This window comes from Gorilla gorilla, chromosome 6 (assembly GCF_029281585.2).
Source record: "Gorilla gorilla gorilla isolate KB3781 chromosome 6, NHGRI_mGorGor1-v2.1_pri, whole genome shotgun sequence".
Lineage (NCBI taxonomy): Eukaryota > Metazoa > Chordata > Mammalia > Primates > Hominidae > Gorilla > Gorilla gorilla.
The window spans coordinates 75,293,652-75,354,771 of NC_073230.2; the positions used below are offsets into that span (position 1 = coordinate 75,293,652).

The 61,120-nt window shown below is 46.7% G+C and overlaps 1 protein-coding gene across 4 annotated transcripts; it reads left to right on the top strand.

The window, feature by feature from the left end:
• Positions 1–8,415: 8,415 nt before the first annotated feature.
• Positions 8,416–48,801, top strand: CRCP (CGRP receptor component). 4 transcript variants are annotated; one of them, XM_019031417.4, is made up of 6 exons: positions 8,611–9,018; positions 21,745–21,781; positions 24,771–24,869; positions 28,354–28,448; positions 39,525–39,582; positions 46,432–48,801. In XM_019031417.4, the coding sequence occupies exons 1-6, from the start codon at positions 9,011–9,013 to the stop codon at positions 46,579–46,581; spliced, it is 447 nt and encodes a 148-aa protein (XP_018886962.1). In that variant the 5' UTR covers positions 8,611–9,010; the 3' UTR covers positions 46,582–48,801. The 4 variants fall into 4 exon arrangements, with proteins under 4 accessions (XP_018886963.1, XP_055202977.1, XP_055202976.1 ...); XM_019031418.4 differs by lacking the exon at positions 24,771–24,869 and having other exon boundaries at positions 8,416–8,962; XM_055347001.2 differs by lacking the exon at positions 24,771–24,869 and having other exon boundaries at positions 8,578–9,018.
• Positions 48,802–61,120: the final 12,319 nt, after the last annotated feature.

Here is a 61,120-nt window from a genome sequence, read left to right on the forward strand (position 1 = left end):
CATGGTGAAACCTCATCTCTACTAAAAATACAAAAATTAGCTGGGTGTGGTGGCACATGCCTGCAATCCTAGCTACTCGGGAGGCTGAGGTAGGAGAATCGCTTGAACCCGGGAGGCAGAGGCTGCAGTGAGCCAAGATCACGCCATTGCACTCCAGCCTGGAAAACAGAGGGAGGCTCTGTCTCAAAAAAAAAAAAAAAGAATTAGAAGAAGTAAGTTGGCCAGGCACAGTAACTCTCACATATAATCCCAGCAGTTTGGGAGCCTGAAATGGGAGAATCATTTGAGCCTAGGAGTTCGAAACCAGCCTGGGCAACGGTGGTGAAACTCCATCTTTACAAAAAAATACAAAAATCTACTGAGAGCAGTGACTCACACCTGTAATCCCAGCACTTTGGAAGGCCGAGGTGGGCGGGTCGCCTGAGGTCAGGAGTTTGAGACAAGCCTGGCCAACATGGTGAAACATCATCTCTACAAAAAAATACAAAAATTAGGTGGGCGTGGTGGCAGGCACCTGTAATTCCAGCTACTTGGGACCCTGAGACAGGAGAATTGCTTGAACCGGGGAGGCAGAGGTTGCAGGGAGTTCAGACCGTGCCATTGCCCTCCAGCCTGGGCAACAAGAGTGCTACTCCATCTCAAAAAAAAAAAAAAAAAAATCAGCTGGGTGTGGTGGTGAGCACCTATGGTCCCAGCTACTCAGGAGGCTAAGGTGGGAGGATCGCCAGAGCCCAGGAGGTCAAGGCTGCAGTGAGCCGTGATTGCGCCACTGCACTCCAGCCTGGGATACACAGTGAGATCCTGTCTCAAAAGAAAAGGAAGTAAGTCAGGAAGGCTAGACCATGTTCAAGGTGGGGAGGAGTTAGACTCCACTCCATGAGGGGTGTCAGAGAATTTGCAGACATGGGCTGGGCGTGGTGGCTCACGCCTGTAATCCCAGCACTTTGTGAGGCCAAGGCAGGCAGATCACAAGGTCAGGAGTTCGTGACCCGCCTGAACAACACAGTGAAACCCCCATCTCTATTAAAAATACAAAAATTAGCTGGGCAGGGTGGCAGGCACCTGAAATCCCAGATATTCAGGAGGCTGAGGCAGGACAATTGCTTGAAACCGGGAGGCGGAAGTTGTGATAAGCCAAGATCATGCCACTGCACTCTTGCACTCCAGCCTGGGTGACAGAGCGAGACTCCGTCTCAAAAATAAAATAAAGAAATAAAGTAATAATAATAAGTGTGTAGCTCCTCCCCTCGTCTCTTGGTCCTGCTCCCCTTCACCTTCGTCATGAGTAGAAGATCCCTGAGTCCTCCCCAGAAGAAGATGCTGCCTTTCTTCCTCTAGAGCCTGTGGAACTGTAAGCTGATTAAACCACCTTTTCTTTTTTTTTTTGAGACGGAGTCTTGCTCTGTCGCCCAGGGTGGAGTACAGTGGCAGAATCTCGGCTCACTGCAAGCTCCACCTCCTGGGTTCACACCTTTCTCCTGCCTCAGCCTCCCAAGTAGCTGGGACTACAGGCGCCCACCACCACGCCTGGCTAATTTTTTGTATTTTTTAGTAGAGACAGGTTTTCACTGACAGGATGGTCTTGATCTCCTGACCTCGTGATCCTCCCACCTCGGCCTCCAAAAGTGCTGGGATTATAGGTGTGAGCCACCACGCCCAGCCAAACCACCTTTCTTTATAAATTATCTAGTCTCAGGTATTTCTTTTTTCTTTTTTAGTCTCAGGTATTCCTTTTTTTTTTTTTTTTAAGACAGAGTCTTGCTGTGTTGCCCAGGCTGGAGTGCAGTGGTGCAATCTCAGCTCACTGCAAACTCTGCCTCCTGGGTGAAGAGATTCTCCTGCCTCAGCTTCCCCAGTAGCTGGGATTACAGGTGTGCACCACCACGCCCAGATAATTTTTTTTGTATTTTTTAGTAGAGACGGGGTTTCACCGTGTTGGCCAGGCTGGTCTTAAACGCCTGACCTCATGATCTGCCTGCCTCAGCCTCCCAAAGTGCTGGGATTACAGACGTGAGCCACCGTGCCCGGCCTTCAGGTATTTCTTTATAGAAGTGTGAGAATGGAGTAATACAGAAGTCCTACATCGGTCTCACTGGGTTAAAATCAAGGTGTTGGTAGGGCTGCAGTCCTTTTTTTTTTTTTTTTTTTTGAGTCAGAGTCTCGCTCTGTTGCCCAGCCTGGAGTGCACGATCTTGGCTCACTGCAACCTACCCCTCCCGGGTTCAAGCAATTCTCCTACCTCAGCCTCCCAAGTTGCTGGGATTACAGGCGCCTGCCACCACACCCAGCTAATTTTTTAAATTTTTAGTAGAGACAGTGTTTCACCATGTTGGCTAGGCTGGTGTCAAACTCCTGACCTCAAGTAATCCACCTGCCTTGGGCTCCCAAAGTGATGGGATTACCGGTGTGAGCCGTGGCACCCAGCCGGGCTGCAGTCCTTTCTGGAAGCTTCAGAGGAGAATCTGTTTTCTTGCCTTTTCCAGCGTCTACAGTTACCTACATTCCTTGGCTCATGGCCCCTTCCTCCATCTTCAAAGGCAGGAATATTGCATCTCTCAGATCATTCTTCCCTAGCCACACCTCCCTTGGGCTCTGACATCAGGTGAGAATGATTTTATGCTTTTAATGATCCACGTGATTATGTTGATACCACATAGAAAATCCAGGATAATCTTTTCTTCTTAAGGTCATACCCTTAATTGTCATGGTGATCAGCGACTATCCAGGACCAGAGGTGCAGACAGTAAAAAGAATGTTTACTCGGCTCACTGCAACCTCCACTTCCCGGGCTCAAGTGGTTCTCCTACCTCAGTCTCCTGAGTAGCTGGGATTACAGGCGCCTGCCACCATGCCCGGCTAATTTTTGTATTTTCAGTAGAGATGAGGTTTCACCATGTTGGCCAGGCTGGTCTTGAACTCTTGGACTCAAGTGATCCACCCGCCTTGGCCTCCCAAAATGATGGGATGACAGGCATGAGCCACCGCACCCGGCCTACCGGGTACCATTCGAACACCCAGCTAACTCCCTACTCTAAGTCACACCTGAGCCATTTTATCATGGGGGCTGTCAGAGGCACTGCTGTTTTTCACTGAAGCCCATACCCAATCCCTCGGCCTCGTGTGCTTTTCCCTCACCCACTTCAAAGGCCCGTGGCTTTGGGACGCCTCTCCACCTCATTAGTCATTCCCTCCCCTGCCCATCGCGTCGAAACACAATGCATTGTGGTTATTTATGTCCAGAGCTGGTTCCTCAACTACGCTGTCAGCTAGCCAGTGCAGAGGGTGTGTATTAGTCACATTTGTATCATCAGCCCCCGATGGGCCATGGCTACATACTTGTTGAGTGAATAACACAAGGGGCATCTTTAGCATTTCTTTGTGGGGCCCAATCTCCTCAGCGAAGGTACAGGGAATTCTCCACACTAACTAGGCCAGCTGGGTCTGGGTGGCATTTTATGACTTTTTTGTTGTTGTTATTTTGCGATGGAGTCTTGCTCTGTCACCCAGGCTGGAGTGCAGTGGCGTGATCTGCAACCTCCGCCTCCCAGATTCAGGCGATGCTCCTGCCTCAGCCTCCTGAGTAGCTACGATTACAGGCACGAGCCATCAAGCTGGTTAATTTCTATTTTTTTGGTAAAGATGAGGTTTCACCATGTTGCCCATGCTGGTCTCAAACTGGGCTCAAGCGATCCACCTGCCTTCATCTTCCAAAGTGCTGGGATTACAGGTGTGGACCACCACACTCAGCAGAGTAAAAAATGTTTAACAGCTTTATTAATATAGGATTAATATGCTGTACAATATGCCATTTAAAGTATACAACTCAGTGTCTTCAGTATATTCACAGGGTTGTGCAACCACCACCACCATCTATAATAATTTTAGACAATTTCTGTTTCCCAAAGAGAAACTCCCTACTTATTAGCAATCACTTCCCATCCTTGCCCCCAACCTAGCCTTCTGTCTGTATCCATAGATTGGCCTCTTCTTGGACATTCTATATAAAGTGAATCATACAATATGTATTCTTTTTTTTTTTTTTTTTCTAGAAGGAGTCTCATTCTGTCACCCAGGCTGGAGTGCAGTGGCGTGATCTCGGCTCACTGCAACCTCTGCCTCCTGGGTTCAAGCAATTTTCCTGCCTCAGCCTCCCGAGTAGCTGGGATTACAGGTGCCCGCCACCACACCCAGCTAATTTTTGTATTTTTAGTAGAGACGGGGTTTCACCATGTTGGCTAGGCTGGTCTCGAACTCCTGACCTCATGATCTGCCTGCCTCAGTCTCCTAAAGTGCTGGGATTACAGGCATGAGCCACCACGCCTGGCGATTTTTGTATTTTCGGTAGAGACAGGGTTTCCCCATGTTAGCCAGGCTGGTCTTGAACTCCTGATCTCAAATGATCCACCCACCTCAGCCTCCCAAAGTGCTGGGATTACAGGCGTGAGCCACCTGGCCAGGCAATATATATTATTTTGTGTCTGGCTTCTTTCACTTATTAATAGCATCATGTTTTGGGAGGTTATCCATCTTGCAGCATTTATCTATCAATCTGTCTATATATATTTTTTGCAACAAGGTTTCTCACTCTGTAGGCTGGAGTGCAGTGGTGTGATCATAGTTCCCTGCAGCCTCTACCTTCTGGCTCAAGCGATTCTCCTACCTCAGCCTCCCCAGTAGCTGGGACTACAGGTGCTCACCACCACACCTGGCTAACTTTTTGTAGTTAGGGGATCTGGCTATGTTGCCCAGGCTGCTCTGGAACTCCTTGTCTCAAGAAATCCTCCTGCCTCTGCTCCCCAAAGTGCTGAGATCAAGCCTGGCCTCCTTTTTATTTTTATTTTTTTGAGACAGAGTCTTGCCCTGTCTTCCAGGCTGGAGTGCAGTGGCACGATCTTGGCTGACTGCAAGCTCTGCCTTCTGGGTTCACGCCATTCTCCTGCCTCAGCCTCCCTAGTAGCTGGGACTACAGGCGCCCACCACCACGCGCAGCTAATTTTTTTTGTATTTTTAGTAGAGACGGGGTTTCACCCTGTTAGCCAGGATGGTCTCGATCTCCTGACATCGTGATCTGCCCGACTCGGCCTCCCAAAGTGCTGGGATTACAGGCGTGAGCCACCGCGCCCGGCCAGCCTCCTTTTTAAGTAGTTTTCCATTGCACAAATGTAGCACATCTTATTCATCCACTCATCAGTCTCTAGTTAATGCATCTGTTGTATTTGTTCAGATTGGCTGGGGTTCAATACCCACTGGACAACTTCCTAGATGAGTGACTTTTGGTAAATCATAATCTCTCCAAGTCTGCCTCAGTTTCTTCAATTATAAAATGTCAATAATAATGCAACGTACCTCATAGAGAGTCATGGTTGTATTGCCACAGTAATTAATAAAGTGCCAGGAACTTTATAAGGATTATTTAACACCCTTATTATTTACAAAGTAGGCAACAGAGGCTATTGCGGTGGTTCACACCTGTAATCCCAGCACTTTGGGAGGTGGAGGTGGGAGGATCACTTGAGGCGAGGAGTTCAAGACCAGCCTGGGCAACACAGTGAGACTCCCATCTCTACAAAAAAATTAAAAAATTTTGTAGCTGACTCTTTGGACAATAAAGAATTTTATTTTAGAAAATTAGCCAGGTGGCTGGGTGCGGTGGCTCACGCCTGTAATCCCAACACTTTGGGAGGCTGATGAGGGTGGATCACAAGGTCAGGAGTTCAAGACCAGCTTGGCCAAGATGGTGAAACCCCATCTCTACTAAAAAAAATACAAAAATTAGCTGGGCATTATGGCAGGCACCTATAATCCTAGCTACTGGGGAGGCTGAGGCAGGGAACTGCTTGAATCCAGGAGGCAGAGCTTGCAATGAGCCGAGATCGCGACACTGCACTCCAGCCTGGGCAACAGAGTGAGACTGATCTCAAAAAAAAAAATTAGCCAGGTGTAGCGGAGCGCACCTGTGGTCCCAGCTACTCTGGCAGGCTGGGATGGGAGGATTGCTTGAGCCCAGGAGTTCAAGGCTGCAGTGAGCTCTGATTGCACCACTGCATTCCAGCCTGGGCGACAGAGCAAGACCCTGTCTCTTAAAAAATAAATAAATAAACTGCAATGTTTCTGGCAGCCCAGATGCCACCAGCGTCACTACTCTCTGAGGGGTGGGATTTTATTTATTTATTTATTTGTTTGTTTGTTTGTTTTTTTATTTTTTATTTTTTATTGATCATTCTTGGGTGTTTCTTGCAGAGGGGGATTTGGCAGGGTCACAGGACAATAGTGGAGGGAAGGTCAGCAGATAAACAAGTGAACAAAGTTCTCTGGTTTTCCTAGGCAGAGGACCTTGCGGCCTTCCGCAGTGTTTGTGTCCCTGGGTACTTGAGATTAGGGAGTGGTGATGACTCTTAACGAGCATGCTGCCTTCAAGCATCTGGTTAACAAAGCACATCTTGCACCGCCCTTAATCCATTCAACCCTGAGTGGATACAGCACATGTTTCAGAGAGCACAGGGTTGGGGGTAAGGTCACAGATCAACAGGATCCCAAGGCAGAAGAATTTTTCTTAGTATAGAACAAAATGAAGTCTCCCATGTCTACCTCTTTCTACACAGACACGGCAACCATCCGATTTCCCAATCTTTTCCCCACCTTTCTCCCCTTTCTATTCCACAAAACCGCCATTGTCTTCATGGCCCGTTCTCAATGAGCTGTTGGGTACACCTCCCAGACGGGGTGGTGGCCGGGCAGAGGGGCTCCTCACTTCCCAGTAGGGGCGGCCGGGCAGAGGCGCCCCTCACCTCCCAGACAGGGGCGGCTGGCCAGGCGGGGGGGTAACCCCCCCACCTCCCTCCCAGACGGGGCGGCTGGCCGGGCGGGGGGCTGACCCCCCCACCTCCCTCCCGGACGGGGCGGCTGGCCGGGCAGGGGGCCGACCCCCCCACCTCCCTTCCGGACGGGGCGCCTGGCCGGGCGGGGGGCTGACCCCCCCCACCTCCCTCCCGGACGGAGCGGCTGGCCGGGCAGAGGGGCTCCTCACTTCCCAGTAGGGGCGGCCGGGCAGAGGCGCCCCTCACCTCCCGGACAGGGCGGCTGGCCAGGCGGGGGGCTGATCCCCCCACCTCCCTCCCGGACGGGGCGGCTGGCCGGGCGGGGGGCTGACCCCCCCACCTCCCTCCCGGAGGAGGTGGCTGCCGGGCGGAGACGCTCCTCACTTCCCAGGCGGGGTGGCTGCTGGGCGGAGGGGCTCCTCACCTCTCAGACGGGGCGGCTGCCGGGCGGAGGGGCTGCTCACTTCTCAGATGGGGCGGTTGCCAGGCAGAGGGTCTCCTCACTTCTCAGACAGGGCGGCCGGGCAGAGACGCTCCTCACATCCCGGACGGGGCGGCAGGGCAGAGGTGCTCCCTACATCTCAGACGATGGGCGGCCGGGCAGAGACGCTCCTCACTTCCCAGATGTGATGGCGGCCGGGAAGAGGCGCTCCTCACTTCCTAGATGGGATGGTGGCCGGGCAGAGACGCTCCTCACTTTCCAGACTGGGCAGCCAGGCAGAGGGGCTCCTCACATCCCAGACGATGGGCGGCCAGGCGGAGACGCTCCTCGCTTCCCAGACGGGGGGGGGGGGGGCGGCTGGGCAGAGGCTGCAATCTCGGCTCTTTGGGAGGCCAAGGCAGGCGGCTGGGAGGTGGTTGTAGCGAGCCGAGATCACGCCACTGCACTCCAGCCTGGGCGCCATTGAGCACTGAGTTAAAGAGACTCCGTCTACAATCCCGGCACCTCGGGAGGCCGAGGCTGGCAGATCACTCGCGGTTAGGAGCTGGAGACCAGCCCGGCCGACACAGCAAAACCCCGTCTCCACCAAAAAAATACGAAAACCAGTCAGGCGTGGCGGCGCGCGCCTGCAATCGCAGGCACTCGGCAGGAGAATCAGGCAGGGAGGTTGCAGTGAGCTGAGATGGCAGCAGTACCGTCCAGCTTCGGCTCGGCATCAGAGGGAGACCGTGGAAAGAGAGGGAGAGGGAGACCGTGGGGAGAGGGAGAGGGAGAGGGGGGGTGGGATTTTAACATGCAAAGGCCCACTAACCCGATCACGTCTCACAACTTCAGCTGATTAATACTTTGTTAAAACCTAGACCACGAAAACAGACGGAGCCCGGCGAGGTGGCTCGCGCCTGTAATCCCAACACTTTGGGAGGCCGAAGTGGGTGGATCACGAGGTCAGGAGTTCAAGACTAGCCTGGCCAAGATGATGAAACCCCGTCTCTACTAAAAAATACACAAATTAGCTAGGCGTTATGGCGGGCGCCTGTAATCCCAGCTACTCGGGAGGCTGAGGCAGGGAATTGCTTGAACCTGGGAGGCAGAGGTTGCAGTGAGCCGAGATCGTGCCACTGCACTCCAGCCTGGGTGACAGAGCGAGACTGTCTCAAAAAAGAAAAAAAGAGGCTGGGCACGGTGCCTCACGCCTGTAATCCCAGGACTTTGGGAGGCCGAGGCGGGCGGATCACGAGGTCAGGAGATTGAAACCATCCTGGCTAACACGGTGAAACCCCGTCTCTACTAAAAACACAAAAAATTAGCCGGGCTTGGTGGCAAGCGCCTGTAGTCCTAGCTACTTGGGAGGCTGAGGCAGAAGGAGAATCGCTTGAACCCAGGAGGCGGAGGTTGCAGTAAACCGAGATCCAGCCTGGGCGACAGAGCGAGACTCCGTCTCAAAAAAAAAAAAAAGGTTAAAGAAAAAAAGAAAAGAAAACACGAGATAATCCTGTCCGCAAACGCTTAGCAGTCTTAAATCGGCCTGGTGGAAGGGTGCAGGGACACTCCCCCACCCTGCCCCCCGAAAAAGGGGAACGCGCAGCGCGAGGTTCCGGGTCCGCCAAGCTCCCGGCATGCAGCGCGGCGATCCCGGCGAGCACCTTGGCGCGCGGAGCTGGCACCTTGGCGCTGTTGGTGGCGGCGGAGACAGCTGTGAAGTGTGAGGTTCTTTGTCTGCTGGCAGCTAGGGGCGACGAGGCGGGACGTCATGGAAGTGTAAGTCTTCTCGGGCGCGTCCCTTTTCGGCCGAGGAGCCCAACGGTTTGACCGCTGAGAGCTGAGAGCCGAGAGCCGTGGGGACTGGGCGACCCTCGTACGGGAGTGAGGGCAGTGGGCCGGCCCTGTCCGGGAGGGCCGCGGGGTGGTGACGGGGACGAACGGGACTCTCGCTTTGCCCTTCCGAACCTTCGCTTCCCCTCCACGCCGTGTCTGGGGTGCGGGGCCGAGCACTTCCGTGTCCGGCTGCCTTTCAATGTGCCCCCTCCTTCTCTCATTCGTTTACCAGCGTTTCTGGGTCACAGTGCGGGGGTGGAGCCCAGTCTGGTATCCGACCCCGGACTTAGAAGGCTATAAAGGCCTGAGTCTGTCCGCCCTGAAAGTAGGTGGAGGAGAGACGAATCAGGGCCGGGTAGAGCTCTGCTTGCAGCTGTAGGCCCCTGGAGAGCCCTCGGAAGAGCTGCCCTCAGAGTTTGATGGGAGCAGTAAACACTGTGAGGGAAGGGGCTGGTTTTTGGGTGGAGAAGGGAAGGATGTGAACCAGGACTGGGACCAGAGAAACAGCAGGGGGTGTGTGGGTGTGTGTGCAAGGCGAGGGTAAAAGGTTTTCTGACAGTTTAACTCCACGTGGTCTTTTCCATGCTTGCTCGTTGCGCCTGGTGCAAATGGAAGATTTTGCATCTACTCTGAATGTGGGCTTTATACGGTTGATATTAATTTGTAGGTATTACTGTCTTGTGTTTTCTTTGAACTGATTATTTGATACAGTTTCCTTTATGTTCTTTTGCCTCATGTTTAATGGTTATATGTACTATGGCATTTCACATTTTTACATTTTTAATTAATTGTTTTTTCTTAAGAAACAGGGTCTTGCTCTGTCCCCCAGGCGGGGTGTAATCATGGTTCACTGCAGCCTCACTTTCTGGACTCAAGCAATCCTGCTTCAGCCTCTTCAGTAGCTGGGACTACAGGCCCACGCCATCACTCACCGCTAATTTTTTTTTAAAAGTTTTGTAGATGCAGGGTCTCACTACAGCCCAGGCTGGTCTCCAGCTCCTGAGCTCAAGTGATCCTCCTGCTTTGTACTCCCAAAGTCCTGGGATTGCAGGCGTGAGCCACTTCACCTGGCCCCTTCCAATTTTTTTTTTTTTTAAACACAATATGTCTGTGTAACTGAAATGAAAGGCTCATGAAACAATAATGTGTGGAGTACACTCTCATATTGTCTATTTTTTATTAAGATGAATGGGGCCAACCGTGGTGGCTCACACCAGCAATCCCAGCACTTTGGGAAGCTTAGGCAGAAGGATCACTTGAACCTGGGAGGTGGAGACCAGCCTGGGCAACATAGGGAGACCCTGTCTCTGCAAAAAATTAAGAAGTTAGCTGGGTGTGGTGGTTCATGCCTGTAGTCTCAGCTACTTACGAGGCTGAGATGGGAGGATCACTTGATCCCAGGAGGCTGCAATGAGCTGAGATCGAGCCACTACACTCCTGCCAGAGTGACAGTGTAAGGCTCTGTCTTAAAAAAAAAACAAAACAAAACATTGAACCACTGAATTAATTTTGCAACCCACTAATGGGATTTCATCTGCAACCTAAAAAACTATTCATATAATTTACTCTAGTCCAAGCCATCATTACTAATTTTTCCCTCTTTACTAGAGCATTTCCTGTGAGCATACAACCCTGCTTTAGAGAATTCATCTTAGAAAATCCTCCGTCCCCACATACATGTCCACCTCTTACTCCATTTCTGCTTCCCATCCCAACAAAACTTCTTGAAAGTGCTGATTAGCCCCTCATTCTCTCAACCATTCTGTTGGGCTTTCATCCTCACTGGTCTACGGAAATGACTGTTAAGATTACCTGAACCAGCGGGGCGCGGTGGCTCATGCCTATAATCTCAGCACTTTAGGAGGCCGAAGTGGGCGAATCGCCTGAGGTCAGGAGTTTGAGACCAGCCTGGCCAACATGGCAAAACCTCCTCTCTACTAAAAATACAAAAATTAACTGGGTGTAGTGGTGGGCGCCTGTAATCCCAGTTACTCAGGAGGCTGAGGCAGGAGAATCACTTGAACTCGGGAGGCAGGGGTTGCAGTGAACCAAATTGTGCCACTGCACTCCAGCCTAGGTGACAGGGCAAGACTGTCTCAAAAAAAAAAAAAAACCTGATCCCTCCATCTTGTCAAATTCAGAGGTTGATTTTCTGGCCTCAACTTTCTTGATCTCTCAGCAGTGGTTAATACAGAAACTCTAGAAACTTCCTTTTCTTGTGATGTATGTTCCTTTGCGATATTTCCTCCTACATCAAGGACTACTTCAGTGTCCTTCCCTGGGTCCCGTTCCTCTCTTGCTTGATGTCTAAGTGTTGAGTGGTATCTTAGGGCTCAGTCCTGGGACACTTTCTCTCCACACTCTGTCATTTAACCCATCTATGTGCTGATGGTTCTCAAAGGTATGTTTCTAACCTTCTTCTCATCATCTATCCAATTGCATAGACCAAAAATCTAGCCCTCTCTCTTCACTCCCTAAATCCAGTCCATCAGTGGTCCTGTTATTTCCACCCTAGAATATATTTTGAATGCAGTTACTTTTCACCATCTCCAATGTTAGCTTTGTAGTACATCACCTCTGGGCTGGATTAAGCAATAGCCTTTGAGTGTTCACTCTTCCCCAGCCTCCATTCTGTTCTCCACATGGCAACTGGAGTGATCTTAAGTAATGATTGGGACATGTCGCTCCTGGGTAAAACCCTTCATTGACTTTCCATTGTACTTAGAGAAAATCTCCATCTCTTACCAGGACCTGCAAGACCCTGTAAAACCTCACCTACTCCCCAGCCTTACCACTTGCCACTCTCCCAACCTCCCAGACACACACTTTCCACTGACAGGTATTTCCTTCTCCTCTAACCTTCTAAGCACTTCCTGAGGACCATTGCGTTGTGGTACCCTCTGTCTGATATACTTTCCTCCTCGCCCTCGTCCTGTTCTCTTCTTTTTATTGTTCTTTTTTCAGTTCGCTTTTGAGATGGAGTCTTGCTCTGTCACCCAGGCTGTAGTACAGTGGCGCAATGTCAGCTCACTGCAACCTGTGCCTCCAGGGTTCAAGATTCTCGTGCCTCAGCCTACCAAGTAGCTGGGATTACAGGCGTGTGCCACCACGCCCAGCTAAATTATGTATTTTTAGTAGAGACGGGGTTTCCATGTTGGCCAGACTGGTCTTGAATTCCTGACCTCAGGTGATTTGCCTGCCTCAGCCTCCCAAAGTGCTGGGATTACAGGCGTGAGCCACCACACCTGGGCACCTGTTCTTGAAGGTTGTGTCCCTTTTCAAAGTTGCCTTTCGTCTTCAGTAAGTCTAACTAACATAAGTTCTTTTTGTCTTTCATAGTACCTTGATTTACTTTCCCTCAAATAATTACAAGTTGCAGTGATAAATGTATGTTTACTTGTTTGGAGGGTGGGGACCAGCGTCTGTTCACCTAGTGCGTAGCATTGCATCTGGCACACAGTAGGCATTCAGCAAATACTTGTTCAATAAAGTAATATAACAATACTTTATTAGCTTCATAAATATAGTCATCTCTCAGCGTCTTTGGGGGATTGGTTCTGGGACCCCCTGTGTATACAGATGCTCAAGTCCCTGATATAAAACGGTGTAGTATTTGCATATAATCTATGCACATTCTCCCATATACTTTAAATCGTCTCTAGATGACTTATTATGATACCATGACATGTAATACCAGTTTTTGTCCATGGTTCCTGGCTCATAACTACCATAGCCTTTATTACTTCCTAAATGACTAAAACAGTAAGCATAACTTTTGTTAAAGTATTTGTCCTTTGTCCAAGGTTCCTGAAGCGGCCTTGGGACAGCTTCAGAGCAGTAAAGGTGAAAGACAGTCTTTTGTTAGAATGTTGGGGCACTCTAAGCCTCAGAAGCAGGCCTCAGAAAACAGAAGCTCTGTCTGTCTCTTGCCCTCTAATCATCCCCTGCCTTTCTGTCTTAGAGCTGGTTGTAAAGAAATTCTCTGACCTATCTTGTCTGATTGTTTCAGAGGGGGTCCTGCCCCTTACCCGGTAGGAAGGAATACCACACAGAGAGGCCAGGGAGAATCTGGATGGGCCTTGCTGGGTGTCTGCACTCAGTCTTAGTATTAGATCACACTCTCTGTCCAGTCAATTACTGTGAGGTTGGCCTGCTTCAATCATCTCTCTAATGAAATATCTACAAAACGCCCAAGAGAACTTCTGGATAGCCTAACAGGTGGAAGTTTCTGGAGGGTGGTATGCCTGGGGAGGGCATAGAGCTCTGCACCCCCTCTCCATCCCTCACCCTGTGCACCACTTCATCTGTATGCTTGGTAATATCCTTTATAATAAACCAGTAAACCTAAGTAGGTGTTTTGTGAGCCATTCTAGCAAATTAATGAAGCCTAAAGAGGAGGTCTTGGGAACTGCAGCTTGAAGCCCGCGGTTGAGAAGTTCTGGAGGCCCTGACTTGTGTGACTGCTGTCTGAAGTAGGGGCAGTCTTCTGGGACTGAGCCCTCAGCCTGTGGAATCTCACACTGTTTTCAGATAGTGTCTGAATTGAATTGGATTGGAAGGTATCCAGCTGGTGTTGGCTGCAGAATTGATTGCTTGTTTATTGGTAGAGAGAAATCCCCACACATCTGGTCACAGAAGTCTTCTGTATTGATTGTTGTCGAGTGAGAGCAGAGGAAAAACTGTTTGATTATCAACCAACTTGTCATATCTGATGCAATGTAAAGGCTGTGTAAATAGTAGTTGTACTGTGTTGTTTAGGGAATAATGACAAAAAGCAGTCTATCCATGTTCAGTGTAGAGGCAGCCATCCTAGGCCTAACTACATAGTACATGTCAGCAACAATGTAGCATTTTCTTAAAAATTTTTTTTGCAGCCGGGTGCTCATGCCTGTAATCCCAGCACTTTGGGAGGCTGAGTGGGGTGGATCATGAGGTCAGGAGATCGAGACCATCCTGGCTAACACAGTAAAACCCCTTCTTTACTAAAAATAGAAAAAATTAGCTGGGCGCTGTGGCGGGCGCCTGTAGTCCCAGCTACTATTGGGAGGCTGAGGCAGGAGAATGGCGTGAACCCGGGAGGTGGAGCTTGCAGTGAGCCAAGATCGCACCACTGCGCTCCAGCCTGGGCGATAGAGCGAGACCCCGTCTCAAAAAAAAAGAAAAAAAAAATGTTTTTTGCATGTTTTTCATTTGAGGTTGGTTGAATCTAAGGATTTGGAACCTGAGGCTAAGGAAAGCCGACTGTATAAATTCATTAGCTAGCATCCTAGTTGCTAGGCGTGTAACTTTTCTGATTTTCCTAAGTGAAATGGTTTGAATCACGGGGTTTTGTTCTTGTAACAGCCTGTCCCCTTCTGCCAAGTAGTCAGTGACTTTCTGTAACCAATCAAGAATTTTGCAGCCAGTAATTCATGGGAAAATGAGGTTTCCTGAGATAGACATGTGATTTGGGAGTGGAAGGGCCCTGGAGTGGAAAGGTCTGGAAGCCTAACTTCTGGTCCTCACCTGGTCTTCAACAGGAGGCGTGACCTTTGGAAGTCTGCTCCTTAGGATCTTTAGCAGAACCTTGAGTTGCAGATACAGTTGACCCTTGAACAACATGAGCTTGAACTTCATGGATCTCCTTATACGCAGATTTTAAAAAATAAATGCAGTTGGCCCTCCATATCTGCAGGTTCCACATCTGCAACCAAACACAGAGAATGAAAATATAGTATTTGAGGGATGAGAATATACCCACGTATGTGGAGAGCTGGCTTCCTAGCTGCTGGTTCTGCAAGGCTCTCTGGGACACAAGCATGTTTGGATTTTAGTATATGTGGGGGTCCTGGGACCAATCTCCAGTGAACACCAGGAAATGCCTGTATATTGTACCTCTATCAGACACTCCCAGAACCTGAAGTGAGGAGGCACAATGAACAGCTCCCCTAAGTTTTTGCTACTTTTTAAAATTCTTATTGAGGAAATACCTACTAAGTAACTAATACATAATAATAATAATAATAATACCTGAAATTTCTTCTTTTTTTTTTGAGATGGAGTTTCGCTCTTGTCACCCAGGCTGGAGTGCAATGGCGCAATCTCGGCTGACTGCAACCTCCGCCTCCCGAATTCAAGCAATCCTCCTGCCTGAGCCTACTGGGTAGCTGCCTGGCTAATTTTTGTATTTTCAGTAGAGATGGGGTTTCATCATGTTGGCCAGGCTGGTCTTGAACTCCTGAGCTCAGGTGATTCTACCGCCTCGGCCTCCGAAAGTGCTGGGATTACAGGCATGAGCCACCGCACTGGCCCAGAAATTTATTTAAGGGGAGGAATATTTATGCTTTATTTGATTGACAATTTAAAAATAAAAATTTCTTGACCATTACTTGGAAATGTATTTTCGTCAAGTAAAAGCATACAATTTTTTTTTTTTTGTTTGAGATGGAGTCTCACTCCATCACCTAGGCTAGAGTGCAGTGGTGCAATCTCAGCTCACTGCAATCTCCACTTCCTGGGTTCGAGCGATTCTTCTGCCTCAGCCTCCTGACTAGCTGGGACTACAGGTATGCGCCACCAGGCAAAATATTTATATAGCAAAATTAGGTATTTCTATATATAAGGTATTTGCTATTTGGCTTTGTCTATAAATGATCATTTACATGGCTGGAAAAGTTTGTATCCACTCTTTTATTCTTGAACGTAATATATATAATTGGGAAAATAGACATTATCCTCTGTACCATCTTTTTGAGGTAGTGTCAGGATTTCTTTCCTTTTACAGCCGGAAATACTCATATTTAGAAAAGGTGGGTAATAGGTACTATAACAACTCAGTAACAGGACTGGAAAGAGGATACTCATTTGCTAGCTCCCAAGAGAATGCTACAAGTTAAGTTGTTCATTGACTTCAGAAGCTGCTCTGTTTGCTTGTACCAGAGTTTAGGTTTTCAGAGCATGACTTGATAGCATAGGTTGGGCATAGGAGAATTTGAGCAATTCTTTTCGTCATTGCCTGCGTAAGAGTTGACTGTGCGGCAATTAATAGGCACTGTTTGGCTGGGCACAGTGGCTCACGCCTGTAATCCCAGCACTTTGGGAGGCCGAGGTGGGTGGATCACGAGGTCAGGAGATCGAGACCATCCTGGCTAACACAGTGAAACCCATCTCTACTAAAAATACAAAAAATTAGCCGGGCGTGGTGGTGGGTGCCCGTAGTCCCAGCTACTTGGGAGGCTGAGGCAGGAGAATGGCATGAACCCGGGTGGCGGAGTTTGCGGTGAGCTGAGATCGCGCCACTGCACTCCAGCCTGGGCGACAGAGCAAGACTCCGTCTCAAAAAAAAAAAAAAAAAAAAAAAAAGGCACTGTTTGCATGCGCCATTTGTGTATGTGTTTGCTTCTAAGGAAAGTCCACCAAGAGATCATTTTGTTCTGTTTATTTGGAATTCAGTTTCCTCAAGTAGTTGTTTACATCCACTTAATTGACTCACCATTTTAAGCAAATTTTACAAGAAGTGTCAAATGGAAAGTCAGCTTCAGTCATCTAATTCATTACTTAAGGAAATTAAGTAACTGCCTGCCTGTAGTATAGATTTAGACGTTTTGTTTTGTTTTGTTTTGTTTTTACTCAAGCATTGCTATGTTAATTTGCCAGGGCTGCTTTTAGAAAGCACCAGACACTGGGTGGCTTAGACAGCAAACACTTGTTTTCTGACAGTTCGGGAGACTGGATCAAGGTGTAGCAGGTTTGGTTTCTTTTGAGGCCTCTTGCCTGAGCTTGCAGATTGCAAACTTCTTGCTGTGTTCTCACGTGGTCTCTCCTCTGTGTGCACAAGTCCCTGGACTTTTTTCTAGACAGTCTTTAAAATGCACTTAGAGTATTTGCTTTAAACACATGTCAATAAAATGAGTACTATTCTTTCTTTCTTTCTTTCTTTCTTTTCAGATGGAGTCTCGCTCTGTCGCCCAGGCTGGAGTGCAGTAGCCCCATCTCGGCACACTGTAAGCTCCGCCTCCCGGGTTCACGCCATTCTCCCGCCTCAGCCTCCTGAGTAGCTGGGATTACAGGTGCCCGCCACTACGCCCGGCTAATTTTTTGTATTTTTAGTAGAGACGGGGTTTCACCGTGTTAGCCAGGATGGTCTTGATCTCCTGATCTCGTGATGCGCCCGACTTGGCCTCCCAAAGTGCCGGGATTACAGGCGTGAGCCACTGCGCCTGGCGTAAAATGAGTACTATTCTAAGTCCTACAGGAGAATATGAAGTTTTGTATAGGTAAGCAGTTTCTAGAAGTCTGATTGCATGTGAATATATTACATAATACTAAAGTGTTAGCTGTAGAGCAGACAGTTCCTGCTTTGTAGAGATCAACAGCTTCTACGTTTATAATTGCTAGATACGTCTATTAAGTTCTAGTAGCTCTAAAAAACTTTTAGAGGCCTGGTATGGTGGCTCACGCCTGTAATACCAGTACTTTGGGAGGGCAAAGCGGTCAGATCACCTGAGGTCAGGAGTTTGAGACCAGCCTGGCCAACATGGAGAAACCCCGTCTCTACTAAAAATACAAAATTAGCCAGGTGTGGTGGCTCATGCCTGTAATACCAGCTACTTGGGAGGCTGAGGCAGGAGAATCGCTTGAACTCGGGAAGTGGAGGTTATGGTGAGCTGAGATCATGCCATTGCACTCCAGCCTGGGCAACAAGAGCGAAACTCTTGTCTCAAAAAAAAAAACAAGGGGGGCCGGGCGCAGTGGCTGAGGCCTGTAATCCCAGCACTTTGGGAGGCCGAGGCGGGCGGATCATGAGGTCAGGAGATCGAGACCATCCTGGCTAGCATGGTGAAATCCCGTCTGTACTAAAAAAATACACAAAATGAGCCGGGCGTGGTGGCTGGCGCCTGTAGTCCCAGCTACTCCGGAGGCTGAGGCAGGAGAATGGCGTGAACCTGGGAGGCGGAGCTTGCAGTGAGCCAAGATCGCGCCACTGCACTCCAGCCTGGGTGACAGAGACTCCGTCTCAAAAAAAAAAAAAAAAAGCCATGCCCAGTGGCTCACGCCTGTAATCCCAGCACTTTGGGAGGCCGAGGCGGGCGGATCACGAGGTCAGGAGATCGAGACCATCCTGGCTAACACAGTGAAACCCCGTCTCTACCAAAAATACAAAAAATTAGCCAGGCTGGTGGCGGGTGCCTGTAGTCCCAGCTGCTTGGGAGGCTGAGGCAGGAGAATGGCATGAACCAGGGAGGCGGAGCTTGCAGTGAGCCGAGATCGCACCATTGCACTCCAGCCTGGGAGACAGAGCGCGACTCCTTCTCAAAAAAAAAAAAAAAAAAACTAAAAATAAAAAGAATGCCACAAATACCTGTATACGCGTTACCTAGAGTCACCACTTGTTAACATTTTGATTCTGATATTTGCTGCCTTTTCCTTTTTCTCTTTTTTTTCTTTTCCCTCCCTCCTCCCTCCCTCCCTCCCTTCCTTCCTTTCTCCCTCCCTCCCTTCCTTCCTTCCTCCTTCCTTCCCTTCCTTCCTTCCTTTCTTTCTTCCTTTCTTTTTTTTGATTAGAGACACTTGAGCCCAGGCTGGATTCAAACTCCGGGACGAAGTGATCCTCCTGTCTCAGCCTCCGGAGTAGCTGGGATGACAGGTGTGAGCCACAATGCCTGGCATTCCCTTATTTCTTTTGCACAGGCATGAGCTTTCTCTCCATACACAGGTGCACACACTTACTTTACTGAACCATTAGAGAGTTGTAGATAGCAGATCATTTCACCCCTTCTTGAAAAAGGGCATTCTATGTAGCTACAGTCGCCTTATCACACTCAGGAAACTTAGCGCTGATAATCTACTATTATTAAGATACAATGTAAACTCACATTTCTTCAGTTGCCATAATAGTGTTCTTTTTCCTCCCAATTCAGGATCCAGTGAAGAACTACACATTGCATTTAGTTGTCATGTTTCTTTAATTTCCTTTCCTCTGGAAGTTTCCTTAGCTTCTTTTTGTGACATTGGCACCGTGACAGATGACATTGATATTTGAAGAGTCTAAATTTAACCCAGTTGTTTTGAAGACTGTTCCTCAATTTGGAATTCTCTGATTATATCCTCATGGGTAGATTTGAATTAAACATCTTGGGGCTGGATTGCTCTGAGGGATGTGTCTTTCTCATGCGTCACATCATTGGTGCTGTGAAATTGGATAACTTGATTAAGTTGATGTCTGTCTGGTTTCACCATATCCTGTTGCCAACAACCTGTCGTTTAATGGTGGTTACAGTAACTTCTCAAAGATAAAAACTGCCTTTAAAAAAATTCCCCAATACATACAGCTCGTTTAGGACTTCATAAAAGGTAGATAAAGTACCTCTTGACATTTTATTAAATAAAGAAAGGCCTAGCATACGTTGATTGGCATTTATTCTGTGAATATTTAGCTGGGTTTTAAAAAAATTTATCTTCCTGATAAAATCAATGAATAAATCAGCTTCTGTCAGCCAGAGTCTGTTACACAGAGTACCTGTGTAAACATCAATTGGTTCTCTTGATCCCAAAACACAGATTCATTAAAACTTATGTGAAAGAGAGTTTTCCTCCTTTTATATTCGTTCTAGAAGAGGCAGAGGGTGTTCTTTGGATTCTTGCATTACACTATTGACTTGTTTAGTGGGGTAGTAACTTGGAGTGGCCAAGGACAAATTTCCCACGATGTGGAATATTCTGAATGACAGAGAAGGGGCCATTATTTGGAAATAAAGTTGTAACAGTGCACCTGTGATGGATCCATTGGCCCTGAAGAGAGAAAACATTCATATTTTTTCTCCAGTCAAGTATTCCAGGAAGGGATGTTTTAATGCCTCATATTTTGGAGAGCACAGAGAGTTATAACTCAATTTCAAGCAAAGATAGGAGGAAGCCAGTGGGCAGATTTCCTGATTAAGCAGGCAAAGATGACATGTGGTTTGATTTGTCATTTTCAATTTTAAATGAACTCTGTCACATGCACTAATTATGCATTGTCTTTCCTGTGTTAGATTCCTTTCAAATATGATACTTTTTGGGACTTGAGTGTGTTTGTGGTCATTTGGGCAAAGCAGCACTTTTGTGAAATTGTAGCTTGAATCACTGGTAGCATTTGGTAAGCTTCACAGAGCTGATTTGATTATAGTGCTGACATCACTGTGCTGATGACCTAAGGCCGAGGTCTATCTCTTTGTGAACCACTGTTAGTTTTGCTTTATTTATTGACTGGGAAGTCACCTATCTGGCCCATGCTTTTGAAGTCTTGGGTCATCATTTGCATCATCTCGCCACACTCCTGGTTTAAGAACATACAGAGGTCTCTGTTGCACATTATATCAAGTGCAGACCCCTCTACCTGATTTTTAAGGATTCTGCATGACCAGTTTCCATTCATCCAGTTCCGTCTCATTTCCCACAGTTCCATAGTTACCTTCCACTTTATTTAGACTTCTTACTGTGTGACCTTGAGCAAGTTACTTAATTTCTGAGTCTTGTGCTTTATCTCTGCAGAGTAGGAATCATACGAATAGCTCCTACATCACAGGGTTTTCAGTGAGAATTAACTGAGATAATATCTTTTACAAATAATAGCCTTCCATTATGGAGATGTTAATACAAGTACCAAGAACTATTCTAAACTTTTAAAATTTGTTGTCTCATTTTATCATAACAGTTTGATGAGGTAGGAGTTGCTGGTGGTAGTGGTAGTTGCCCAGATAGTAGTAATGATAATGTTGGTGCTTATTGAGCACTTACTATGTTCCAGGTACTTTACGTGTTTCCAGTGAACCCTGTGAACAGTCTTACAAGGTTGATACTATAGTTGCCGTTTCATAGACAGGAAATGTAAGCATAATGAGATTAAGTAACTTGCCTAGATTCACATGGCCAAAGAATTCAGGAGCTGGATTTAGAATCCAGGCCATACTTTTAGATACTAGTTTCATCCCATTTTTATTTTAGAAGGAAAACTTAAGGAGTAATTAACTTAACTAAAATTCTCACAGCACATAAGTGGCAGAGCTAGAACATGAACCCAAATCTGATTTCAAAACTATGTTCTTTGTCATACTACGCTGCCTCCAGACTGCCGAAAACAATGCTTTCTGATATGCTATTGTAGAGTGGATCGATTGTGATTTAATATACGTCACATCGTTGTGTTTCTTCACTCAGGAAAGATGGCATATTGCCTGGATTAACTGTTACACAGGGAACCAGGCTTTTGGCCACTGCTTGCCACCCTGACTGTACCTGTTGAGTTGACGTAGGTGGTGAACACCCTGGGAGCATGGCAGATATTTGGCAGGATACTTGCCCGTGGCTGGAATTCCCAGTGGTGACATTGGTGTTAAGTGGGCCATTTCTGTTGATTCAGCAGGAGGACGTGGCTGCCCAAGATGTCAATAGCTGATGGGAGGCAGATAGTAATGGGGAGAGGACATGGCTGTGGGATGGGACAGCACTTTGTTCCCAAGTCTACTCTGAAATTGCCCACAGCTAGCTAAACCATGTTGGACTTAGGACATTTCTCAGTTTCAATTTTAGGTTGTAGTCCCTAAATTCAAAAAGTGGACTACTGTATCTTGACAGGAATTCTTTTACAGAATTTGATACCCAGAAAGGGGTGTGAGCCCAGACTGATGATAGCTTACTTTTCTTTTTCAGGAAGGATGCCAATTCTGCGCTTCTCAGTAACTACGAGGTAAATTGGACTGTTACATTTTCCTCTCTGATAGTTTGCCCTTTGCTCCTGAGATTGTTAAATTCATTTTGGTTAGAAATGACTGAATTCAGGCTGGGTGCAGTGGTTCACGCCTGTAATCCCAGCACTTTGGGAGGCTGAGGCGGGTGGATCACTTGAGGTCAGGAGTTCAAAACTAGCCTGGCCAACATGGTGAAACCCAGTCTCTACTAAAAATACAAAAATTAGCTGGGTGTGGTGGCACATGCCTGTAGTCCCAGCTACTTCGGATCCCAGCTGAGGCAGGAGGGTCACTTGAACCCAGGAGGCGGAGGTTGCAGTGAACTAAGATGTGCCACTGCACTCCAGCCTGGGCAATAGACCAAGGCTCTGTCTCAAAAAAAAAAAAAAAAAAAAAGAAAGAAAGAAAAAGAAAAAAGAAATGACTGAATTTATTTGGATTTTCCACTTTAAAATAAGACATGGCAACATCTGGTGGACCTTGGAATAGTGTAAGCTTGACACGTTATACATAGTACTTCAGGGAAGCTGGGAAGACTCTATTTTAGAGGGGGCAACCTTCTCTAAATCTCAACGATTCCAAATCATCATTTGGGATGTAGTCATAGGATAGAAGCATCTATTTTAAGGCTGTTTCTGTCTGCAAAATTTCCCATTAAAATTTTTATGATTTTTCCTAATTATCACCTTTGATATATTTATATATTTATAATGCTTTTATACATTGCAAATAGTCTTATGGGTATTAACATCCTTATTTTGAAAGTGAGTTTAAGCCGAGCACAGTGGCTCATGCCCATAATCCCAGCACTTTGGGAGGCCAAGGCCAGCAGATCACGAGGTCAGGAGATCGAGACCATCCTGGCCAACATGGTGAAACCCCATCCCTACTTAAAAAATAAAAAAAGAGAGTGAGTTTGGTTGACTCACCTTTCTGAATAGTAGAAATTAAGAAATGTAGAATTTTTTGGGCTTAGGGTGGGATTGCTGGAGAAAGGAAAAGAAGGAAAAAGGTTGGTAAGAGAGGAGATATTCCAGCATTTTTGCCTCCTATTTGGCACTAGCAAAACCATCTGATAGGCTCACTCCAGGTGTAGAAAGAACCATTTATACCTTGACTGAATTTTCCATGTGCTAGAGTCTAAACTCAGAAAGACTCAGGAGGTCTAGAAGGTAGTAGGTTAAGTGCAGTGTCTCACGCCTGTAATCTCAGCACTTGGGAAGGCCAAGGAGAGAAGAATGCTTGAGGCTATGAGTTAGAGCTCAGCCTGGGAAACCTAGCAAGACCCCCAGCTCTTAAAAAAATAAATTAGCGGCCGGGCACGGTGTCTCACGCCTGTAATCCCAGTACTTTGGGAGGCTGATGCAGGCGGATCACGAGGTCAGGAGATCAAGAACATCCTGGCTAACACGGTGAAACCCCGTCTCTACTGAAAATACAAAAAATTAGCCGGGCAAGGTGGCGGGCGCCTGTAATCCCAGCTGCTCGGGAGGCTAAGGCAGGAGAATGGCGTGAACCCGGGGGGTGGAGCCTGCAGTGAGCCAAGATTGTGCCACTGCACTCCAGCCTGGGCGACAGCGAGACTCCGTCTCAAAAAAAAATAAAAATAAATAAATTAGCTGGGCATGGTAGCAAACACCTACTATGGTCCTAGCTACTTGGAAGGCAGAGGGGAGGTTCGCTTGAGCCCAGGAGTTTGAGGTTACAGTGATGACCACTGTACTCCAGTCTGGGAGACAGCTTTTGAGACCGTGTCCCCAAAAAAAAGCTCCCAGAGTGTAAGACAGCAAAAAGAAAGAAAGAAACCTACCCCCTTGTGGTGCTCCCCTCCCCCGCCCCACAAAAAAGAAGGTAGTATAATAAACAGAGTTGGCCATATTCTTTCCTCCCTAAAGGCTCAGTCTTAAGTGGTTGCAGCTTAGAACAGGAAGGAAATGGTTGAATGGTTTTTGGCCAAGCCTTTGGCTTTTAGGAGCCTCCTTGTCCAGTTTGGACTTTGCTAGGTGTTTGGGTGTTTTATCCATTGGGGAAACATTGCATTTATTGATCTCATGCCACTATTTCTGAAAGGACCAGCAGATGAGAGGGGTCGTATTGTATCTGGTGATGGTGTGTGAGCCTGCATTTTCTTCACTTCTGTGGTAGAATCTCTAAAACAGGAATGAGACTAAGATTCCCCGCTGCCCCCAGCACTAATACATGTATGTTTTATCCTTGTGGGAAAGTTTGCTTCTAAAGATCCATAGCATTTTTTCCTTTCTTTTTTGGGGGGTAAACTCTGTCTTATCACTTGCCTCAAAATTTTTCTTTTCCAGAAAGAAATTATTATATTAGATTTTTATACTAGAGAAGCAGGATTCTTTTTTTTTTTTTTTTTCAGATGGAGTCTCGCTCTGTCACCCAGGCTGGAGTACAGTGGCACCATCCAGGCTCACTGCAACCTCTGCCTCCCGGGTTCAAGTGATTCTCCTGCCTCAGCCTCCCGAGTAGCTGGGACTACAGGCGCCGCCACCATGTCCGGCTAATTTTTTGTATTTTTAGTAGAGATGGGGTTTCACTGTGTTAGCCAGGATGGTCTTGATCTCCTGACCTCATGAACCGCCCACCTCACCCTCCCTAAGTGCTGGGATTACAGGTGTGAGCCATCATGCCTGGACCCAGAATTCTTTTTTAACAAAATATTTGCTTTAAGAAAATCTGCTTTCAAATAGTATATTTTTGAGATCAGATTAGTGATGTACATATTGATAGGAAACATTTTAAGTAAATTAATGAATTTGGATTACTTGGCTTATATAAAAGAACATTTTTTAAAAATGTAATATGCCTCTGGGACTCATATTTGCTCAAATCTAAGAGTTGGAAGCTGGGTGATGGGCGGGTGAAAGGAAGTACTATACTTTCCTGTTTATCCTTCAAAACCACTGACCTTGGATAGATATATTTCTCAAATTTGTTCATAAATGTCTTTTTTGTATCTCCTCCTAGGTATTTCAGTTACTAACTGATCTGAAAGAGCAGCGTAAAGAAAGTGGAAAGAATAAACACAGCTCTGGGCAACAGAACTTGAACACTATCACCTATGAAGTAAGGCTGGGCTTCTGCCAGGCCTACCTAAAGTACCATTGAGGGAGGGGGGTTTATTCTCCCAATGACTGGCAGCTGAAATCAAGATTGCTTTTTATATGATCTGAATGTTTTATTCTAACCTGATTTTTGTTTGTTTGTTTGTTTTTTGACACAGAGTCTCGCTCTGTCGCCCAGGCTGGAATGCAGTGGTGTGATCTTCGCTCACTGCAAGCTCCATCTCCCGGGTTCATGCCATTCTTCTGCCTCAGCCTCCCGAGTAGCTGGGACTGCAGGCGCCCTCCACCACGCCCAGCTGATTTTTTGTATTTTTAGTAGAGACAGGGTTTCACCATGTTAGCCAGGATGGTCTCGATCTCCTGACCTCGTGATCCGTCCGCCTAGACCTCCCAAAGTGCTGGGATTACAGGCATGAGCCACCGCGCCCAGCCTACTCTAACCTGATTTTTATTCTGTTTATAGAAGTGAGAGGAGTTTGGTCAAGTTTAGAGTTTAGCCAGCTACAAAGTTAGAAGGAATAGTGTAAAATATTGCCTTCATTTCTCCTTGAAAGGGGATCACAGCTCACTGCAGCCTCAACCTAGGCTCAGGTGATGCTCCCAGCTTAGCTTCCCAAGTAGCTGGGACTATGGGCATCCACTGCCACGCCTGGCTATTTTTTGTTGCTGTTGTCCAGGCTGGTCTCCAACTCCTGGGCTTAAGGGATCTTCCCACTGCAGCGTCCCAAAGTGCTGGGAACTTACACGCTTAAGGCTATTATTTTTCAAGTTTGAGATTCCTTCCAAAATATGTAATTATAATTCCTCCGAAATTTTATCTATATTCTTCCTCAAAAGCCACAAAATCTGTGTAATCACGAGAAAGCATCACATCATTGCAAATCAAAGAAAAAAAAGAAAAATCTTTTTATTTTGAAATCATTTTTCTTTTTTTTTTTGAGACGGATTCTCGCTCTTGTTGCCTAGGCTGGAGTGCCATGGCGCAACCTCGGCTCACCTCTGGCTCCCGGGTTCAATCGATTCTCCTGCCTCAGCCTCCCGAGTAGCTGGGATTACAGGCATGCACCACCTCGCCCGGCTAATTTTGTATTTTTAGTAGAGACGGGGTTTCTCCATGTTGGTCAGGCGGGTATCAAACTCCCGACCTCATGTGATCCGCCTGCCTCAGCCTCCCAAAGTGCTGGGATTACAGGCTTGAGCCACCATGCCCAGCCATTTTTCTCTTACATTACATAAACGTAAAGAAAGTGCTGGGATTACAGGCGTGAGCCACCGTGCCCAGCCATTTTTCTCTTACATAAAAGTTGTAGAGACAGTGCTGGGAGTTCTCATGTACCCTTCCCATAGTTTTCTCTGATGTTAATATCTTACATAACCATGGTACAGTGATCAAAACCAAGAAATTAACATTGGTACATACTATTAAGCTAAACTTAAATTTTATTTGAATGCCCTGTTTTCCCATTGCTGTCTTCTGGGTTCCAGGATTCAGTTCAGGATACCATTTTATATTTAGTTAACATGTCCCCATAATGTCATTCAGTCTATATCCTTACTCTTCGTTTGTCTTCCATGACCTTGACACTTCCAAAGGCTCGTCAAGTATTTTGTAGAATGTCCGTTGATTTGTGATTGCCTGATGTTTTATTATGATTACACAAAACCTATGGCTTTTGAGGAAGAGTACCACAGAGGTAATCTCCCCTTCTCGCGTCCTGATTTCTGGGGGTACATGATATTGATGTTTCTTATGGGTGATGTTGTTAACTTTGGTCATTTCGTTAAGATGGTATCTGCCTGGTTTCTCCACTGTAAATCTACTGTTTCTTCATTTCCACATTATGTTAGAAAGGATTTGGCTGGGCGTGGTGGCTCACGCTTGTAATCCCAGCACTTTGGGAGGCCGAGGCAGGCGGATCACAAGGTCAGGAGATCGAGACCACGGTGAAACCCCATCTCTACTAAAAAGAAAAAATACAAAAAATTAGCCGGGCGTGGTGGCAGGCACCTGTAGTCCCAGCTACTCAGAGAGGCTGAGGCAGGAGAATGGCGTGAACCTGGGAGGTGGAGCTTGCAGTGAGCCGAGATTGCGCCACTGCACTCCAGCCTGGGCGACAGAGCAAGACTCTGTCTCAAATAAATAAATAAATAAATAAATAAATAAATAAATAAGATGAAAGGACTCACCAAGTTCAGCCCATATTCAAGGGGAAGCGGGGCGGGGGGATTAAGCTCCACCTCTTGAAGGGAGGGATATCAAAGAATTTGTGGTTGTATGTTAAAACCACCACAGTAATTAAAAAATATTTTGTGGGAGATGCTTTGCGTCTAGGAAAACAGCCTACCCTTTGCTTAAGCTTTTAACCATCAATTTTAGCATTTATTGGTGGGTCTTTCCTGCAGTAGTTATGACTATGGTACAATTGCCTAAGAGTGATTTAAAAATTTTTCTCATTCTTGGCCGGGTGCAGTGTCTCATGCCTATAATCCCAGCACTTTCGGAGGCCGAGGCGGGTGGATCACGAGGTCAGGAGATCGAGACCATCCTGGCTAACACGGTGAAACCTCGTCTCTACTAAAAATACAAAAAGAAATTAGCTGGGCGTGGTGGCAGGCGCCTGTAGTCCCAGCTACTTGGGAGGCTGAAGCAGGAGAATGGTGTGAACCCAGGAGGCGGAGCTTGCAGTGAGCCGAGATCGTGCCGCTGCACTCCAGCCTGGGTGACAGTGAGACTCCATCTCAAAAAAAAAAAAAAAAGAAAAAGTTGTCTCTTCTTACCCGTTTATTTATTCAGTCGTATATATCCATGTAGACTCATGGCAATTTATTTTATTCTTTGGGTTCCCCCTCTTTAAAAAAATTGTTCAAAATATAACACAATTGTCAGATTGAGGTTTTTTTTTTTTTTTTGAGATTAGAAAAGTTTTCTCCTAAAATTTCATTAGTTATTCTTCCTCTTCTAGCTACTGGTTTTCTCTTTCAGGAATTCCAATTACACGAAGATTGGTTCTCCTGAATGCCTTTTTGTTTTATACAGGATTTTTTTTCTTTTTTGTTTTTTTTTGTTTTGTTTTTTTTTTGAGACAGAGTCTCACTCTGTCACCCAGGCTGGAGTGCCATGGTGTGATCTCGGCTCACTGCAACCTCTGCCTCCCGGGTTCAAGTGTTTCTCCTGCCTCAGCCTCCCTAGTAGCTGGGATTACAGGCGTGCACCTCCACACCCAGCTAATTTTTTTGTATTTTTGGTAGAGATGGGGTTTCACCATGGTGGCCAGGCTGGTCTCGAACTCCTGACCTCAGGTGATTTGGCCACCTCGGCCTCCCAAAGTGCTGGGATTACAGGTGTGAGCCACCGTGCCCAGCCTCTACAGGAGTTTTACAAACAAAATTTTAGAATTTTAATTACAGTCATTGCCTTCGTTTTTTCTCATTCAGGGTTCTTTGTCTTATGCTTGGCTTTTTTCTTTTTTTTTTTTTTTTGCCAGACGTTAAAATACATATCAAAAACACCATGCAGGCACCAGAGTCCTGAAATTGTCAGAGAATTTCTCACAGCATTGAAAAGCCACAAGTTGACCAAGTAAGTAAATCTCTTAAGTAGGATGAGAGTGACACATGGTGAAATGATAGTTGCTACATTCGTAGCAACCGTGTATTGATATTCGGCTGGGTTTGGATTTAAAGAAGGATTATAGTATTGGAGATGAAACAACTGAAAGTTAGACATAGGGACTACAGTAAGGAACAAATCTTTTTTTTTTTTTTATAAATGAAGAAAGTTCATTTATCCTAGTGATACTGTATTACTCTGCCTGCTTATTCTGCAAAATTGGCAGAGATTAATTTACATTCTCAAAAAAGACGGGTGAGGGGAAATGGAAATGCTTCATGGAAAAGAAGGCAAATTTAGGTCATGGGTAGAGATCTCAATCAAATGGGCCAAAATACAGTTTATTTATATCTGCTAACTCCCAACTGCTAGCATCTGACCACAGCATAACAAGCTTGGAATCGGGGAACCTGGGCTGTAGTCCAGTTTCTGCCCCTTATAGCACCATGACCTTGGAAAAGGTATTTGACCTCTCTGAGTTTCATTATCCTCACCACTGAATAAGGATCATCTGCTAAACTCACAAGGCTGGGGAAAGGGTGAAGGGTGGTGTCTTCATGGAAACAATATGTGTAGATGTCCTTTTTGGACTCCAGAAGCCATAAATGATGCAACCTTATTTATTAACCATTAATGTGAACAGGGCCAAGCATTTCTATGTTATTAACACTGCTTCTTCCCTAATGATTCAATTCAGATAAACTTTACAAAGCACTTCACACCAAGAGCTGAGTATCAGGGCCACTTGGTTCTTACAGACACAGTGCCTCCAAGCCAAAATTGGTAGAACCAATAGTTCTACTCTTAAAGCAGGACCTCTCTAGCCTCCCATTATCTAGATGAAAATGAGCTTACTAATTTAGAAACACAAGTGAGTATATTCTAGGCTAACCAAAGTAATTCTTCTCTAATTATTGAGAACATTAAATGTCACGAGCTGATCTCAAAATATTAGTAAAATAAGTTAAATTGTTTTGAAAGGAAGGAAATGTGATAATGTGGTAGAAATGGGGAAAAAACAAGACAGAATTGAAATATTATATTAAGTACTAACTCTGGTTTGAATGGGTAAATGCAGAAGACCTTTCTTCCTTCTTTTATTTATTTATTTATCTTTTTTTTCAAAATTATACTTTAAGTTCTAGGGTACATGTGCACAACGTGCAAGTTTCTTACATATGTATACATGTGCCATGAGGAACAAATCTTAATGGGGTTTAAAAATCTTTTCTTGGCCAGGCGTGGCGGCTCATGCCTGTAATCCCAGCACTTTGGGAGGCTGAGGTGGGTGGATCACCTGAGGTTGGGAGTTCTAACCAGCCTGACCAACATGGAGAAACCCCATCTCTACTAAAAATACAAAATTAGCTGGGCGTGCTGGCACATGCCTGTAATCCCAACTACTAGGGAGGCTGAGGCAGGAGAATCGCTTGAACCTGGGAGACGGAGGTTGCGGTGAGCCAAGATTGCGCCATTGCACTCCAGCCTGGGCAACAAGAGCAAAACTCTGTCTCAAAAAAAAAAAAAATCTTTTCTTGGAGTCCCAGTTTGTATGACATATCGCATCACCCCCACTCCCAGAATTCAGACCAAATTGAATGAAAAGTAGGGCTGACAAGTTAAAGTACTTTTTATAAAGTTGATCAGTGAAGTCTTTTGACGTTTGTGTTTGCTTGAGGCAAAAGTGGCTTGATCATCTTCTGTGAGTTCTTGTAGTTTCCAGTTCCTTTTCTTGGTCTGGAATGAGTTCAACCTTTTAAAATTGAAAACATCATACATCAAGAGTTTACATGAGAAGAAAACTAGCCCGTTTTTTTTTTATTGGTTTGGTTTTTTTTGAGATGGAGTTTCACTCTTGTGAGTTCATGCTGGAGTGCAATGGCGCAATCTTGGCTCACCGCAACCTCTGCCTTCGGGTTCAAGTGATTCCTCCTGCCTCAGCCTCCACAGTAGCTGGGATTACAGGCATCTGCCACCACACCTGGCTAGTTTTGTATTTTTAGTAGAGACGTGGTTTCTCCATGTTGATCAGGCTGGTCTCGAACTCCCAACCTCAGGTGATCCATCCACCTCAACCTCTCAAAGTGCTGGGATTACAGGCGTGAGTCACCGTGCCTGGCCAATTTTGTATTTTTAGTAGAGATGGGGTTTCACTGTATTGGCCAGGCTGGTCTTGAACTCCTGACCTCAGGTGATCCTCCTGCTTTGGCCGCCCAAAGTGCTAGCATTTCAGGTGTGAGCCACCGTGCCTGGCCTATGTATACATTTTTGAATTGACTTGTTGATATCTGGAACAAATCCTGCTGAGATTCTGATTGGGATTGCGTTACATCTATAGGTCAGTTTTGGGGGAGAATTGACATCTTGACAATATTAATAATTCAAGATCGGACGGGCACGGTGGCTCACACCTATAATCCCAGCACTTTGGGAGGCCGAGGCAGGTGGATCACGAGGTCAAGAGATCGAGACCATCCTGGCCAACATGGTGAAACCCCGTCTCTACTAAAAATACAAAAAATTAGCCGGGTGTGGTGACGGGGGCGCCTGTAGTCCCAGCTACTCGGGAGGCTGAGGCAGGAGAATCACTTGAACGTGGGAGATGGAGGTTGCAGTGAGCCGAGATTGCGCCACTGCACTCCAGCCTGGCGACAGAGCGAGACTGTCTCAAAAAAAAAATTTAATAATAATAATAATTTAAGATCAGTCAAAGGTTAAAAAAAAACAACCCGCCAATACTGAACCTTCTAGTCCATGAAAACAGTGTAGCATACAGGTTCTGCACAAATTTTTTTAGATTTATACCTATTTCATAATTTTGTGTGCTATTGTAAATGGTGCTCATTTCCAGTTGTTGATTGCTGATATAGAAGTACAGCTGACTTTATATTGATCTTATGCCCTTCAGCCTTGATAAATCCACTTATTAGTTCTAGGAACTTTTTTAGTGTATTCTTTAGGATTTTCTATGCAGAAAGTCATGGTGTTTGCAAACAGAGTTTTACTTCTTTCTCATCTGTATGGCTTTTCCTTCTTTTTCTTATTTCATTGCCCTGGCTGGGGCCTCCAGGACGATGTTGAGTAGGAGTGGTGAGAGCAGACATCCTCATCTTGTCCCTGATATTAAGGGAAAACAGTCAGTCCTTCACCATTAAGTATGATGCTAGTTTAGGTTTTCCATGAATGTCTTTTACCAGGTTTAGGAAGTTCAGATTGCTGAGATTGGATGTTGAATGTTGTCACTTGCTTTTTCTATATCTATAAAGCTAAAAAGATTTGTAGCCTTTTGGCTGTATCTTTTTGTTTGTTTTTGTTTTTAGTAGTTACTGAAGGGATCCCTACTAGGTTACTAGTAGGGTTAATAATATGCATGCCTGACCATTTATAGTCCAGAGTTAATATTTTACCAGTTAGTGTATATAAGTCTCTTTACCTTCTTTTTGTGTTATGGTTGTATTTATAACATATAATCTACATACATTGAAACATATAATCTGCATACTATTAGTAGTGTTTTTACATTTACTTTCTATATTCTTACATATTTTAAAGAACTTAAGAGAACAAAAATAGTCTTTTTGTCATCATTTCTTTTCCTCTCTATTCCTGAAGTGCCCTGTGTCCTTTTTATCATTTACTTCACCAGGAAGAACTTCCTTTGGCACTTTTCTGAGAACAGGTCTCTTGGCTACAAATTCTCTTATTTTCATTTAGCTGAGAATGTCATTATTTCGTTTCATTCCTGAAGGATAATTTCACTGGGTTGATTGATCTTTTCCTTCAGAACTTTTAAGATGTCATTTCAGTGACTTCTGGCTGTCACAGTTTTTGATTAGGAATCTGTGATCAGGCTGGATGCAGTGGCTCATGCCTATAATCTCAGCACTTTGGGAGGCTGAGGCGGGAAGATCACTTGAGGCCAGGAGTTTGAGACCAGCTTGGGCATCATTGTGAGACTCCATCTCTATATTTTGAAAAATAATTAATTAAAAAAAAATTTTAATCCGCTATCACTCTAACCCTAATGTGTCATTTTCCTCTGGCTGCTAAGATTTTTTTTATCCCCCTCTACTCCTACTGCTTCACTTCACTAGCCTGGGCGCGGTGGCTCACGCCTGTAATCCCAGCACTTTGGGAGGCCGAGGCTGGCAGATCACAAGGTCAGGAGATCGAGACCATCCTGGCTAACACGGTGAAACCTCGTCTCTACTAAAAAAATACAAAAAAAAAAAAAAAAAAAATCAGCTGGGCATGGTGGTGGGCGCCTGTAGTCCCAGCTACTCGGGAGGCTGAGATAGGAGAATGGTGTGAACCCGGGAGGCAGAGCTTGCAGTGAGCCAAGATGCGCCACTGCACTCCGGCCTGGGGGACAGAGCGAGACTCTTGTCTCAAAAAAAAAAAAAAAAAATTAAATAAATTTAAAAAAAGATTATCAAGTATTTGGTCTTCAGTAATTTGATAATGATATATTTCAGCTTTTTTTTCCCCAGTTTATTTTTGCTGAGCTTCTTGATTATGTAAATTTATGTTTCTTACTACATTTGTGAAGTTCTCAGCTATTTTTGAAATATTTTTTCTATCCCAATCTCTTTGTCCTCCTTTTCTTCAGCTCCCAGAAACACAACTGGTAAACCTCTGATACTGCTGTACAGGTCTTTGAGGCTCTGTTCCTTTTTAAAAAAATTTGTAGTTCAAATGGAATAATTTCTCTTTTTTTTCCTGTCTCTTTTTTTAGTAGAGATAAGGTTTCACTCTGTTGCCCAAGCTGAAGTGCGGTGGCACCCTCAGGCTCACTGCAGCCTCAGAGTCTAATGGGATAATTTCTGTTGATCTGTCTGTATATGCACAGATTGTTCTGGCATCTTCCTTTATCAAGCCTACCAGTGAATTTTTCATTTCAGGTATTTTTCAGTTCTAAAGTTTCCATTTGGTTATTTGTTATAACTTCTATTCTTTCCTGAGAACTTGTATTATTCCGTTCATTTCAGGAATGTTTACTTTTTCCCCCAGTTATTATAATAGTTAGAATCTTGATAATTTTAACATGTCATCATGGGCTTGGCATCTGTTGATTATCTTTTCCCTGGAGAATGAGTCGTATTTTCGTGGTCGAGGTAATTGTAGATTGTATCCTGGGCATTTGAGTATTATATTGTTTAGACTCTGGGTCCTGTTAAAAGCTTCTGGTTTGTGTTTTAGGAGGCTGTCAATCCAATTAGGTTCAGACTTCAAGTCGGTCTTGCCTTCCGGGGCAAGGATTTCAGTGTCATTTGGTTTTGAAACCTACTCTGGGTCTTTGCATATGGGACTGGACTGGCGGTGGAACTTGTTCCCTTCTCACTCGGGGTCTTTGCTGTGCTGGGTCTGTTCCATGCTTGCTGTTTTGGTGCTGTTCTGCACATAAACAGCTCAGGTGAATCTAGAATTTGTGTTGATTGATACTCAAATTTGGAGGAGTCCCCTTCTCTAGCTCTCCTCTCTGGAACTTCCCTGCTCCTACCCTCTGGCCCACATGATACCCCCTTTTGGGTCCTCTAGCCACAAGTTCCGAGTTTCTCTCAAAGGTTTACCTGCCCACCTGTGTATGGTTGTTACTAGAGCTGTCCTTGGAGCAAAGCAGGGAAAGTAGAAAAGGGAAAAGGGAAAAATGACTCTTGGGCACTCTGGACAGCAAGGGCTCCCTTCCAGGCTACGCCTGTTGCTGGTCCCCACCTGGGGGGCTGCCCTTGAGTTGTGAGCTCCTCCTGGGTCTCCAGCCTTTCTCAGTCTCCTGGCGAGAAAGATTGGATTTCTCCTGGAGTTGGAGCTGCTTGTGGGGCCACCGCAGCTGCACCAGGATTGAGGCCCTGAGAGAAAAGGGGAAAAAGCCCCAAGAAACTCACATCCATCCTCCACCCCAAATGGTTCTCAGGTTTTGTTTCCCTCCCAGACCACCTGCTTTTGTTTGCTTTTCAGAGTCGGGTATTTTTTTTGTTTTTTGTCTGGAGATTTCTTCTTTTCTTTTTTTTTTTTTTTTTTTTGAGTTGGAGTCTTGCTCTTGTTACCCAGGCTGGATGGAGTGCAGTGGCACAGTCTCAGCTCACTGCAACTGCCGCCTCCTGGGTTCAAGCGATTCTCCTGTCTCAGCCTCCTGAGTAGCTGGGATTACAGGTGCATGCCATCACCGCTAATTTTTGTATTTTTAGTAGAGACGGGGTTTCTCCATGTTGACCAGGCTGGTCTCGAACTCCTGACCTCAGGTGATTTGCCGCCTCAGCCTCCCAAAGTGCTGGGATTACAGGCATGAGTCACTGCGCCCGGCTGTGTCGAAATTTTTCACTGTAATCTGTGGAGAGAGAAAGGCTTTCGTGGGCTTCCTCCATCTTCTCCTATAGCAGAAGTGCGAACAGTTGATTTTTAAGGCCTCTTTTCATCTCTTTGGGCTAATGTATTGCTTCCTAAGCCCAACATCTTTTCTACTGTAAGTATGGACAAATACTGTTCAAAAAACCTACAAATACATAGGCATTGTCTTGCAAGCTGATTCGTGATTGGCCATGATCTATATAAATTTAAAGCAGACTGTAGTATTCAAGAAGGATTGATCTTAGCTCCCTTTTTTCCACTAATGATCCTAAAATCGAAGATTTTTAAAAATCTTTTTAAAAGGCTTTCTAATCCTTTTAACCTCAACCCTTTGATTAATTGCTTGTTTCCATGACTCTGCCAAGAGTTAACGCTTCAGGCAGCGTTGTTGTCCAACAGCCAGAAGAGGGAGCGGCAGGCTTCTTCACTGTGGCTGGGCCTGGCTCCTCTGGGAACTTGCAGCTCTTGTTATATTTGTGAGCATAACACATTCAGTTATACTCTTGTAGTTATTTTTAAATGTACAATTAAATTATTGTTGACTGTAGTCACCCTGTTGGACTATCAAATACTAGATCTTATTCATTCTTTCTATTTTTTCATAGTCATTAACCACGTGCACTTCTCCCACCTCGCCCACCCTGCTGCCCGTCCCCGCCTCTGATCTGCTCTCTGGTCCTTCTCCTCTCTCTGTCTCCAGAAAGCATGGACTTCTTGGTTACAGCCTGTAGTGGTAGCTGAGATTTTGAGGCCTGGGTGAGGACGTCAGTAGGAGGGTCAGAGGATGAAAGTCAGCACCATGAGAGTGCCAGAGCCTCGTGGGAGAAGAGAAAATCCAGAAGGAGATGAAGAAGGGAGAGTCGGATCAGGAAAGAATTGAAAGAGAAGGTGTCATGGAAGCCCCGAGGGCAGGCAGTTTTAAGGAGGGAATGATCAGCAGTGTCAGATGGAGTAGGACCGAGGAGCAACCGCTGGATTTGTCCGTGTGGAGGCACCAGGCCCTTGAAGCAAGAACACTTTTGGTGATCACTTGGGCAAGAGCTAGGGTGCAGGGAGTTGAGAAGCAAGGGGAGAAAGTAGAGACAATGAAAGTGGCTTGGTTCTGAAGCCAGCAGGGAATGTTTGTGCGCTGACCCCCTTAATTCCACCACCCCAGACTGGAGTGTGGAGTGCATGGGGGCCTGCTGTGACCACAGCTGTGCTCAGCTCCTTGGGTGTAGGACAGGGAACTTGCTTGGTGGTTTGACCTCAAGTTGGAGTTTTTCAGGGAGCGGTTGTGAATGTCTTTGCTGATCTTCTGGTCATCTTGTTACCTATCCTCTGTAGCTTTTAGTCCTTGCGATCCCTCTTCTCCCTCTTCACGTGGAGACCTCTCAGACAGGAACTGAGAAAACTAACCGGAATGAACTCATCTCCCTTCCAGTCCTTTCCGATTGGCTGCTGGTTCCCCTCACCGTGGTCTCGGTGGAACATGAGCCCCTTTGCTGGAGATTTGGGCAGCAGTTTCTGAGGGTCTTTACTTTTCCCTCCTGGAATTTCAGCCTCTCCATGTGTTTGTCTCCCCAGCCAGTGGCCATTCTCCACTCTCCTTCCAGACCCTCCCTCCTTCGGCTGGAGCTGCTTTTTTACTTCTGTGTTATCAAGAGGTTCGTTCCTCCACAATCATTCCTCAGTCCTCAGAGTCCAGTTGTCAGCACAGCTGTCATTCCACTGAACTGCACAGGCCACCAATGACCTCTTGGTTGGCAAATTCAGTGACTTCTATATTGACACAGTCAACCTGTTTTTCTCGCTCTGTCTCCCAGACTGGAGTGCAGTGGTGTGATCATAGCTCACTGAAACCTCAGACTCCTGGGCTCAAGCAATCCTGCCTCAGCCTCCTGAGTGGCTAGGACTACAGGTGTATGCCACCATGCTTGGCTAATTGTTTTATTTTTATTTTTTGTAAAGACAGAGTCTCACTTTGTTGCCCAGGCTGTTTTTGAACTCCCAGCCTCAAGTGATCCTCCTACTTTAGCCTCCCAAAGTGTTGGGATTACAGATGTGAGCCACCGTGCCTGGCTTCTCCTGGCCCGTTAAATGGAGGCACTTTATGGTGTTCTGTCCTGGTCTTCACTCACTCCACAGTTGGTCTCTGGACCCATAATATCCACTCCATGGTTTCATGTAACTCCTTGCAAATAAATCTAGTGCTGGTTTTTTTCCTTTAGTTTTAGACCAAACTAGACACACTTTTTGACAGAAGCCTCTTCAGAGTTATAAAGGTACTACAAACTCAAATTTCATGTTAAATAATGTATTTTTTTTCTAAACAACCTAACCTTGACTCTATCTGTTCCCTCACTCCTCCTCCCCGATCCTACCCAATCTAGGCAGTTGTCAAGTCCTGTTGACTTTACCTGAGGGTGACGGGAAGCGTTTCACGTGTTTAGACGCTTACTGGCATGCCTGCCGCTGCTGGCCAACTTCATAACTCACTCTCACTCACCCAGGGGGTGTTACAGTGCATTCCTCACTGTCTGCCTCCATTTTCTTGGGTCTTCCAGAATCGCTGCCAGCACCAGCCAGAACATGCCCCTCTTCCTTGATTGCTCTCCTATATTGACCAAGTCACACCCAAGCCTCTTGATAGTCAGGGCCCTTTCGATCTTGTCCCAAATGACTCTTTCACCCCATGTCCCACCCCTCTCTAGCTGTTTCCTAAAACTCCGGGAGCTTTCTTTCCTCTGGGCACGTCCTTGTGTTGTTCCTGCCGTGGCTGGCTGTCCCTCCCATCCCTTTTGCTTTGAAAAGCCATCAGGGTCTAGTGCAAGGGTCATCTCTGTGGAGTCTCCCTCCTTGAGTCTAGAGTAAACATTTAGGGGATTACAAGCAGTAGAAATTGACTAGAACTGCCCTAATAATGACTGCCATTTATGGAGAAACTATCGTGAGACAGATGGCATTATGACACTTTCCATCCATTATCACATGTACACTAGAAGCAGATGGCCACGAACAGGAGCTTCTCTGCCATTTACTAGCTTTGCAACTGTGGACAAGTTATTTACTCTCTCAGTGTCAGTGAAATCTGAGGATTTGATGTAGTTCCACATGGAAAGCAAGCAATAAATGGTAGCGACGGCCTCTGGAAAGATTTTCATCCCTGTTAATCCTCTCATAAGATAGTTAAGTACTGTTATCATTCCTATTTCACAGATGAGGAAACTGAGGCTCAGGGAGAGTGGGTAAGTGTTCTGCTTCCCCCAACACATGGCTGCAGGAGTCGTGGCTTCTTCATGTTTTCACTCCAGAAGGTCTTTAATGCAATAAATACTTACTGAGCTGATTGGAAACATGGATCTGCAGCCCCAGGGTCAAATTGAGAGAGAAATGTAGAAGTTGTTGCCTGCACAGGGGTGGTCACTGCAGTCATTTGATCTCCTCTGAAGTTCTGTAGTCTTTCAGAGTCCACATGATTCGGCCACCCTTTCAGCAATGAGCTGTTTCTTTCTTTGAGGCAGATGATCACTATATCTAACTGTCACTCAGATCTTTTGTTGTGAAAATTTACATGTATTTGTCTTCTTTCTCCAGCTGGGTAAAGTGCTTTCAGGGCAGAGGCACTGTACCTGTATTTCTGTGTATTAACTCCTGCCTCTTTTAGTCCCTGTTTTGTTTACTAAGATAATAAGTCAAATCTGGGAAATATTAAATCTTCATCTCAAAAAGGAATTTACCCATTTCTAAGAGATGACCACACAAGATGATTTTGTGTGTTTTAATTTTTTAGTTTTAGAGATAGGGTGTGGCTCTGTCGCCCAGGCTGGAGTGCAGGCTAAAGCGATCCTCCCGCCTCACCTCCTTGTCCTCTGCCTTCCGTAGCTGGGACTACAGGTAGCTGGGACTACAGGCGCAACCCATCATGCCCAGCTAATTTATTTTAATTTTTTTGTAAGGTTTTTTAATGTCACCCAGGCTGATTGGGAATGCCTGGCCTCAAGGGATCCTCCCACCTGGCCTCCCAAAGTGCTGGGATTACAGGCATGAGCCACCACACCTGGCCTAAGGTGATTTTGTTAGTTGGTACTTTCTATAATTTGGATGAAGAAAGCATTATTTTCTTCACATTTTCCAGATAGGAATTACCGTCCTGGGCTGGGCACGGTGGCTCACGCCTATATCTTACCACTTTGGGAGGTCGAGGCAGGTGGATCCCCTGAGGTCGAGGGTTTGAGACCAGCCAGGCCAACATGATGAAACCCCATCTCTACTAAAAAAATACCAAAAATTTACTAGGTGGGTGTGGTTGCGAGCATCTGTGATCCCAGTTACTTGGGAGGCTGAGGCAGAAGAATCACTTGAACCCTGGAGGCAGAGGCTACAGTGAGCCAAGATCGTGCCACTGCGCACCAGCCTAGGCAATAAGAGGAAAACTCTGTCTCGGAAAAAAGAAAATGACCCCCCTGTTTTTAAAATGGCATATGCCCTGCTGCTTTGTTTCCTACAATCACGCCTCTGATACCCATTCGTACCGTGGGCTGGGAGTCACTCACATACACTCTCCTGTTCCCATTCTCTCGATTTACAGTTGAAGGAACTGAGGGCCACACTCCAGTGGTTCTCCCATTTTTTATCTGGCAAATTATTCTCTGTGCAGCTCAGTCAGGACTCAGGACTTAGGGCTATGCGAGTTGTCAACGCTGTACTTTCCCTCCACAGAGCTGAGAAGCTCCAGCTGCTGAACCACCGGCCTGTGACTGCTGTGGAGATCCAGCTGGTGAGTGAAGGGCGCCTGTGCTGGGGAGGCTGCTGTGGGTCTGAGATGTAGAATGGCTGTGGTGGACAAGCCAGGAACTGCGTTTTTTTTAAGAGGCTGCCCAACCACTCCATTTCTTAAGGAAAAGGAGACCTTGCCAGTTTGATCCTAGTTAGTGTGGACTTAGGGACCACAAAACACTGGAGGAGATTTCATTCCTCCCCTAGGGTTTTGGCTGATGACTTGGCGGCTCTCCGACTCCCCTGATGTCCAGGCCATTCTGGCCATTGCTTCCCTGTAGGCGTTGTTGCCAACCAGATGTTGCATAAAAAACATGAAATTCAGCATGTCTCTGGTGAACATTCTCTGTCCCCACGCCCACCCTTCACCCTGCTCTTGCTTCCTCTCCTTCTGGGTGAGGGGAGCATGTGTGCGCTGTCCCATCGGCTCCCTTCCTTGCTCATCTCCTGGCCTGGCCTCCCACGCCGGAAACCTGCAAGCCATTCTCTTCCTTTCATCTCATAGTCAGGGAGTCCCCAAGTTCTGTTTCTTCTGTCTTCTGTTCTTGCTTCTCTCCCTCGTGTACTGCGTTGATTTCTGCCATTATTTCTTCACGCGGCTCTTGTGGTTATCCTCTCCCCATTCTCCCTGGCTCCCCAAGTCCATCTCCCACATCACCGTCAGAGATCACATCTAAAACCACGAATGTGATCCCATTTCCCTGCATAAACCGTTTATTTAGTGCAGCCTCATCACTTGTGAAGTCCGCTTTGTACTGAGAGCATAGGCTTTGGAATAGGAGGAGGCAGCCAGAGTAGAGGGGCCTGCGATGGGATAAGGGGCCCGGGAAATGATCCAGGGAGATACCCGGGCCACCACTGGGCACGCTGTGGCCGCTGCCTTCTTATTACAGGGCAGAGAGCATCGGTACCTGACAAGTGTTAAGCAGGCCGTCTAATTGCCAGTTTAAAAAAAAAAAGAAGAAGAAACTTTAGAGAATTAACAAAATGAGAATAAAGCAGTTTCCAAAGTCAGTTTTAGAAATACTTAGCTCTTTGTCAAATTTCCTTTAGAAAAGTATGGAAGAAAATGGTCAAAAATACGATTTTTAGAGTTGCTAATGGAAAAACTTTTTAAAAGGCCACAGGGTATTTAATTTTTTACTAAATTGTTCATTGTCTTCCTAGGGTTGTTTTTGCCCTTCAGAATGTACCCAAAATTAAATTAGAACAGTTCCGTCCATGAAGGGTGCCTTTCTCTGGGAACCCGCCTGTAGGCTAAATAGAAACCCCTTTCTCATGTGTCCTGATTATTTTCATGCTTTACACTGTATTGGAGTTTCAACTTAGAGCTTAGAGGAGAGAAAAAACAAACAGAACAGCAAGAAACGAATCCCTGTCCCTCTGGGTTAAAGATCATATGTCATGTCTCCTCCAGCTTTAATCAGCAACATATGTTACTCATGGCTTAATGACAGGCAGAGAGAAGAGATGAGGATTAGTGTGACCTCAGCCACAGCCTGTGGAAAGTGGTATCATTACTTGGGGGAAGATTTGCTGCTATTGAGAGTGCCTGGGGTGGGCCGGGCGCGGTGGCTCATGCCTGTAATGCCAGCACTTTGAGAGGCCAAGGTGGGCAGATCACCTGAGGTCAGGAGTTCAAGACCAGCCTGGCTAAAGTGGTAAAACCCCATCTCTACTAAAAGTACAGAAATTAGCTGGGCATGATGGCGCACACCTGTAATCCCAGCTACTTGGGAGGCTGAGGCAGAATCACTTGAACCCGGGAGGCCAAGGTTGCCGTGAGCCGGGATCGCACCACTGCACTCCAGCCTGGGTGACAGAGTGAGACTCCATCTTGGGGAAAAAAAAAAAAGAGTGCATGGGGTGTGCCAGACACGGTCTCAGTCCTTGGTCCTGGTGCCTGTGATTGTCTGTCACTTTGAATGCCCTCCCCATAGTCTTGGAAGGGGGCAAGTGTCCTCTCCATTTTAGCCCAGAGGGCTGGTGAGTGGCTGATTGGGACCTTCTGATTCAGAAGCTTTACTTTGCTCCTCCAAGCCAGGTACTTTTGCTTGATGAGAAGAAAGATGTGTGTGGCATCCCCTGAGATGGTTTCCTTCTCGTTTCTACAAAGTAGGTAGGCCTTGGTAGAAACTGCTGTTTCTCAGTAGTTGGACCATTTTATAGCCAGATTCTTCCCACTCTGGAATTTGGCTACAAAAGGTAGCAAATTGTTTACCAAGGTTTGTAGCAGTATCGCTTCTCACCAGAGTGAATAAGAAATGAAAGCTTTGGCCGAACATGGTGGCTTGCGCCTGTGATCCCAGCACTTTGGGAGGCCAAGGTGGGAGGATTGCTTGAGGCCAGGAATTCAAAACCAGCCTGGGCAACATAGTAAGACCCCATCTCTACAAAAAATGAAAAAAATTAGCCAGGTATGGTGGCGCACACCTGTGGTCCCAGCTACTCAGGAGACTAAGGTGAGAGGATTGTTTGAGCCCAGAAGTTCAAGGCTGCAGTGAGCTATGATAGTGCCACTGTACTCCAGCCTGTGTGACTGAGCAAGAACCTGTCTTTAAAAAAAAAAAAGCAAATGGCCGGGCACGGTGGCTCACGCCTGTAATCCCAGTACTTTAAGAGACCGAGGTGGGTGGATCACCTGAGGTCAGGAGTTTGTGACCAGCTTGGCCAACATGGCGAAACCTCATCTCTACTAAAAATACAGAAATTAGCTGGGCATGGTGGCGGGCACCTGTAATCCCAGCTACTTGGGAGGCTGAGGCAGGAGAATCGCTTGAACCTGGGAGGCGGAAGTTGTAGTGAGCCAAGTGTAGTGAGCGTGACTGCACTCCAGCCTGGGCGACAAGAGCGAAACTCCTTCTCTAGAAAACAAAAGGAAATAAAAGGTTTCACTTACAGTGGCAAGCACAAAGGACTTGAGTGAGAAGTTCCCTATATTAACACTAGAGCCATTTTTTCTCCCTGGGTTCAGAAAACAGTCCCAGCATCCAACATTTATTAGCATTCACTTGGAAGCCAGGTGTCTTGTGGAGGCTGAAGCCTCACCTCTTCAGTTACGCCTGGGCTGTGATTTGCTGTGGCCCTCTGATGACTGCCTGCTGACTCAGAGGCTTGGTGAGGAAATGAGGTGGCCACCCAGCTTAGGACTTGTTGTGCCCGGTTGTGTATTGATTTGGAATGATTTGTGAGCCCTCCGGCCTGAGGTCAGTGAATCCTGTGACCTCACAGGCCACTGCCCTGAACAGCACTACCATCTAGGCCTGTTAGTAATTTCATGATTATGAAGTCTTGACTCATATAGAGCGTTATTGCTTGTAAAACACTGTTACATATGTTCTCCTTTTGTCCTCGCTGTAGGCGTTACTTTCATTTTACATTAGAGAAAGTTGAAATTTAGAAAGCCAGATTCAGTGAACTGTTCTGGATCAAATATTTAATAGTATACATTGTTGCTATCAGATCTTTGAATCATTTTGAGGAAAGTAGGACTTTAGGTTTGGCAACTTCAAGTTGCCATTTTTGGAGGTCGGCAACCCAGTTTGATGCTCCTGGGATTGAGATAATAAATGTATCATTTATGTTAACCCAGCTGTTGATACTTTGGATTTTTAAGTTTTATTTCCCCTTATGTTCTCAACTACCTGAAATGGTTGGTATCTGAGAACCTTGAGATGGTGCTTTGAACTTTACTTCTTTATTTGGACTGTTTCTCCTGTGTTGGAAAGAAAAGGTGAAGGGCCGGACACAGTGATTCATGTCTATAATCCCAGCACTTTGAGAGGGTGATGTGAGAGGATCACTTGAGCCCAGGAGTTCAAGACCAGCCTCGGCAACCCCATCTCTACAAAAAATAATAAAAAATAATTAGCTGGACATGGTGGCACATAGCTATAGTCCCAGCTACTCGGAAGGCTGAGGCAGGAAGATTGCTTGAGCCCAGGAGTTTGAGACTGCAGTAAGTGATGATTGCGCCAGTATGCTCCAGCCTGGGTGACAGAGTAAGACCCACTCTCTTTGGGGAAGAAAAAGGTGGGGGTGAGGGATAATGTAGTCATTGTCATTTATCCTAGTGATCCAAGACGTGCTAGTAAGTTTTTTATTTCTGAAAGTTTCTTTTTTGTTTATATTTCATTTAGTTTAATGCAGCTTAGGGTTTCTTCCTGTGACTGGGAACCTTAGGTTGAAAAAAAAAGGTCTTGACTGTAATTAAGGAGGATTGGATGTTGATAAAAGCTCTGGCCGTTAGTGAACTTAGCAAAATTCTTTTCTGCACATTATTTTCTCAAACAGAGATCATCTTTTCTCCAGGTTAAATAATCAAATCTTGGCTATTTCCCTCCTTTCCCTGCTTTATTCTTTGGGGGCAGTACATGTTAGATTACTGCTTTTTACAGACTGTAATTTTGCATGTCTGATTTTATTTTTATTTTATTTATTTATTTATTTTGAGACAGAGTCTCGCTCTGTCGCCCAGGCTGGAGTGCAGTGGCGCGATCTTGGCTTACTACAACCTCCGCCTCCTGGGTTCACACCATTCTCCTGCCTCAGCCTCCCGTGTAGCTGGGACTACAGGCGCACGCTGCCACGCCCAGCTAATTTTTTGTATTTTTAGTAGAGACAGGGTTTCACTGTGTTAGCCAGGATGGTCTCGATCTCCTGACCTTGTGATCCGCCCACCTCAGCCTCCCAAAGTGCTGGGATTACAGGCGTGAGCCACCGCACCCGGCCCCATGTCTGATTTTAAAAATGGGTTTTTGGCCGGGCGCGATGGCTAACTCCTGTAATCCCAGCACTTTGGGAGGCTGAGGTGAGTGGATCGCCTGAGGTCAGGAGTTCGAGACCAGACTAACCAACATGGAGAAACCCTGTCTTTACTAAAAATACAAAATTATCTGGGTGTGGTGGTGCATGCCTGTAATCCCAGCTGCTAGGGAGCCAAGGTCATGCCATTGCACTCCAGCCTTGGCAACAAGAGTGAAACTCTGTCTCAAAAAAAAAAAAAGGGGGGGGGGGTTGAAGATTGTTTCTTTCTCAGAAGAGAATTTACATTTTCCTGAGCCATGGAATCTTTAGAAAATGGTCATTTTATTTCACAGCATCATAGGGAGTAGCCCCCATTGATTCACTCAGGATCTCCCCCATCCTGGGACACCAGGATTATTATCTAGTTGCAGAAACACTTGTGGGCTGAAGTGAGTGGAGAGACCAGGGTTTTGCCAGGAGTTCATGGTGTGACCTTGGGCATGTCACATGACTTCCTGAACTGTGCTGTTGTCTGTAAAGGGAGGTGGTCAGACTGGGATCCTCTCCAGGATTGCAGGCCTGTCTTATTATCTTGTTTTACTTCAGTCTGCCAGGATTTCTTTCTGGAACTCCCTGTGGTCCCAGTTGCCGGATTTCAGAGATTGCTGTGGGGTATGCCATGGAATAGAATCTGGCCACCTTGAGCTGAGAAAGGTGTTTGTGATTGATGGTTGATGCCACCAAGCAAACAGGGTTAAGCAACTTGACTGCCTGCCTGCTGCTTTTAAAAAGGCAGCTGATGACCTAATTCTGTTTAGAATTAGGGGCGAAGCTAAGGAAACTGGCTCAGGCTGTGGGTATCATCTCTAGGTTCAGATTTCTGGGACCACATCAGAAACCAGGTTTTACGTGGACCTTTGATGGGCAGTGTGGTGTGCAGCGTGGGGGACTGTGGGTTTTAGACTGGGCAGTTCTGGCTGGGGATTCCAGTTCTACCCCTTAGCAGCATTGTTGGGAGGACGAAAGGAAATGCCGGATGGGAAGTGCAAGATGCAGCTCCAGACACATGGGAGGCCTCCCTGCAGGGCTGTTGCTAGTGGGAGTGAGGATTAGAAGAAGACTCCAAACCATTTGGCACATAGTGGGCATCATCAACCGTGTTGCTGATACAGTTCATTAAATTACAGATGTGTGCCTGGCACAGTGGCTCACGCCTGTAATCCCAGCACTTTGGGAGGCCAAGGTGGGTGGATCACAAGCTCAAGAGATTGAGACCATCCTGGCCAACATGGTGAAACCCCGTCTCTACGAAAAATACGAACAGTTAACTGTGTGTGGTGGCTCGTGCCTGTAGACCCAGCTCTTCGGGAGGCTGAGGCAGGAGAATTGCTTGAACCTGAGAGGCGGAGGTTGCAGTGAGCCGAGATTGTGCCACTGCACTCCAGCCTGGCGACAGAGCAAGACTCTGTCCTGCCCCCCCCCCCCAAAAAAAAATTACTGATGTGCTTGTGAAATATAAAAGTACATAAAGTGCCATTTAACTTCTTCGAGATGCATATGCAACCTGTTCACCACTTCTCTCTGTGTGTGTGTGTGTGTGTGTGTGTGTGTGTGTGTGGTTATATAACTTAGCTTTTTCATTTTTTTCTTTTCTTTTTTTTTTTTTTTAGACAAAGTCTTACTCTGTCACCCAGGCTGGAGTGCTTGGCTCGACCTCCTGGGCTCAAGTGATCCTCCCACCTCAGCCCCCCGAGTAGCTGGGACTATTGGCGCACACCACCATGCTTGGTTGATTTTTTTTGTTTGTTTTTAAGAGATGGGGTTCCTCTATGCTTCCCAGGCTGGGGGTTTTCCTTTTCTTTAAAGAAAAATGCTATCCTACAACTTGGTTTTTACTGACCCATTTTGATCAGTCGCATTGGCTCAGTCCAGGATGTGACTTGGCTCCACCCTTCCGTCTGTAAGGTGGAGAGGACTCACGAGGACCCAGGCTGTGAGGTCTGTGTGCCAGGAGGCCGGGCTGAGACCATGAGCACAGTGGGCAGTGCTGCCCAAGGCTGTAAGTTTCATTTGTAACCCTGGAGGATTTTCTTTCCTTCTGCAGATGGTGGAAGAGAGTGAAGAGCGGCTCACGGAGGAGCAGATTGAAGCTCTTCTCCACACCGTCACCAGCATTCTGCCTGCAGAGCCAGAGGCTGAGCAGAAGAAGAATACCAACAGCAATGTGGCAATGGACGAAGAGGACCCAGCATAGAAGAGCACAGCTGGCCCCGGCGTTTCATGAAGTCAGAAGGCCTGGCAGCCGTTTCCTGGACGTTGAGAGGATTGTTTATTTGATTTTTATCCTCATCCCAGCAGGCCTGGCTTTGTGGTTAGTTGGGTACATCACAAAAATAAGTTAAAAAGAAATATTTGTGCCTTGGGGAGAAGAAACATGGTGAAAACAGGCTGAGGTTGTCAGGGCAGAGAGCTGAAGGTGGGGACAGTGACCGCGGACCCCTCTGTGCTTGAAAGATTTCCTCCATGGCCTTTGCCCCAGTTGTGGGGAGGTCTCTGTGCACAGCGGGGAAAATGCTTGTGTCGCCTTTGGTGGGCCATGTCCTAATTAGTTTCATCTGCTTCCCTGGGAACTTACTAAGCAGGGGCCCAGAGCACTGTTGGAAGTCTGGTTAGAGTCCCCACAGAGTTACTCTAAGTTAAAATGAGCCACTGACCTTGGCTCACCTTAGAGGAATTTCCTCGAGAACAACAGAGATAAGAAAAGAACCGGCCTGGCCAATCCTTCAACAGCTCTACAGCCCCTTTTCTCTGCTGGCAGGGGCTTTGTTTACCAGCTCACTATTTAGGCTAAATGTTAGGGACCAGATCACTGCAGTTGAAAACAGGCACTCCAGGCTTAGTGACAGTGGCAGCAGAAACAGTGTTGGCTGCCTTTCTGACCACCCCACTTTCCTGCCCTGAGACAGCAGCCCAGGGCAGGTGCTTCATATTCAGACCAGGTGAGCCTCATTTGCACAACAGTCAAATTGTTTGTTCCTTTAAAAAGGACACAATTAGCCTGGCACGGTGACTCATGCTTGTAATCCCAGCACTTTGGGAGGGCAAGGCAGGCAGATCACCTGAGGTCAGGAGTTTGAGACCAGCCTCACCAACATGGAAAAACCCCATCTCTACTAAAAAAATACAAAATTAGCCAGGGGTGATGGCACATTCCTGTAATCCCAGCTACTCGGGAGGCTGAGGCAGGAGAATCGCTTGAACCCGGGAGGCAGAGGTTGAGGTGAGCCAAGATTGCACCATTGCACTGCAGCCTGGGCAACAAGAGCGAAACTTCATCTAGAAAAAAGAAAATATTAAGATGATTACCATGTGAAAACCTTTTTAATATTCAGGATTTGGAAAGTATAGTTGCCCCAGGCATGGCATGTGGTTGTTGCCTTAGATCCTGCGAATATTGCTGAAAATCGGATTTTCCACATTCACTTTCTTCCCTGTTTTAGGGAAGAAAATGATCATAGACATTCGATTTTCCAAATTGGCACTCTTCTTTTCAATGCTAATTGGATTACTTCTCTTCCAACCCTCCTGCCCATCCATCCATCCCAGTCCCCAGGCATCTTAACCTTACCATCTGAGCTTCAGCTGAAATCTGTTTACAGGCAACATTGAAAGTACCACATTGGGGCCAGGTGTAGTGGCCCACACCTGTAATCCCAGCACTTTGGGAGGCAGAGGCGAGCGGATCATGAGGTCAGGAGTTCAAGACCAGCCTGGCCAACATGGTGAAACCCCATCTCTACTAAAGATATAAAAAACTAGCCGAGCGTGGTGTTGCATGCCAGTGATCCCAGCTACTTGGGAGGCTGAGGTGGGGGAATCGCTTGAACCGGGGAGGCAGAGGTTGCAGTGAGCCAAGATCGTGCATTGCACTCCAGCCTGGCCGACAGGGTGAGACTCCATCTCAAAAAAGAGAAAGTACCAGCTTGTACTTTTAAATCTGTCTAGCGTATTGAGAATTTTAGTGGGAGCTGTTGATTTATTTCTCAGGGCATACATGTGCCAATCTGTCTCATTGTTGTCTCTCTCTTTTTTTTTTTTTTTTTTTGAGACAGTCTCGCTGTGTCACCCAGGAGTGCAGTGGCACGATCTCAGCTCACTGCAACCTCTGCCTCCCAGATTCAAGCAATTCTGGTGCCTTAGCCTCCTGAGTAGCTGGGACTTACAGGCACGTACCACTATACCCTGCTAAAATTTGTATTTTTAGTAGAGACAGGGTTTTGCCATATTGGCCAGGCTAGTCATAATGTCTCTTTTTAACACTGAATATGTTAGGTGGTTTTTCTTGATGGATTTAGGGTTAACCTAGTTAATAATAAATTGTTTCCAGGTAATTATCAAGTTTTGTCATTTTATAAATCTGAAGAGTTAATATTGTCATCGATACAAATAAAGTGAAATCTGACTGAGGCTAAAATGTGTGATTTTTTTCTTAAAAGACTGACTCTATTTAGATGATCTACTTTTTTTTTGAGACGAAGTCTCGCTCTGTCACCCAGGCTGGAGTGCAGTGGCGCCATCTAGGCTCACTGCAAGCTCTGCCTCCTGGGTTCATGCCATGCTCCTTCCTCTGCCTCCTGAGTAGCTGGGCTAATTTTTTGTATTTTGTAGTAGAGACAGGGTTTCACCGTGTTAGCCAGGATGGTCTCAATCTCCTGACCTTGCCCACCTCAGCCTCCCAAAGTGCTGGGATTACAGGCGTGAGCCACCTCGCCCAGCCTAGATCTACATTTTTAATTGGATTTCAAGAAAAGTTTAAGTTTTTATATTTGAGACCTGAATTTAACCTCATTTTTTTGTTAAACCAGGTTCTGGAAGACTTAACTTTATAAGAAATGAACATATATTCTGTGTAATTTTCCTATCACATTAATAATAAATGTTTCAGAAATAAAAATTGGCCAGGCTCAGTGGCTCACGCCTGTATCCCAGCACTTTGGGAGGCCAAGGAGGGTGGATCATGAGGTCAGGAATTCAAGACCAGCCTGGCCAACATGGCGAAACCCCATTTCTACTAAAAATGCAAAAAGTAGCTGGGTGTGGTGGCAGACACCTGTATCCCAGCTACTTGGGAGGTTGAGGCAGGAGAATTGCTTGAACCCGGGAGGCGGAGGTTTCAGTGAGCTGAGATCGTGCCACTGTACTCCAGCCTGGATAACAGAGTGAGACTGTGTCTCAAAAAAAAAATAAAAAAAAATTAAAACAACTTAATTAATGGAGGTAGAGATTTGAAGAATGGTTATCAGAGGCTAGGAAGGGTAGTGGGGGTTGGGGGGGATGGCTAATGGATACAACGATATAATTAGATAGAAGGAATAAGATCTAGTATTTGATAGCACAACAGGGTGACTACAATCAGATTTATTGTACTTTTTTTTTTTTTTTTTTTGAGACAAGGTCTCATTCTGTCACCCAGATTGGAGTGCAGTGGTACAGTCTCAGCTTATGGGCTCAAGCAACCTGGGCTCAAGCAATCCTCCCACCTCAGCCTCCCGAGTAGCTGGGACCACAGGTGTGTGCCACCACACCAGGCTAATTTTTTTGTATTTTTTTGTAGAGACGGGGTTTTATCTCATTGCCCAAGCTGGTCTCAGACTCCTGAGCACAAGCAATACGCTTGCCTTAGCCACCCAAAGTGCTGGAATTACATGGGTGAGCTACCATGTCCAGCCTCAATTTAAAAATAAAGAGCATAATTGCATTGTTTGTAACACAAAGAATAAATGCTTGAGGGGATGGATACCCCCTTTACCCTGTGATTATTATGCATTGCATACCTGTATCAAAGTATCCCATAAATATATACACCTACTATCTATCCACAAAAATTAAAAATTAAAAAAATAATGGCCGGGCATGGTCGCTCATGCCTGTAATCCCAGCACTTTTGGATCACCTGAGGTCAGGAGTTTGAGACCAGCCAGGCGAACATGGTGAAACCCCACCTTTACTAAAAATACAAAAATTATCCAGGTGTGGTGGTGTGCGCCTGTAATCCCAGCTACTCAGAAGGCTGAGGCAGGAGAATCACTTGAACCCAGGTGGCAGAGGTTGCAGTGAGTTGAGATTATGCAACTACACTCCAGCCCTAGTGACAAAGCGAAACTGTGTCTCAAAAGAATTAAAATTTAAAAATAAGAATAACTAAAAGTATACATTTTGTTTGTTTGTTTGTTTTTGTTTTTGAGACCGAGTCTCACTCTGTTGCCAGGCTGGAGTATAGTGGCACGATCTCGGCTCACTGCAACCTCTGCCCCTGGGTTCTAAGCAACTCTCCCTCCTCAGCTCCAGAGTAGCTGGGATTATAGGCAAGCGCCACCGTACCTGGCTAATTTTTTTTTTTTTTTTTTTAAGTAGAGATGGGGGTTTCACCATGTTGGCCAGGCTGGTCTTGAACTCCTGACCTAAGGTGATTCACCTGCCTCGGCCTCCCAAAGTGCTGGGATTACAGGTATGAGCCACTGCACCCATCCTAGATTGCTTATAACACAAAGGGTAAGTGCTTGAAGGGATGGATACCCCATTTTCTATGATGTGATTATTACACATTGCATGACTATCAAAACATCTCATGTAATCCATAAATAATACACCTACTATGTACCCACAAAAATTAAAAAACAACAACAAGAAACCCCACACCACTACCTCACTGATGCCATAATGTTCAACCATGCCTTTCACTTAAAGAATTCCAGGAAATAAGCCAGGTTTGTGGCTCGTGCCTGTAATCCCAGCACTTTGGGAGGCCAAGGTGGGTGGATCACCTGTCACCTGAGCTCAGGAGTTCGAGACCAGCCTGGGCAACATGGCAAAATCCCGTCTCTACTAAAAATACAAAAAATTAGCTGAGTGTGGTGGCATGCGTTTGTAGTCCCACCTACTCTGGAGGCTGAGGCACGAGAATTGCTTGAACTGAATTCAGAAGCAGAGGTTGCAGTGAGCCAAGATTGTGCCACTGCACTCTAGCCTGGGGGACAGAGTGAGACTCTGTCTCAAAGAAAAAAAAAATTCCAGGAACTGGCCTTAGAAAATCTAAATATCAGAGCAAGGTTGGGGAGTGTTCCACCTCAGGAAGAAATGCTGAGTAATTGATTTACAGCCCTTTTGTCACCAGCCAGACCACTAAATTGTCCATTACCCAGGATAACCATTGCAACCAGATATGCCGACTTGCATGCCTTGCCCATCATGTGCTACCAGCTCAGCCTGCAAACCTTACCCCTGATGTCAATTCCCACACTTTGTCTAATTAAAAAAAACACTCCTACTGGCTTTTTTCAGAGAGTCAGCTGGAGCATCCTTGTACTGGGGCACAAGCCCCGAAATAAAAGCCTTGTCTGGGGCCAGGTGTGGTGGCTCTTGCCTGTAATTCCAGCACTTGGAGACTGAGGCAGGTGGCTTACCTGAGGTCAGGAGTTCGAGACCAGCCTGGTCAGCATGGTGAAACCCTGTCTCTACAAAAATACCAAAACTAGCCAGATGCAGTGGTGCAGACTGTAGTCCCAGCTACTCAGGAGGCTGAGGCATGAGAATGGCTTGAACATGGGAGATGGAGGTTGAAGTGAGCTGAGATCACACCACTACACTCCAGCCTGGGTGACAGAGTGAGACTCCATCTAAAAAAAAAGAAAAAAGAAAGAAAGAAAATTAATAAGGGGACCAGCAGATTTCCCAGACAAGGCTTTTGCTTTGTTTTTTTGAGGTGGAGTCTTGCTCTGTTGCCCAGGCTGGAGTACAGTGGTGTGATCTCAGCTCACTACTGCAACCTCCACCTCCTGGGTTCAAGCAGTTCCCTTCCCTTAGCCTCCCAAGTAGCTGGGACTAAAGGCATGCACCACCACACCTTGCTAATTTTTGTATTTTTAGTAGAGATGGGGTTCCTCCATGTTGGCCAGGTTTTCTCGAACTCCTGACCTCAAATGATCCCCCTGCCTCAGCCTCCCAAAGTGCTCCCAAAGTTACAGGCGTGAGCCACCTCACCTGGCATGATTTAGATAAGACTTTGAAGTTTAGACTTTTAAGGGTGATGCTGAAACAAATTAAGACTTCTTGGGGTTATTGGGATGGAATGAAGATATTTTGGATGTGAGAAAGATATGGATTAGGGGAGCTAGGGGAGAATGCTGTGGTTTGAATGTTTTCCTCTTCTCCAAAAATTTATGTTGAAATGTAATCCCCATTACAATAGTATTGGGAGGTGGGGCCTAATGGGAGGTCATGAGGTCTCTGCCCTCATTAATGGATTAATACCACTGTATAAAGGGCTTACTGCCATGTGAGGACACACATTTCATCCCTTTGTACCCTCTGCCTTGTGCCATGTGAGGATCCAGCAAGAAAGCCCTTATCACACCAGATGTGGGCACCTTCTGCTTGGACTTTCCAGCCTCCAGAACTGTGAGAAATACATTTCTGTTCTCTATAAAGTACCCAGTCTGTAATATTCTGTAATAGCAGCACAAAATGGACCAAGACATTTTGCTTTCTCCTCAGTCCGATCCCAAGACACAAAAAATGTCCTGCTAATTAGTGAAGGAGTTCACTGGCACAGACCCAATCTGCAGACAAAGAAATGGCTGCCTTTTCAAATGCCTACTTTCCAACAACAAAAATCACAAACTGTATTTAAAAAGACAAGGCCGGGTGCAGTGGCTCACGCCTGTAATCCCAGCACTTTGGGAGGCCGAGGCAGGTGGATCACGAGGTCAGGAGATCAAGACCATCCTGGCTAACATGGTGAAACCCTTCTCTACTACAAATACAAAATATTAGCCGGGCGTGGTGGCGGATATCTGTAGTCCCAGCTACTCCGGAGGCTGAGGCAGGAGAATGGCATGAACCCGGGAGGTGGAGCTTGCAGTGAGCCGAGATAGCGCCACTGCAGTCTGGCCTGGGCGAAAGAGCAAGACTCTGTCTCAAAAAAAAAAAAAAAAAAAAAAAAACAAGGTAACATGGACTATTTCAAGGAAGAAAATGAAGTGGCAGAAATTATATCTGGAGAGGCTGGGAGCACTAGCTCACACCTGTAATCCCAGCACTTTGGGAGGCCGAGGCAGGCAGATCACTTGAGGTCAGGAGTTCAAGACCAGCCTGGCCAACATGGTGAAACCCCATCTCTACTAAAAATACAAAAATGAGCTGGGTGTGGTGGTGGGCATCTGTAATCCCAGCTACTCAAGAGGCTAAGGCAGGAGAATCACTTGAACCTGGGAGGTTGCAGTGAGTTGAGATCACACCACTGCACTCCAGTCTGAGTCACAGAGCAAGACTGCATCTCATAAAAAGAAAATAAATAAATTATTCCTGAAGAGACACAGGTATCAGACTTACTAGACAAAGACCTTAAAACCATCTTAAATATGCTTGAATAGTTAAAGAAAAGCATGGACAAAGAACTAAAGGAAATCAGCAAAATTATATATTAATAAAATGAGAATATCAATAAAGAGATAGAAATTATAAAAAGAACCTAAGCAAAAATTCTGGAGATGAAAAATACAATAACTAAACTGAAAAATTCAGTAGAGTCAATGGAAGGATCGAGCAGGTAGAAGAGAGAATGAACAAACTTGAAGAAAGTACATTTGAAATTACTTTGAGGAGCAAACAGAAAAGAACAAACAGTCCAGGCATGGTGGCTCATGCCTGTAATACCAGCACTTTGGGAGACTAAGGCAGGCAGGTCACCTGAGGTCAGCAGTTCAAGACCAGCCTGGCCAACATGGTGAAACCTCATCTCTACTAAAAACACAAAAATTAGCTGGGCGTGGTGGCAGGCACCTGTAATCCCAGCTACTCTGGAGGCTGAGGCAGGAGAATCACTTGAACCCAGGAGGCAGAGGTTGCAGTGAGCTGAGATCGCGCCACTGCACTCCAGCCTGGGCGACAGCAAGACTCTGTCTCAAAAGAAAAAAAAAAAACCTGTCAACTAAGAATTCTATACATGTAAAAGTGTCCTTTAGTTACTATTAAAAAGAAAGTAACTAAGATCCCAGCAATAACAAATGTTGGAGAGGATATGGAGAAAGTGGAACCCTTATGCACTGTTGCTGGCAGTTTAAAATGGTGCAGCTACTATGGAAAACAGTGTGGCAATTCTTCAAAAAATTAAAAATAGAATTATTATACAATGTAGCAATTCCATATCTTTGTATATAGCTTGCCCTCTGTATCCATAGTTTTTTTTTTTTTTTGAGATGGAGTCTCACTCTGTTGCCCAGGCTGGAGTGCAGTTGCACAATTTCAGCTCCCTGCAACCTCCACCTTCCGGGTTCAAGAAATTCTTGTGCCTCAGCCTCCTGAGTAGCTGGGATTACAGAAGTGCACCACCATGCCCGGCTAATTTTTGTATTTTTAGCAGAGACGGGGGTTTCATGGTGTTGGACAGGCTGTCTCAACTCCTAAGCTCAGGTGATCCACCCACCTCAGCCTCCCAAAGTGCTGGGATTACAGGTGTGAGCCACTGCGCCCAGCCTGTATCCATGGGTTCTGCATGTTGATTCAACCAGCTACACATGGACATTGTAGTTAGGCCTATGATGATTGTGTCTGTTCTGAAGATGTACATACCTTTTCTTCTATCGTTATTCCCTAAACAATACAGTATAACAACTATTGACACAGCATTTACATTGTATTGGGTATTATAAGTAATCTAGAGATGATTTAAAGTATACAAGAGGATATGCATAGATTATATGCAAATACCACCTCATTTTAAATAAATGACTTGAGCATCTGTGGATTATGATATCCTCAGTGTGTCCTAGAACCAATCCCCTGTGGATACTGAGGGATGACTGTATACACAAAATAATTGAAAGCAAGGTCTTGAAAAAGTATTTACACACCCATGTTCACAGCAGTCTTATTCATGGTAGCAAAAAATGGAAACAGTCTGGGCGCAGTGGCTCACACCAGTCACCCAGCACTTTGGGAGGCCGAGGCAGGTGGATCACTTGAGGTTAGGATTTGGAGACCAGCCTGGCCAACATGGTGAAACCCTGTCTCTACCAAAACAACAACAACAAAAAGTAACCCAGCATTGTGGCACATGCCTGTAATCCTAGCTACTCGGGAAGCTGAGGCAGGAGAATCACCTGAACCCAGGAGGTGGCGGTTGCAGTGAATGGAGATCACACCACTGCACTCCAGCCTACGCAACAGAGTGAGACTCTGTCTCCAAAAAAAAAACATACACACACACACACACACACACAAAATATGGAAACAATCAGTGTTCATCAGTGAATAAATGGATAAGCCAAATGTGGCATATACATACAATGAAATATTCAGCCTTAAAAAACAAAAAAAATTTTCAGGCATTACAATATGGATAACCCCCTCTCCCTCTCCCTCTCCCTCTCCCTCTCCCTCTCCCTCTCCCCACGGTCTTCCTCTCCCGCTCTTTCCGCGGTCTCGCTCTGATGCCGAACCGAAGCTGGACGGTACTGCTGCCATCTCAGCTCACTACAACCTCCCTGCCTGATTCTCGTGCCTCAGCCTGCCGAGTGCCTGCAATTGCAGGCGCGCGCCGCCACGCCTGACTGGTTTTCGTATTTTTTTGGTGGAGACGGGGTTTCGCTGTGTTGGCCAGGCTGGTCTCCAGCTCCTAACCGCGAGTGATCGGCCAGCCTCGGCCTCCCGAGGTGCCGGGATTGCAGACGGGGTCTCGTTCACTCGGTGCTCAATGGTGCCCAGGCTGGAGTGCAGTGGCGTGATCTCGGCCCGCTACAACCACCTCCCAGCCGCCTGCCTTGGCCTCCCAAAGTGCCGAGATTGCAGCCTCTGCCCGGCTGCCGCCCCGTCTGGGAAGTGAGGAGCGTCTCCGCCTGGCCGCCCATCGTCCGGGATGTGAGGAGCCCCTCTGCCTGGCTGCCCAGTCTGGAAAGTGAGGAGAGTCTCTGCCCGGCCGCCATCCCATCTAGGAAACGAGGAGCGCCTCTTCCCGGCCGCCATCACATCTGGGAAGTGAGGAGCGTCTCTGCCCGGCCGCCCATCGTCTGAGATGTGGGGAACACCTCTGCCCTGCCGCCCCGTCCGGGATGTGAGGAGCGTCTCTGCCCGGCCGCCCCGTCTGAGAAGTGAAGAGACCCTCTGCCTGGCAACCGCCCCATCTGAGAAGTGAGGAGCCCCTCGGCTCGGCAGCCGCCCCGCCCGAGAAGTGAGGAGCCCCTCCGCCCAGCAGCCACCCCGTCTGGGAAGTGATGAGCGTCTCCGCCCGGCAGCCACCTCGTCCGGGAGGGAGATGGGGGGGTCAGCCCCCCGTCCGGCCAGCCGCCCCGTCCGGAAGGGAGGTGGGGGGGGGTCAGCCCTCCGCCCGGCCAGCCGCCCCGTCCGGGAGGGAGGTGGGGGGGTTAGCCCCCCGCCTGGCCGGCCACCCGGTCCGAGAGGTGAGGGGCGCCTCTGCCCGGCCGCCCCTACTGGGAAGTGAGGAGCCCCTCTGCCCGGCCAGCCGCTCCGTCCGGGAGGGAGGTGGGGGGGTCAACCCCCCGCCCGGCCAGCCGCCCCGTCCGGGAGGGAGGTGGGGGGGTTAGCCCCCCGCCTGGCCAGCCGCCCCGTCCGGGAGGTGAGGGGCACCTCTGCCCAGCCGCCCCTACTGGGAAGTGAGGAGCCCCCCCGCCCGGCCAGCCGCCCCGTCCGGGAGGGAGGTGGGGGGGTCAGCCCCCCGCCCGGCCAGCCGCCCCATCCGGGAGGGAGGTGGGGGGGTTAGCCCCCCGCCTGGCCAGCCGCCCTGTCCGGGAGGAGAGGGGCGCCTCTGCCCGGCCGCCCCTACTGGGAAGTGAGGAGCCCCTCAGCCCGGCCAGCCGCCCCGTCCGGGAGGGAGGTGGGGGGGGTCAGCCCACCGCCCAGCCTGCCGCCCTGTCCGGGAGGGAGGTGGGGGGGTCAGCCCCCCGCCTGGCCAGCCGCCCCGTCCGGGAGGTGAGGGGCGCCTCTGCCCGGCCGCCCCTACTGGGAAGTGAGGAGCCCCTCTGCCCGGCCATCACCCAGTCTGGGAGGTGTACCCAACAGCTCATTGAGAACGGGTCATGATGACAATGGCGGTTTTGTGGAATGGAAAGGGGGGAAAGGTGGGGAAAGGATTGAGAAATCGGATGGTTGCCCTGTCTGTGTAGAAAGAGGTAGACATGGGAGACTTTTCATTTTGATCTGTACTAAGAAAAAATTATTCTGCCTTGGGATCCTGTTGATCTGTGACCCTACCCCCAACCCTGTGCTCTCTGAAACATGTGCTGTATCCACTCAGGGTTGAATGGATTAAGGGCGGTGCAAGATGTGCTTTGTTAAACAGATGCTTGAAGGCAGCATGCTCGTTAAGAGCCATCACCACTCCCTAATCTCAAGTACCCAGGGACACAAACACTGCGGAAGGCCGCAGGGTCCTCTGCCTAGGAAAACCAGAGAACTTTGTTCACTTGTTTATCTGCTGACCTTCCCTCCACTATTGTCCTGTAACCCTGCCAAATCCCCCTCTGCGAGAAACACCCAAGAATGATCAATAAAAAATAAAAAAAATAAAGAGAAAAAAAACAACAACAATATGGATGACCGTTAGGGATATTATGCTAGATGAAGTAAGCCAGTTACACACAAAAAATATTGTATGATTCCACTTATAGAAGGTACTTAGCATAGTCAAAATCATAGAGACAGAAAGTAAAATGGTGGTCTCCAGGGGGTGGGTGGAGAGGGGATTGGAAGTTATTGTTTAATAGGTATATGTTTTTTGTTTTACAAGATGAAAAGAGTTATGGAGATAGATGGTAGTGATGGTTTACAACATTTTAAATATATTTAATATCACTAGACTGCACACTTAAAAGCTGTTAAGGCAGGGCACGGTGGCTCACGCACCGTGTGATCCCAGCACTTTGGGAGGCCAAGGTGGGAGGCTCACTTGAACCCAGGAGTTCCAGACCAGCCTGGGAAACATGGTCAGACTTCATCTCTACAAAAATAAAAAAATTAGCTGGTTATGGTGGCATGTGCTTGTAGTCTCAGCTACTCAGGAGGCTGAGGGAAGAGAACTGCTTGAGCCCAGGAAGTCAAGACTGCAGTCAGCTGTGTTCGCACCACTGCACTCCAGCCTAGGCAACAGAGAGAGACCCTGTCTCAAAAATTAAAAAAAAAAAAAAAAAAATTAGACCAGGCACGATGGCTCATGCCTGTAATCCTAGCACTTTGGGAGACTGAGGTGGGCGGATCACCTGAAGTCAGGAGTTTGAGACCAGCCTGGCCAACATGGCGAAACCCTGTCTCTACTAAAAATACAAAAATTAGCCAGGCCTGGTGGCGGGTGCCTGCAGTCCCAGCTACTGAGGAGGCTGAGGCACGAGAATTGCTTGAACCCAGGAAGCGGAGGTTGTGGTGAGCCAAGACTGTGCCACTGCACTCCAGCCTGGACAACAAGAACGAGACTTCGTCTCAAAAAAAAAAAATTAAATAAAAATGGTTCAAGGCATGTGAAATACAGACAATTTAGATATCTCTGCTTTTTTTTCTTTATTTTTTTCTGAGACAGGGTCTCACTCTGTTGCCCAGACTGGAATGTAGTGGTGTGATCTTGGCACACTGCAACCTCCAATTCCCAGGTTCAAGCAATTCTTGTGCCTCAGCCTCCCGATAGCTGAGACTACAGGTGTGCACCACCATGCCCGGCTAATTTTTGTATTTTTAGTAGAGATGGATTTTGCCATGTTGACCATGCTGGTCTCGAACTCCAGGCCTCAAGGGATCCTCCCACCTTGGCCTCCCAAAGTGCTGGGATTACAGGCATGAGCCACTGCACCATGCATCAGCAAAACAGATACGTTGGAAACCTCACCCTTAGCATCTCAGATGTGACCTTATTTGGAGACTAGGTTTTTTTACACTGGTAATCAAGTTGAAATGAGGTCATTTGGGTGAGCCCCAGTCCAATATGACTGTTGTCCTTATAAAAAGGGGAAATTTGGACACAGAGACACACGTAGAGAGATGATGTGAAGAGACACGTGAGAAGACAGCCAACTACAAACCAAGGAGAGGGGTCTGGAACAGAGCTCTCAGAAGGAACAAACCTGGCTCCCACCTGTGATCCCAGCACTTTGGGAGGCTAGGCGGGCAGGTGACCTGAACGCAAGAGTTTGAGATCAGCCTGGGCAACGTAGCAAAACCCCATCTCTAAAAAAAATCCACAACTTAGCTGTGCATGGTGGTGTGCACCTGTAGTCCCAGCTACTCAGGAGGCTGAGGATGAGCCCAGGAGGTTAAGCCCAGGAGGTGGAGGTTGCAGTGAGCCAAGATTGCACCAGTACACTTTAACACTTTAGCCTGGGTGACAGAGTGAGACCCTGTGTCAAAAAAAAAAAAAAAAAAGAAGGAATCAACCCTGTCATTACCTCTAGCCTTTGGACTGTGAGACAATACGTTTTTCATGTTGAGAAAAAGAAAAAAATAAACTAAGCATTTAACTCTTAACATTCTAGGTCATTCACCATTTGGCTTCCAATAACATTTCCAACTTTAAATCTCTTGTGGCTGAGTGCAGGGCTCATGCCTGTAATCCCAGCACTTTTGGTGCCTGAGGCCGGAGGATCACTTGAGGTCAGCAATTTGTTGCCAGGTTAGGCAACAAAGTGATTCCCCATCTCTATAAAAAATTTTTTTAGGCCAGGCACAGTGACTTGCGCCTGTAATCCCAGCACTTTGGGAGGCTGAGACGGGTGGATCACCTAAGTCAGGAGTTCAAGACCAGCCTGGCCAACCTGGCAAAACCCCATCTCTACTAAAAATACAAAAAGTAGCCATGCATGGTGGTGCACACCTGTAGTCCCAGCTACTCGGGGAGGCTGAGGCAGGAGAATCGCTTGAACCAGGAGGTGGAGGTTGCAGTGAGCCAAGATTGTGCCATTGCACTCCAGCCTGGGCAACAAAGCGTGATTCCGTCACACACACACAAAAAAATTTAATTATCTGGCATGGTGGCACACATCTGTAGTACCAGCTACTCAGGAGGCTCAGGTGGGAGAATGGTTTGAGCCCGGGAGGTCCAGGCTGCAGTAAGCCGTGACTGTACTGCTGCAACCCACCCTGAATGACAGAGTGAGACTCTGTCTTAAGAAAAAAAATTATCTTGCAGAACCTTCTATTCCAGCTGAATGGGTTCACACGTAAATTTTCATCAATTTTTATTGAGTGTCTATGACGCAAGGTTTAGGACTACGCAGTGCAAGGCTTAGTTAGGACTAGGCAGTGGAGACATGATATGACTCAGACAACCAGGTCCCCTGCCTTCTGGGAGAGGAGATGCTAAATGACCAAGATCACAATTCACCACTGAATTACAACTGTGGTAAGAGTTACAAAGGAGAGTGTGCTAAGAACCTGACCTTTTCTGGGAGACACAGGAAAAGTTCTTTGAGCAAGTAATGTTTGGACACGAAGGATAAGTAGAAGTTAACCAGCGGAGGAAAGAACATTGTGCGAAGATATTTTGTGTTTTCCCTTCTCTGTGCTTTTGTGTATTCAGTTCCATCTGCTTATACAGCATGCCTGTTTCAAGTATCCAAATCCTAACTCAAGATTTGGCTCCTGGCCTGGCGCGGTGGCTCACATCTGTAATCCCAGCACTTTGGGTGGTGGAGGCAGGTGGATCACTTGAAATCAGGAGTTCGAGGCCAGGCTGAGCAACATGGTGAAACCCCGTCTCTACAAAAATATAAAAATTAGCTGGACAGGTGCCTGTAATC

What these genes read in the sequence shown, in the direction of transcription:
- CRCP (XM_019031417.4), top strand. An exon ending in TGAACACTATCACCTATGAA is followed by an intron (nt 24,870 to 28,353) that starts GTAAGGCTGGGC and finishes TTTTTTTGCCAG; the next exon opens with ACGTTAAAATACATATCAAA. An exon ending in AAAAGCCACAAGTTGACCAA is followed by an intron (nt 28,449 to 39,524) that starts GTAAGTAAATCT and finishes TTCCCTCCACAG; the next exon opens with AGCTGAGAAGCTCCAGCTGC.